Source organism: Sceloporus undulatus, chromosome 9 (genome assembly GCF_019175285.1).
Source record: "Sceloporus undulatus isolate JIND9_A2432 ecotype Alabama chromosome 9, SceUnd_v1.1, whole genome shotgun sequence".
NCBI classification, from domain to species: Eukaryota; Metazoa; Chordata; class Lepidosauria; order Squamata; family Phrynosomatidae; genus Sceloporus; species Sceloporus undulatus.
The window spans coordinates 32,446,736-32,510,638 of NC_056530.1; the positions used below are offsets into that span (position 1 = coordinate 32,446,736).

General features: G+C 44.8%; 5 protein-coding genes across 5 annotated transcripts in view; 3 read left to right on the top strand and 2 right to left on the bottom strand.

Moving 5' to 3' along the window:
• Nucleotides 1-3,018, top strand: part of LOC121916177 (CTP synthase 1-like) — a 13,281-nt gene extending 10,263 nt beyond the window's left edge. The window contains exons 7-8 of the mRNA XM_042440997.1: nucleotides 1,371-1,538; nucleotides 2,830-3,018. Of these exons, the coding sequence (XP_042296931.1) occupies nucleotides 1,371-1,538; nucleotides 2,830-3,018 (357 nt within the window). The remainder of the gene's footprint in view (nucleotides 1-1,370; nucleotides 1,539-2,829) is intronic.
• A 5,865-nt stretch (nucleotides 3,019-8,883) lies between these two features.
• LOC121915414 (transforming growth factor beta-2 proprotein-like) lies at nucleotides 8,884-24,946 on the bottom strand. The gene is given in 9 exon segments (XM_042439667.1): nucleotides 8,884-9,607; nucleotides 9,610-9,682; nucleotides 13,064-13,217; nucleotides 17,887-18,052; nucleotides 18,157-18,267; nucleotides 19,854-19,986; nucleotides 22,691-22,854; nucleotides 24,245-24,720; nucleotides 24,849-24,946. Coding segments are annotated over 9 exon segments (1,437 nt in total). The 5' UTR covers nucleotides 24,926-24,946; the 3' UTR covers nucleotides 8,884-9,524.
• A 5,207-nt stretch (nucleotides 24,947-30,153) lies between these two features.
• Nucleotides 30,154-55,181, top strand: ESRRA (estrogen related receptor alpha). Its single transcript, XM_042439669.1, has 7 exons — nucleotides 30,154-30,390; nucleotides 36,448-36,793; nucleotides 40,191-40,307; nucleotides 43,433-43,558; nucleotides 49,077-49,244; nucleotides 51,481-51,750; nucleotides 52,853-55,181. Exons 2-7 carry the CDS (start codon nucleotides 36,460-36,462, stop codon nucleotides 53,098-53,100), a joined length of 1,263 nt encoding a protein of 420 aa, XP_042295603.1. The 5' UTR covers nucleotides 30,154-30,390; nucleotides 36,448-36,459; the 3' UTR covers nucleotides 53,101-55,181.
• Nucleotides 55,182-55,987: 806 nt separating this feature from the next.
• On the bottom strand, nucleotides 55,988-59,837 carry TRMT112 (tRNA methyltransferase activator subunit 11-2). The gene is made up of 4 exons (XM_042440131.1): nucleotides 59,680-59,837; nucleotides 57,929-58,030; nucleotides 56,573-56,665; nucleotides 55,988-56,254 (listed from the first exon to the last, which is right to left on the bottom strand). The coding sequence occupies exons 1-4, from the start codon at nucleotides 59,758-59,760 to the stop codon at nucleotides 56,153-56,155; spliced, it is 378 nt and encodes a 125-aa protein (XP_042296065.1). The 5' UTR covers nucleotides 59,761-59,837; the 3' UTR covers nucleotides 55,988-56,152.
• Nucleotides 59,838-61,410: 1,573 nt separating this feature from the next.
• PRDX5 (peroxiredoxin 5) overlaps nucleotides 61,411-63,903 on the top strand; it is a 12,287-nt gene continuing 9,794 nt past the window's right edge. The window contains exon 1 of the mRNA XM_042441046.1: nucleotides 61,411-61,652. Within this exon, the coding sequence (XP_042296980.1) occupies nucleotides 61,464-61,652 (189 nt within the window). The 5' untranslated portion in view covers nucleotides 61,411-61,463. The remainder of the gene's footprint in view (nucleotides 61,653-63,903) is intronic.

A 63,903-nucleotide genomic window follows, 5' to 3' on the forward strand; every position in this document is an offset into this window, starting at 1 on the left:
TAGTATTCCTAGAGAGAACATTCAATCAAATCCGGAATAATACAAAGCTGCAAAAGTAAAAGCTGCAAATGTGGAGGGATGATGGTATATACAGAAGTATATATATATACACATTATACATTGCTGTCTCTCTCTCTCTCTCTCTCTCTTATATATATTATATATATATATATCTCCACATTCACTGTTTCTCTCCAAACCTTCTTTCAGGATCCGGATGTCCACCTATCCAAAGCCCTCTTATGCCCTGGTCACGGTGCAGAACAAGTTGGGATTAGGCATGGGACTCGGTGAGTGCTTCTGCCTAGCTTTTTTATTATCGCTCCCCCAACTCTGCTTGGAAAAATGTTTCCCTTACTGTTACTGCCTGCCATGGGATGCTTAATGGCACAGAGCCCTAATAATAATAATAATAATAGATTTACTTGAGGAGAGGAAAAGAGAATAAAATTCTTTTAAGTGTGTCAAGGAAATACCGTGGGCCCTTTGTATCCATTGGAGTTTGGGTCCAGGGCCCTCATGGATATCAAACTCTGTGGTGCTCAAGTCCCATTAAATACAGCGGCGTAACAATGGTTTCCCTGATATAAATGGCAAAATCAAGGCATGCTTTTTGGATTTATATACTTTGATATAATTTGTATATATTTCCAAGCCATGGGTGGTGACTCCGTAGATAAAAAAATCCGTTGATATGAGGAGTGACTGTACTTACTCTGTACATACATTTATGAGTGCAGTCAGGATCTACAGAAAGCAAGAGGTTTTTGTGTTTCTTTGTTAGACGTTTTTGCACAGCAAATCTTTGTAGGTAACTCAAGCATAGACCCAATGAGTAAGAAAAGGTCTTTTATACAATTACATTTATTTCTTACTCCACTATCCAGCCTTTCCCTGCATCACAGTCGGACAGGATCCACTCGGATGTGTTCTCACCATTGCCGCATGTGTCTTTCTAAGCTACAAAGAGTTTAAATCCCCTAAGGCCACATCCGCACTGTAGAAATAATCCAGTTTGACACCACTTTAACTACAGTACCATCAATCTGCTGAGCGGCGGGAAATATTGAAAAACACTTTATTCTTATTTATTACCATGGTTCAATGCTATGGAAGTCTGGGAATTGCCGTTTTGTGAAACATTTACCTTCTCTGGCAGGGAGCTCTGTGTGCTGCAATAAACTACAAATCCTAGAATTCTTAGCATTGAGCCATGGCAGTTAAAGAGGTGCCAAACTGGATTATTTCTGCAGTGCAGATGCAGCCAATGTAAATAAATTTAACCACCCTTCTGCTCTCACGAATGAAACGACTTACTTAATGGGCTGTTGAAGGGGGAATTCCTGATCATCTTGTTCCTCCGATGGCAGATGGCTTTGTGGATGTGGCTGAGATCCTTCGCTTGCCCCGTTCAAGGCTGGTCCTTGGAAGACATCCAGCGGGTTGTGGAGCAAACGAAAAGCAGCGCTTTGCACTGCGCCCACATCCTTCTGGGGGGCACCTCCAGATCCGCCGCCAACCAAGGGCACTCCTTGCAGGTGAGAAAGGGCAAGCCACATTTGAGAACATTGAATTGGACCAGGGGTAGCAACCTGCGGCCCGCGGGCCGGATGCGGCCGGCGAGGCCTTGGGACCAGCCCCAGACTGGTCCTGCCGCCGATTGCCGCCAGGGCCTTTGGCGTCTTGCGCGAGGGAGTGTGTGGGCAATTGTCTAAAGAAGCCTCAGAAACATGCATTTATCTTAACATTTTTTAAAAAATCAGCAAATTTTTTCGCGTGTCCTCCATTTTTTATTCAAAAGTGCCCTCCATTTGAAATGTTGTCCTACATTTGTCCAGTTATTTATTTATTTAATTTTTTAAAAATTATTTAATTATTTATTTTTTTGGCTTCGGCCCCCCAGTTGTCTGAGGGACAGCAACCCGGCCCCTGGCTCAAAAGGGTTGCCTACCCCTGAATTGGACCATAAAAACCAACCGCTGACACAGGGACTTGCATGCTCTAGTTACATATGACAGGACTACCCAGGAGATACACCATACGTGGGCCCTTGGTATCCATTGGGTTTGGTTCGGGATCCCTTGTGAATACCAAATCTGTGGATGCTCAAGACCCATTAAATACAGTCATGGAGGAAAAGGAGGTTCCATATATCAAAATGGCAAAATCAAGGTTTGCTTCTTGGAATTTAGATCTTTTTGGAATTTTCAAGCTGTAGATGGTTGAATCCGTGGGATTAAAATCTGTGGACATGAATTTCCAACTCTCTTCCTAATTTTAAAAAAACCATGTGTAATTCCAGCCATCACTCATTGTCATCTGTTTATGTTATATCTTACCCTTTCAATATTTTTGAGCCTGTAGATTAAAAAATCAATGGATATGGATAATGGTAAAAATCCATGGATAATGTATGCTGAGTGTACATTATCAGTCAAAACCTAGAGGTCCGAACACCTCAGCTTTCCAAAGATGGGGAGCATAGAACAAAAAGCATGTTCCAGATTGTAGGCATGGTTGCCCTCTATTGTAAATCTGGGCAGAATTGCAGTTGTCTTTCCACCTGGGATGTTGCATTTTTTCCACTGTATTTCATCCACACATGTATCATGGCCAGATGTGGTGGACTTAGGAAGAAGGAAAGCTCAGTTTGCTCTGCCATTTGGAAGAAATGGTGCCGCCAGTGCTTTGGGGCAAAGAAAAGTTGGAGGGATTCTTTTTTATAGAAGGGAGGGAGAAATGAAATTGGAGGAAAAATTAAGGTGTTCCAGCTATTTCCATCTGCGCCAGTGTCTGAACTGGAACTCAAGCCACTGCTGAACCCGTCAGATTTTCCAGAGGTTGTGGCCCATGGACATACCTGCGCCACTGCCTGCAATTCGCCGCGAGGGCTTGTCCGGATGGGACGATCACACATCCATTAGCACCAGGATTGCCGGGGAAGCAAGTGTCCTGAGCGGTGGTATGCCACTCTCCAACCTGAAGGAGGAACTGGGTCTTATAGTCAAAGACATCTAATCGGGTCCATGGCAGACAGAAAAAACACATGTTTACAGGAACGTTGTGGCTTGGCTGGTAGAATTCCTTCCCAGAGAATACAATCACATCCAATATCCCAAAATAGTGTTACCTTTAGTCAGTCACCCAGATGCACAGAATTAAATGCACAATCACATAAAAAATTAGAATACACAATTAAGGCTGCTTAATGTTTTGGGGATTTTGGATGTCATTGGACTTTGCTGTATGGCCCTGAATTGTTCTCCAGAGAGGTTTGCCTAGAATTGTCCATGCTGTCTGTCTATCTCTTTCTTTCTTTTAGAATTGATGGGATTACACAAGTTTTAAATACATAAAAGTCCCAGCTATGAGTCTCATCATGCTCCACCGCGTCATGGTCATGTTCTCCAGCAGCACAACTTGAATTTGTCTGAGGTAGCAGACTGTGGCTGGGACTTTGTCTCGCAGCAACACAACACCAACCAAATGGGAATTGTTCCTTTTGTTCTAGATAGATTTGAAATAACTATTGTCCTGACAAAATGTCGTCCGAGATTCAGAAGAGATCTTGCCAGCTTTGAGATGTGTAAAATGGCAGAAATGCGTGTATCTTGGTGTTCATGTGCATGAATGTATAGACATACCAGTGGGACCTGGAACAACGTGGAAAAACGTTGTGGCTGGGAATCTCCTATTCCTAGTTCGGGCTGCATCCACATTGCAGAAATATATCCAGAAAATGAGGAGACCTTTTGATAGAGAGAAGTTGGGGATGTGTGACAGAAATGTGGCATTTGTTTGCAGGAATGAGGAACAACTGTGAGGTGGCCATTGTCATTGATGTTGCCAGAGCTCTGGCAGGTGAGTTGAATCTTTTTTAACATGGGTGATAACACCATGTTCTTTCCATACTGAAGATAGTAAGTGAGTTTAGGGTGGCCAAAGGAGAGGTGGCACAGGGGACTCAGTTTTCTCCTCCATCACCTTGCTGTTGCTCATCTAGCACCCGCTGTGGCTGTGCTCCATGAAACAAATGTCCTTTCTGAATATGGTCAGAGAAATCACACAAGTTGATCTGGAAAGTTCAGAGGAATGGAAAAATAAAAGTTGGCGTGGTGTTGCATTGAATCTTATGTCCAAAGCCTCATGGAAACCGTGCCCTATGAGGACTTAGGAAGCTGGGTCTATTCAGCCTGGAGAAGAGATGGTTAAGAGGCGATATGATAGCCATGGTTAAATATGAAGGGTGTCCTATTGAGAATGGAGCAAGATTGTTTTCTGCTGTCCAGAGAATAGGATTCAGAGCAATGGATGCACTCACAGGAAAAAGAGATTCCACCTGAACATTAGGAGGAACTTCCTGACAGTAAGATCTGGTCAACAGTGGAAGATGCTCCCTTGGAGTGTAGTAATTCTCTTTCTTTGGAGGTTTTTAAACAGGCTGGATGGCCATCCATTGGGAGTACTTTGATGGTGAGTTCCTGCATGGCAGAATAGGGTTGGACCGGGTGGCCCTTGGGTCTCTTCCAGCTCTATGATTCTACGTTGGTGAGAACCTTTGGATCTCAGATAGTTTGGTCCTCAACTCCAAAATTCATCGCCAGCATGGCCGTGGTAAAGTATGATGGAAGTTGTAGTCCAAAATATCTGAAGAATTCAAGGTCCTTTAATGTTTAATGTCTGAAGAAGTGAAGGTCCTTATATCTCTGCTGCTTAGTGTTACGGATAGAAATGGGTCCAGGACCCTTGACTTTTAGGGGGTTTTCAGAGCCGTCCCTTCATCCAATGGAGAATAAAGGGGGGGGGCTCAAGTTTGTTGAAGTCTTTCCAGGCACCCACGTTCCTGGCCAGGATTCAGGCTGTGGTTTTTGTACTTTACGGCATGTCTTTTCCTGACCCGGATATTTTTTTGAGATGGGATCTCCTTTTCCGCTCAGCGAATGGAGTCCTCCTCACTCTGGTGATGCCAATGGACTGCTGCTCCCCTGCTACTTCCGGGAAATCCTGCAACTTCAACCTCAGCGTAATGTCTTGCCAACAGAGTAATAAAGAGATATTATAAAAGTTTTATTTATACCCCACTTCTCTGTCAAGGACAATGGAAGCGGTCTAACAGTTAAAAATCCATATAATACATATAGTAACCCAATTATTTCCTCCCCTCTCCCTTTAAACATCAATTCAATGCAATAGCACATTAAAACTATACGTTAAAATAATCAGAAGAGGTTGAATGGGGTTTCAGAATCAGAACATAGAGTTGAAAGAGACCGCAAGGGCCATCCATAGTCTTCCCAGGCCACCCCATATTCCCCAATGTCTCCCTATGGGCAAATATCTATAAACGCCTTACTGGGTTTTGGGGAGCCTTCCTCTTTCTGTCCTTTCCCTGGTGTCCTGGGGCCCAGCTTCTCCTGCGAAGGAAGGCAGGGATGCAGTCTGGGCCTGGGTTCCGCCATTTTCCTCCGGGTCTAATATCCCTCGGCCGCAAGGTGTTCCTTTCTGATCAATTGCCTTCCAGAATCCTCTGCAGCCAGGTATGTGGAAAGGGCTGCACTGCGCATGTGCGCCAAAGCCGTCCCCCTATTTGTGCCTGTGGGCTTGTGTGCATGCACCCTAGCGTTTGGGCAGGTTGATGGGGCGCCTCTACTGTGCCCTTTAAGGGGTTTCTTGGACTTCAGCTCCCTGAAACCAGGCGATTGGCCACATGGCAGAGGCTTCTGGGAGCTGGGGTCCAAAATAAATGAAAGGGCGCAGTTGGGGGGCCTTAAACACACCAGTAAAAAATGATAAAATAAAAATGTCCCACCCACAAGGCAAAAGACTACATCCCCCAGCATGCACTCCTCTCTCTTGGTTGCGCCACGCGCGCCTTCACCCGCCTCTTTTTCCTTTTTTCCCGTGAACTCCATTTCTCGTGTGCATTGGGCCGAAGTGCCTTCTCTCTCTCTCTCTCAAACTCTTCTATGATTTTAAGTCAAGGGTAAACCTAGGGGTATGTGGCAAGGATGTAAAGGACAAAGGAAAGAAAATGATGCCAAATCGCACCACTGTTGCCCACCCAGCCATTCAAAAAGGCCAGAGGCAGTGCCACCACGGAGATAGTAGCGCTTCTTTTAGGTTATCTCAGAATGGACTAAGGTTTCGCCCTTCACCACTCAACTCAAGAAGGGATGGTTCCTATTTTGATAAGAGTTAAGGTACAGTATTTACATTGACCCATAGATAAGTCGACCCAGATTTTTGGGGTTGATTTTTTGACTAAAGTTTCTAGACTTATACATGAGTGTATACGCATCTCCTTTGGACCTGCTCCAGCTTGTCCACATCCTTCTTGAACTGTAGTGCCCAGAACTAGACACAGTATTCCAGGTGGGGCTTGACCAAAGCATGCCACAGAGTGGCACATTGACATCAAAGACAAAAGGCTATGAAACACTGGCTCTCTCCTATGGAGGTAGGGTTGGGCAGGAAAGACAAGGCCATGGTGTTGCAAAAGTGATTTTATTCACAGCCCAACAAAGTAATAAATTGTTTTCCTCAGTCAAATTACTTTTGTCATTTGTTTTCTTAATTTTTATTAATAAAACCCCTGGAAATTGTAGGGCAAGGGAAATCCCTTCTCCAAACCCAGTTGTCCTTGCCATCACGTCTTCTTAGGTTGGGGATGTACAAAAGGAATGGAGGGGGACACTGTGACCTTGCCATCTCCTCCAAAAGATAGGCCTCCCCATCCATCTGTGTTCTTGTTTGTGCCCATTCAGCTCCAAGGCCAAAACTCTAAAGCAGTTCCCTCTCAATATTTACCTGTAGTCAAGCTAAGGCCCCCTCACTCCCTTCTGTCTGCCTCTTTCCTATCCTCCCCCCCCCCAAATCCTCCTCCTTATGACATTAAAACACAAAGTCTTGCTTCTCTCGGTGCTCCATATTCCTTTTTCCCCATGAAGGATCCTTTGTGTTGGCAACCTGCTGCTCCACATGCCACTCTGCCCTCTGTTTGCACTTGTTGCCTCTGTGCCAAGCCTTCAACAGGCACTCCGTTTTGAGAGCCCCTATGTGCATGTGTGTGCATGCATGCGCATCATGAACTGCTGCAGGATTTCCCCCAAAATAATGGAAGAGGGCTTGACAGATTTCAGGCTGCACAGACAGACTGCTGCTGCTCAACCTGAGAAAAGGAGATCTCATCAAACCCACGTCTCGGACCTCACACTCGAAAAACACGATGAAACAGGGGAATGCCACTGAAAATGTGCCATCTTAAAGCTGACTAAACTAAACTTGGGAAGTATTCCACAGAATGGACAGAAACAAGACCTTCTGGGTGCTATTCTGAGGCAGGGTGACCAGATGTCCTAACTGCAAAGGAGGACAAGGCACCGTAAAAAATGGAGAACATTCCCAAATAAAAGCTAAAAATGCTCTAGAAATATAAATGCATGCTTCTTAGGGTGCTCAGAAGGAGGACATTTGGAATTCCCAAAAAGCTTCAAACAGAGTTTGCAAGAGCTTGGGCCGGTAAAGGAAAGAGCGAGGAGAGAGGTCACACATTCCCTCTGGAGAAAGAGCACATAATGCTCATATAATGGACTGACCGATCCGGTTAAAGAGGGAAAAATAAAATGAGAGCTTGTAACCTGAGACAGGGAAATGCAAAAGTGAACCAGTTACTTATGATTGAAAGGAAATGGGAAGAAAGGAAGAGACAGGGACAGAAAAGGGGACTTCTTCACATTGATTTTGCATGGCTGCACATGACCCTTTATGGGGAGAGTATTGGTGGAATGGTGGAAATGGAGGAGATGTCCTGGAAAAGGAGGACATCTGGTCCCTCTGTCTTGAGGATCAGCAGTAGATGGGAAACCATTTCCAACTCATGTCTTATCAACAGCAACAACAAGAAGCCAAAACCCCCAGGCTACTGAACAAGGAAGCTTGGAGTAAAACAGGGCTAGATTTGTTCATAAAGATCTTTGGTGGTCTGGTACTGAAAACAATTCCTGAGCTGAGCACATCTTTAAAAGCAATGGCTAATCTGACTTCTTAAGTCACTTTGTTTTGCACTTGGCTTTGGTGAGGGGACCTTGGGTGTTGTAGCAGAAAGACAAACAGCTCTTGTAAGCCTAAAATCTGCTCACACCTGGCCTACACTGGAAGCATAGGAACCTTCCAAGCAGATTTCCAGCCCCAGTGTATCTGATCTGTTTAGAAAGGGCCAGCATCACATATTTTAGGGATAGGGAACCAATTACTTGGGACACTGCCATGCTAGTTACTCTCTTTCATACTACACACTTGTAGCACTTAGAAACCATTTTAACTCACTGTGCTCCCGGGATGTTAATTTAGCAAGGAATTGAGAAATCTCAGTCCAAGAGCTCTAGCACCTCATACAGCTATGATCCTAGGTTCTTTATGATGCAGCCACAGCAGTTGAAGCCATGTTGAAGTGCTATAATTTGGACACAGAAGGAGAAAGGAGGGTGAAAATAGGGAAGGCTACACAACAATCTAAGCTTGGCAGACAACACCATACTGCTAGCAGAAAACATCACAGAACTGGAATGGTACTAGGAAGATCAAGGAGAAAGTGCAAGGGAGGCTCACTGCTCAACCAAAGACAACAAAAATAATGACCACAGAAGATACACAAATGCAACCTAGAACACGAGGAAATCGAAATAGTAACAAGTTCCCATATCTTGGTAAAGATGATCAGAATAGGGACTTCCAGGGCAGCTATGAAAGAACCAGAAGAGTTCCCAAAGAGTAAAGATATACAACTGAGCACAAAAGTTGATCACACAAGCCATTGTATTTCCTCTTGCCATGTACGGATGGCGAGCTGGACAGTGAAGAAAGCGGATGGGAAGAGATCAGTTCATTGGAGGCGTGATGCTGGAGAAGAGTGCTGAGGATCCCATAGACAGCCAAAAAGACACACAATGGTCCTAGTACAGTCGGCCAGAAAGCCAGGATGATAAAGCAAGGCTATCGTACTTTGCCACATCATGAGAAGAATGCCTCATTGTAAAAGACAATATTGCTAGGAAAGGGTGGAGGGAAGGAGAAAGAGGAAGACTACTGCGAGATGGATGGACTCTATTAAGGAGGTCATAGGTATAAATATAGTATCTAAGTAGTAGGGGAGGATAGAGAGTCTGGGATGTCTCATCCACAGGGTGCACCATGAGCTGAGAGTGATTCAAGGTGGTTAACATAACACAAATAACTGTGTAGTACAAGAGAGACCAAAGACCAAAGCCTCACCGGTTGCTTTCATCTTATCTGGGCAAATGTAAGGTGAGGACATTCATTTGTGACCTGAGCCAGAGCATGAGGAGTGGTCTTTCACTGGTTGGTAGAAGCACAAAGGAAGAAGAGGAGTTCTTCCTGGAAGGCGGGTCAGAATAAATATGGTGGAACTGGGTTGGGGGAGATATTAGGTCAAGGTAGAATCCTTGGTGGCCCCGGGAAAATGTTGGGGAAGGTGTCTCAGGATCCATGGTAACATACACTCATTCTTAACGGCACCGACAAGACTTGACAACCATATTGCTGAGTTGTTGCACTTTGGGCAAGCGACCGACATAGTAGAGGATGGTCCGGGCTCCAACTCATGAGGGACGCAGCAAGGAGCAGCCGAGGAGTTCTGGATTCGCTTGTTGTACAAAGGAAGCACCTGGGAGAAAAGGTTGAAGAAAGAAACAGTGGAGAACATCAATTGACCCGCTCTCTACTTGTTGAAAACACTTGATCTCTGCTGGGTTCCCTGTGTCTGGCTCTTATGCCTTAAGCACTTATGGGACCCCCTTAAAACATTTATGGGATCCACCTCTCAGGGCCAAGCCTACCATTAGGTTAGGGCTGGGCATAATTTTAATTTTGCTAGTTGTTTATGTCACAACTATTAAAATGTCATTCAGTGATATAGTCAGTGAATTATGATTTATGGGTAACATTTGTAATGCATCTGAGGAAGCAGACTGAAACCTACGGAAGCTTATGCTGCCAATTTCTTTCTTTCAGTTAGTCCACAAGGTACTACAAGGTCTCTCCACATACTGATTCTACAGATTAACACAGCTATAGCTTTGCAGTAGTACAAAAAAGATTACAGTGGACCCTTGTTATACACTGGGATTTGGTTCCAAGATCCCCCATGTATAACAAAATCCGTGTATGCTCAAATCCCATTAAATATAATGACATAGCAAAATGGTGTCCCTAATAAAAATGGAAAATCAAGGTAAATTTATACTTTTTTGGAATATTTTCAAACCGTGTATGCTTGAATCCGTGTATAAAAAATCCGTGTATAAGAAGGGCCGACTGTACTAAGGATTCTGTATGGTATGGTATAAGAGAAGGTCAATGCAGGGGTGACACCATGCTGCAGCGTGTGACGCTAATCCTAGCGACACTACGAAGGGGAGAAACCATCTAAGGTGTCTCCTTGGGACATTCCTCCCTCCTTAGAAAAAGATGAAGCATCTGAAGCATGATGCATTTCTTGGCCACTGGAGGGCATGTGAGGATCGCAGAGCTCTTCTTTACTGAGCTTGCATTCCCCCCCCCCCCCATACCTTTCCGAATGGGCACAACACGTCTACCACCTTGGCCAGCTAACAGACTTGCTGCCATTTCATCCACTCCAACACCCCGAGTTCACAGTCTTCCTGGCTATGAGGGAAAGCCAGTTACATAACTGACAAGGGAACTCTTAACCACTGATAACCATTGTGACTTTAAAGGCTTTCATGGTCAGCATCCATAGTTTTTTTGTGGGTTTTTCAGGCTATGTGGCCATGTTTGTTCCTGATGTTTCGCCAGCATCTGTGACTGCCATCTTCTCTGAAGATGCTAGCCACAAATGCTGGTGAAATGTCAGGAGTAAACTCTTCTAGAACATGGCCACATAGCCCGAAAACCCACAAAAAGCTATTGATAACCATTGATACCTAGGGATGAGAGCAGAGTAGGAGTGGGAATGTCCAATGGACTTATCCACGCAGACGAAACCATGCCTGACAACTCTCTAGTATGATAAAATCCAGTGGCATCCTCACCCCTGGTGTCATCCGGTGTGTGTACTGGGGCTGCTGGGGGCATGCTGGGCCCTTTGCTTTACTGCAGCAGTGGATATCTCCTCATGAGGAGGCCTTTATCACTGCCACAACCTCAGAGGAGCACAACAAGAGGAGGCCCAATCAGGTGTCAGCCCTCTTCTGGGGTGTCTCCCAGTGTGGACTGCACCTCCTGCACCTTCAGTGATGCCACTGGTCAGATGCACCAACGTCACACTCTCAAGCCACCTCTGCAGCACAAAAGGGAACCATATCCCAGTAGGGGTGGATCAATTCATTCTTTCTGATCGACTCAAAGGTGCTTGTGCAATCTGCCAACTCCTCATCACAGGAGAACTTGGCAATGTAATCCATATCTATTAAGCTGAGGCTGACCATACCACCGACTGAGTGTACCACATTAGGATGGTACCAGCAATACAAATCAAGGCCTCTTGACCCACAAACCAGGGATATTTTTTTCAGAAACCAATCCCTCAGGCTGAAGGCGCTGGAACACAAAAGCCCTCTCCTGATTCAACCTGAGGCAGGATGGAAGGTGAGACTGGCTCTCCTTCTTAGGTAGGTAAGGATAACTTAGGGCCCAAACAGACAGGCCAGAATAAAGCTGCTTCGGGTCACTTTGGAGGTATGCTGTTTAAATGTCACACGCATCTTAAGAGGCCAGAAGCTGCACTTTAGTCCTTAGGACTGGAGCATGACTTTGGCGTGGCTTCCAGCCTCCTAGGATGCCTGCAGCGTTTAAACAGCATACTTCCAAAGTGACCCGAACCAGCTTTATTTTGGCCTGTCTGTGCGGGCCCTTATAGATCAGAAACCCAATGGGTGAAGCATGAGGGAGAAGCTAGACTCAGCATTAAGGTTTACCTCCCCACACTGCAGGACAATGTGCAAATCCCACGACACTTTTTAAAAAGTCAAACAAACATAAGCAGCACTTCCCTCCATTTACTCGAGGCTCACTGATACAACATGGACCTTTTGGGGTACACAAATATTGAAACCCGCTGGTCTAAAGACTTTAAACTTCACAAAGTGAAGGATTTTCCTTCTTTCTTTCTCTTATGCTTATGTTATATCATAAAGCACCATACACGTTGTTAATATTAATTTTTTATCTACTTTGTCACTACTATAGATGGGGAATGGGAGCAGCAGCGACTCCAAATTAAAAGAAACAAGAGAAAGTAGGAACATACTGGAGGGAAAACATACTACTCTGAAACCATCCAAGAATTGTTATCTTGCAGAACTTGGAAAAGTTAGGTTTTTCAGATGACAAGTTCCAGAATGCCAGCTGAGAGATTTTGGTATTATCCAAAAAAGGTAATTTTCCAAGCTCTCTGTCTGTGTTGCATTTTTGCAGTCACCCTGTCCAAGGCCCTTATCACACGAGCAAAATTTGAAGTTATCCCAGGGTCAAGGTGAAGGCAATGCAGGGACAATCATGGGGTTTCAATCAGGAGCCATCTTAAACACAATTGGGGGTCATTTCAGGGTCATCCCGGGGTTAGGTAAATCCTCTTTCCCCCCGAATTTACCTAACCCTGGAATGGCCCTAGAATGACTCCCAATTGTGTTTAGGATGGCTCCTGATTGTGTTTGGCATCATGTGATAAACAAACTTGAAACTTTACCTAACCCTGGAATGATCCTGGAATGACCCCCGATTGTGTTTAAGATGGCTCCTGATTGCGTTTGGCATCGTGTGATAAACAAACTCAAAACCCAGTGATTGCCCCTGCATTGCCTTCACATTGCCTTCACACTGATCCTGGGATAACTTCAAATTTTGTTCGTGTGATAAGGGCCCTAGTAATGTATTGCTAGGAGTCCCGGCGGTCCCACAGTTCTCCATGTTGATACAGAGCACTGTGATACCATCAGGACCCATAGCAATACATTACTAGAACAGTCTGACTGCAAGTTGGGACAGAGAGATACAGTCCCCTGGGATGGCATGGGCCCATTCTCACCATGTTGTACTGTGTGTCAGTGCTCCATACATAACGGCAGCTTCCAGCACAGAAATTGGCCTTATAACCTTTGGGCTGGTGGATCCACTTCCATTTTAGATCTTTGCGGAAATCAATGTAGAGGGTGCGGAGGCAGCAGCCCTGATCTGTACTCCTGGAAGAAGGTGGAGTTGTGGGCAGGGAGTAAGGAGAAAAAACCATAAGTATAAAAGCAGCAAATTCACACCATATTAACCAATGGGACTAACAGCTACAGGAGGCGGCACCGGCTGAACAAAAATAGCTGAGATATATAAATGAGGCTGGTGTCTTGTACTTAGAATAATAGAAACATAGCGTTGGAAGGAAGCAATGACTTGGAAAAAGGCCAAAGGCTTGGAACAGTTGTTGAAGAAAGCCAAAGCAGAAAGTGCAAAGGCAGGCTTACAACTGAACATTAAATAATAAAACAAAAATAAATACCTCTGTTGATTTACAGAACTTTAAAGTAGATGGTGAAGACACTGAAATAGTGAAAGAGTTTCCATAGCTCACTTCAGTAAATCAGAATGGAGACTACACTCAAGAAATCAAAAGAAGAGTAAGTCTAGGAACGGCAGCTATGAAGGAACTAGACAAGATCCTGAAGTTTAAAGATGTATCATTGAATACTAAAGTCAGGATTGTCCATGTCATCGTATTTCCAATTTCTTCGTATGGTTGTGAAAGCTGGACGGTAAAAAAAATATCTAATAAACTCATTTGAAATGTGGTGCTGGAGAACTACAGGGAACTGCTAAAAAGACAAATAAATGGGCCCGAGAGCAAATTAGGACGGATCTCTCTATAGACAAGATGACTAAATTGATGAGTAAATTTGGCCAAGATGACTAAAGTGACCATATTATGAGAAGACATGACTCACTAGAAAAGACAATAATGCTTGGTAAGATTGAGGGTAGTAGGAAAAGAGAAAACCTGAATACCAGATGGAGATAATCATGAAGTAAGCTCGTTTTCTGCTGCTCCAGAGAGCAGGACCTAGAACAATGAATGCAAGCTACAGGAAAAGAGATTCCAGCTCAACATTAGGAGGAACGTCCTGACAGTAAGGGCTGTTTGACAGTGGAACAAACTCCCTGGGAGTGTAGTGGAATCTCCTTTCTTGGAGGTCTTTAAACAGAGGCTGGATGGCCATCTGTCTGGTATGCTTTGTTTGAGAGTTCCTGCATGGCAGAATGGGGTTGGACTGGATGGCCCTTGTGGTTTCTTCTAACTCTATAATTCTATAATTCTATGGAAGCCACAGTGGCCCTGAGTCTGCAAGACCTGGGCAGGGCTGTTGAGGATAAAGTGACTTATAGAATCATAGAATTGTAAAGTTGGAAGAGACTGCAAGGGCCATCCAGTCCAACCCCATTCTGCCATGCAGGAACTTTCAATCAAAGCATCCCTGACAGATGGACATCCAGCCTCTGTTTAAATACCTCCAAGGAAGGAGACTCCCACTCTATTTGGAGGGTCATTCATAGGGTCGCCATAAGTCAAAGTTGACTTGAAGGCAGCTAACAACAACAATTATTCCAGCATGTAAAGGATTCATAAATATGTATGAAAAACACCATGCCCAAGGCAGAATCCAGAAGCACTCTGCTAATTGTGTCTCTCCAAGACAAAGAGCAACCACTGGACAGCAGAAAGGATGGCCATCCTGGTCTCAACCCCTGGCCAGAGCAGAGCTTTAAAAGTTGCTACCTTTGTACTACAATGACCACTGGGTACAGGCTTTTGGTTCATTGATCAAGGACAATAACGTTTCCAACCTATGGTCTAGAAAAGGAGCTGTTGTGGGGAGCTTGCTTTCCTCTAGCGTACCTCTCTGCTGCAGAGAAATTGCCCTAGGCTGGTGTTACTTAAGGGAAGCACACTCTGCTGGTGTGTATCCATAATTTTTTATTGTGTTTTAATCATTGCAATCTGGTGGAAGCTTCCCTGGAGAATCATTCAATCAAAATCTAGTGTAAGCGCCTTATTGCATTATTAAACAAACTTGGGAAGCAAACGAAAAGGTAGGTCTTTTCTTTTCTCTCTCTTCACAATGTTGTTCACTTTTGTAAAACCATGGGACAGGGTCGTAAAAGTGTCCCATTTGCCAAATTGAAATAATCCATTTGGCAAAAATGAGGCTTTTACAATGCTCTCTCATGCTTTAACAACCTGAAGAGAACGATAATCATGTAGAGGGAGGGGGGAAAAGTGACGTCTTTTCTTTGCCTCCCAAGTTTGTTTAATACACTTCTCCCTCCACATTCGCTGGGGTTAGGGGCACAGGAACCCCATGAATGTGGAAAACCCACAAATAACAAAAACACTATGTTTTTTACCTAAGAGAACCCCTCTCTAGGAATTTCTAGGTCCTCCAGTGCAACTCTGTGGTCAACATCTGCCAGACATTGACCATAAAATTGCGCTGGAGGAGCTACGAAGGCCCAGTGGAGTGTTCTCTCTAGGAATCTCTAGTTCCTTCAGTGTGACTTTTGGTTAAAGTTGACCACAGAGTTGTGCTGGAGGACCTAAATATTCTTAGAGAGAACATGCAGTGGGTCCTTGTTATTCGCTGGGGCTTGGTTCCAGGATCCCCCATAGATAACAAAATCTGTGGATGTTCAAATCCCATTAAATATAATATCATAACAAAGTGGTGTCCCCTGTAAAATGCAAAATCAGGGCTTGCTATTTGGAATTTATACTTTTTAAAATATATTCAAGCCATGGTTGCTCGAACCCATGGATAATAAATCCATGGATAAGAAGGGCTAACTGTAGTCATAAAATCCGTGAATAATCAAATCCGCAAAAGCCAAAACTGCAAATGTGGAGGGATGAGTGTAATACGATAAGGCTCTACATCTCAGGGATGATGATGATGATATCAAAGCAGTGGCAGGGATGAGAATGAAACAAATGGGTGTGATAATGAGGTTTAACAGAGATGCAGAAGCACTCGGCAGCAGAATGGGAGTGTTCATGAAGGGTCAGCAGTCACAACCAAAAGTTCTCAGGTAGCAGTGATGTGAGAGTGCTCATAAAATTTAGCAGAAATATAGGGTACTTGTAAGGTTTAGCAGCAGCATAGGATTACTCTTCAGGGCTAGCAGTGGCATGGGAGAGGTTTTAAGATTTATTAAGTGCTGGCAGAGAAGTGCTCAAAGAAGTTTGCAGTGGCACAGGACTACCCAAAAGCATTAGAAGTAACACAGGCGCGCTTGTGAGGTTTGTTTAGCAATGAGATGGAAGGAAGTGACTTTCTCTTAGCGCAACATGCAATTACTGGCTTTTTCTTTTTGCAAGGAGTTAGGCATGATCACAGATGGGATGAAGAGGTGTTGCTAAATTTTGTATAAATTTACATGCATTTGGGCTATTGTGCTATTAGGAAAAAGCCGGCGTGGCGTAGTGGTTTGAGTGTTGGACTACAACTCTGGAGTCCAGGGTTCGATTCCCCGCTTGGCCATGAAACCCATTGAGTGACCGTGGGTGGGTCACACACTCTCAGCCTCAGGGGAAGGCAATGGCAAACCTCCCCGGAATAAATCCTGCCAAGAAATCAATGTGATATGTTTGCCTTAGGGTCGACATAAATCAGAAACGACTTGAAGGCACACAACACACAGACACATAAAACAAAATGATATTCCTAATGGAGAAGACAGCTGCAAGAAGCAGACCAAAAGTACCCAAGAGGGTCTCCTAACACACAACAGGTCCAAACACAATCTCTGCATTCAGAGTTGGTACAATCTTGCCAATAAAAGTAGACATATTATCATTGTACCCAGTTTGCTAAGTCTTGATAGTCTTCAAAGATTGTTCAATTGACAATATGTTATACTGACTATTGTACCAGCAGAAATACCAGTTTATAGTTCCTGTGATTAAAGGTAGGAATTGCTGCACTTTCTAGCAGCCAATGCAGGTTGCTCAGTCAGTGCCTGCATTCCCTCCTTACAGTCTGTGCAACTTCCTGAAATAAGGTGTTAGGATGACATCCCAGGATGAATTGGGGAAATGAGACACAGCTAGGGGAGAGGACTTGTAGGAGCTATGTTGACCCTCTCTTCATATTGGGCCATTCTAGATACCCAGATCAATGAACATTTTGAAGTATCTTTCAGAAGCATGCATAAGCATGCATAGACACCTGTACGATATTTTAGAATGTAAGGTGAGAAGAACCATGATGAAAGGCCTATCTAGTTCCTTTGTTTCCATGATCTTACAATAACCAACCTGAGGACCGAGAAAGAAGCCTACAAGAGGGAGGTGAGAACTATCTCAACCTCTTACTCATGTTCCCCAGATATACTCAGGCACACTGCCTCTGGTCCTGGAAGTGATCTATAGTCATTGTGACCAGTAGCTATGGACAGTCTTATCCTCTCTGGATTTATCTAATGCGCTTTCAAGTATGTCCAGTGTGGCAACCGTATATTTTGTAGCAGCACATTCCAAAGTTTAACATGAAACATACTCCCTTGGAGAGTGATGGAGTCTCCATCTTTGGAAGTTTTTAAACAGAGGCTGGATGGCCATCTGTCGGAGATGCTTTGACTGTGTCTTCCTGCATGGCAGAATGGGGTTGAACTGGATGGCCCTTAGGGTCTCTTCCAACTCTATGATATCCTCTGTATTAAGACACCCTTCCTTTTGTCTGCCCCACAGTTCCCCAGTATTTATCTTCATCCATGGGTGGTCCTGAATGACCACCCTCTTCCTCCATACCATACCTATATTATACACATATACATCAGACAAATTTCTTTGTACAGGCTATGCTTCCTTACCTGGAGCATCTGGGGGTGTTGGCTGCCCTGCGACGTCGGCCCTTTGGGGAAGGCTCCAGCCGATGTGGGGGCAGTAGGGTGAGAATAAGGTGGGGGTCCTTGCCACTGAGGTCTGGGGGCCGTGCACGTCCTTTCCATGCCTCTTTGATGAGTTCATCATCCAGACCTGTGAGGAGAGAAGGCAGCTTTGAGAGATCCTTATGGGGAAAGGGAGGACAGGAGGGTTGAAATCTCCTCCCCATCTCCACTCATGCACACCTGCCTTCATACCTGCAAAGCGCGCTTCCATTTCCTCACTGTGGTTGGGGTTAATGGTGTTTCCGGTAGCCACGAAAGTGCAGCAGGGACAGTGCACCCCCAGTTTAAGGCCCAGGTTTCTCTCTGGCGAAGAGGACAAAATGTGGAGAATGATTACAATGGAGAATTCTGATTTCTCAGTCATGAAGGCAAGAATGCAAAGAGCACCCTGCACCTTCCAGAGGTGTTGGACTACAGCTCCTATAGCTAAAATATTCATCAGGGTAAGTGCAGAGTATGAAATATCAGAGTAGGCTGCAAAAGTTGGTCCAGATTGTGCAAGCATTTATGTGTTTAGTTTTTTGTGGGTTTTTCAGGCTATGTGGCCATGTTCCAGAAGAGTTTATTCCTGACGTTTCACCAGCATTTCTCTGAAGATACCAGCCACAGATGCTGGCAAAAGGTCAGGAATAAACTTTTCTAGAACATTGCCACAGAGCCCTAAAAATCCCCCCAAAAAACCTATGGATGTAAGCCATGAAAGATCTCGACTACACATTTACGTGTGTGCCAGCATGGCGTAGTGGTCTGAGTGTTGGACTGTGACTCTGGAGACCAGGGTTCAATTCCCTACTCTGCCATGAAACCCACTGGGTGACTTTGGGCAAGTCACACTCTCTAACGCTCAGGGGAAAGCAATGGCAAACCTGCACTGAACAAATCCTGCCAAGAAAACCTCACGATAGGGTAGCCATAAGTCAGAAATGACTTGAAGGCACACAACAATGAACAACAAATGGGTGTTAGAGGCAAGAGGTACTGTAGAGAATTGAAAATTTGATTTGTTTATATGCATCCCTTCCTTTAAAGAACTCAGGTATTCCATGGTTCAGGCATATCCCCTATAATAGGCAGCACCAGGACCCTATTCAGACATTGTCTTTTTTAAGAATAACTATCCAAATAATCTCACTAACATATTTTGTTGTTCAAGCTTTTTCTTTTATCGTAACCACATCTCTGCGTGTTCTGTTGCTCACACATGTCAGCACCATGAATAAAGATGGAGTTGATGGCGCAAATGTATTTGAAGCATGTTCAAGGCATGCAGAGGTTTATCCCGGGTCTATTCATATTGGTTATTCCCACAGCTGAGAATGCAAATCTTTTAGGAAAACCAGGGAACACTTGATATCAATTATCCCGGGTTGAGTGGGGGTTTTGGCCAACTTATCAAGTGCATTCAAAATGCATGCAAATGACAAAGAGTCAACCCATATGCTACTGAGATTATTTTCTCAGTCTAAGGGCCCGTACAGACAGGCCAAAATAAAGCTGCTTCAGGTCACTTTGGAGGTATGCTGTTTAAATGATGCATGTGTCTTAAGAGGCCAGAAGCTGTGCCAAAGCTGTGGTCCAGTCCTTAGGACTGGAGCGTGGCTTTGGTGTGGCTTCTGGCCTCTTAGGACGCATGCAACATCTAAACAGCAAAAACTCCAAAGTGACCCAAAGCAGCTTTATTTTGGCATGTCTGTATGAGCCCAAAATAACCCCCAGGATGCCTAAGGCAGGAGGAGAAGGCAGCAAATATGCCTAAAATTTACCATCAGCTTACCCAAATGTCAGAAAAATCAGGTCAAATATGGTAACCCATGAAGCCCGTGAACATAAAACGTGCCTGTTGAAGAACCACCACTTGCTACAACTGCTTGGTAGAGAAGGACCCTCACCTCTCTTGTCCAGCCACTGGCTGACGGTCTCTGTAACGTCAAAGGAGACCCATTCGGCCCGGTCAGTTGGGCGTAATGTCCGGCTCTCCACGTAGCGCTGGGTTGGTGCCGAGGGCTCCCTTGCCTGGACCACCTGGGGAGAGTTTGGTTGTTGTTATAGCAGGGGTGTTTATACAGTCAGCTCTCCATACCCACAAATTCAACCATCCATGGACTGAAAGTTTTTTTTAAAAAAATGTATAAATTCCAAAGAGCAAACTTTGAATTTGGCATTTTATATAAGGTACACCATTTTACTCTCCACTGTATTTAATGGGACTTGAACATCCATGGATTTTGGCATCCACCGGGGATCCTGGAACCAAATCCCAGTGGATACCAAGGGCCCACTCTACTGTGCCTTTGCTCTTACACTACCCAAAGTTGTTTCCAAAATCAAGACAAGACAAAATAAATATGACAAACCTGTTTTTTGAAAAACAATGGCTTAATTCATTAGTATAGACTGCATAGGTTGAAACCAGCTGGGACTAGGTTTATACAGCCAAACAGAAGAGCTCAGCTACTACTAACTGCAGCCTTCCAGAAAGTAAGAATACCACCCTTTATTTATTTTAAGCAGAAGCTCTTGTGCTGACAACAAATTAAGGAAACTCTGGAACCCAAAAGGTGGAGTGGCTGAATCTCCAGTTATAGTGAGCCTGAGGAAGAGAAGGATTCAGAAAAAAGCCAGATTGAAATGACAAGACAGGACTTTCTGTCTAAATGCTAGGAAGAAGTAGGGATGTCATTCTTTACTAAATGTCTTCCCAACGAGAGCAACAAGTAATTTCAGCAATTTTCTCTCCACCTCAAGAAAGCCTTAAAAAAACCACACCGTTTTCAAAGGCTGTCTGCAATTCAGGACTTGTTCGGTGCCAAATTTGCACGTGGCTGTTTTACACAAAAAACAGAAAATAACATTCCAATGCGGAAATATTAAATCCCAAGGAGAAAATCCAGTTGACTATGCAAAACAACCATCTGCCAATTTCATGCAGAAGAAATCTCCAATTACACCATTTTCTGAATTGCTATGTCTTCATTGAAATATCATTTTCCATGCTGAAAATGCTGATTCCTGCACAGAAAAGGCTATTCTCTGCGCGCGCCAAACCACCATGTGCAAAGTTTGTGCAGAATAAGTCCCCCAAGATTCTCCAGACTTTCATCACAAACATTTTTTCCTGTATTTTCCCAATGTTTTTAAATATTCTTTCCATTCCTAGGAAGAACTTCCTGGTGACGATTGCTGTTTGATAATGGCAGTGGCAGCTTTTGAAAGTGGTAGCCTCACCTTCACTGGGGATTTTTAGCCAAAGGTTGGTTGGCCATTTATCTAGCATTAATTTACTGTGGATTTTCTGCACTACCAGTGAGTTGGACTAAATAACTCTTGGGAATCTCTTCCAATTTTACCTGTCTTTAATTCTTTGTTGAGGAAAGCCATGCCTGAAGAATTTCTGTTTCATATGCAGCCTGCTTTAAAAGCACTAGACATTTCCTAAAGGATAGAGGATGACCTTTCTCTAAGAGACATTTTGGACCCAAAGAAACACAGCGATGGCAGGGAGCTGATCTGATGGTCTTTGGGTTCCCTCCAGTTCTACTATTCTATGATTATATACAAGTACAGTTGGCCCTCCTTATCCACGGATGTTTTATACATGGATTCAAGCATATTTTTAAAAAAAGGATAAATTTCAAGTATCAAACCTTGATTTTCCCATTTTATATAAGGGACACCATTTTGCTATACCATTGCATTTAATGGGACTTGAGCATACACGGATTTTGTTATTCACAGGGGATCTTGGAACTAAACTCCAGCATAACTACTTGTACTTGATTATATGCAAGTATTATTATATACAAAGGTTATATAAAAGTTATTATATAAGGATTATATACAAGTAACTACTTTCACTATGGAAGACTATTGCCAAGGAAAAAGAAGAGGAGCGGTACTCCAGTACTGTCTAGTCAGAGTAGTTACAGTTTCCTAACATATCCAGGCAGAGGATCTAGCCCATCCCTAGACAATAGTGCAGTTAGAACATTTTAGACTAGATTTAACCATCGTATGGGATGCTAGTAATGTGTAGACCTTTACTTTAAGGTAAGCCAGCCTGATGGTAGTGGCACAGGTCTCCTATTTCCCCTGCTGAATAGTATCCTGGACTCCTTCTCCAAAAATCCTGCCCTGTTGGCATATCCCCACCTACCTGATCCTTTTACGGCTCATTCCCACTACCTTTTAAACCGGATCGTGATTTGGTTCGAAACGGTTTAAACGACCCTGATTCCCACTTCATCCGAATCACTGAAGCGATTCCAAAAGGGGGGCCATGCTCCAGACCCATTTAAACCATGTCTTTTTGACGCTGATTTTTTTCCCCACTTCTTTTTCTATAAATCAATTCCACGCAAGTGTGAACCACAAGCGGATCGGAATCGATTCCAATTTCCCCTTCAGTCGGCTGGAACCGAATCATGTTGTATCGATTCATTTGTGAATGGGAACTATAAGTGGGTTATGTTGATTCGATTCCATGCCAGAAAATGCGATTGGGGCAAATGTAGTGGGAACCACGACTCAATGTCAAATCGATCCGTCAGTTTGGATAGGGGACCAATTTATCTGTAAGTGGGAATGTGGCCTTAATGGGCAAATCCAGGGTTAGAACCTGAGCTGGGTCCTCCACCAAAAGGCTGCAACTCCTTGCTAAAGTGAGCCAAGGAGAAGATGGGCAGCAAATGGTAGCTGGGAATCCGAAAATGGAAGAAGTGATTCTAACCTGATAGAGCTCCACGCGTTGCTCTGTGGCTCTTGCCCGGGGATTGGGGACTCTGTAGACACGAAGTTCAGCTTGAATGAGGCTACTGAGGTTGGGTTCAGCCCCAGAGACATCAAATCGCAGGAGGCGGAAGAAGGGACTGGTTTGGGTGCTGGTGATGGAGTCTGCAAAGCAGAAGAGAAGAGTATAAGGCATTAGAGGAGGCTGGGACGAAAACAACATGATGTCTTGGAAAGGAGGACTATAGCTCCCATTCACTATAATAAGTTCTGGAAGTTGCAGTCCAATAAAGTAATTTTTTAAAACTCCGCTGTTGATTTATTGTCATGTGGGCTGTCCACTAATAACAAATATGCAGCGGTTGCACATGCCTCCAGTTTTCTGATATGCTCACATGCAGTTTTTAGATCATTTCAGTTTTGAGGAATATAACCCACTGCATCACACAAAGCCCTTCCCCGTTTGATAAAGTCTCTGCAGCCAAACATGTGAAGTCTCCATAGGAAAACAGGCAGGCCCTTCACACCTGTAGCTTACTATTTTTATTTATTTACTTATTTATTTCATTTTTATGCTGCTTTTCTCCCAAAAATGACCCCAAGGCAGCTCACTGCTTGGTGTGATAATGGAGAGCTTCTTAGAGGTCAATAGGCACCTGTGAATCCCACTCCACTTCTATTTATGTTTTGTATACTAAGAACTGAAGAAGAGTCCAGTTGGGTAAGACGGCTGTTTACAGTGATGGCCTGCTAAATGTTTCCTGAAACTTAGCAAGGAGATTGTGGCAATGAAACTTGTATGGCATATTGCCTCTGACTATGGAAGTCCCACTTACCTCTTATGTAGCTAACAATTCCTGATTATATCAGAGTTTGGAAAGTGACTATATGAAAAAAGAATAGATATGGTTGTTGCTCTGTATCCACGGATTCAAGCATCCATAGCATGAAAAATATTCAATAAATAAATAAATTCTTTAAAAGCCAACCTTGATTTTGCCATTTTATATACGGGCACCATTTTACTACACCATCATATCTAATGGGACTTGAGCATCCACGGATTTTGGTAACCATAGAGGGTTCTGGACCCAAACTCCAGCAGATAGTAAGGGCCTAATGTATATATTTCCACCCTCTGAATTCCATGCCCAGTCCTGGTTGCTTCTCTTTATATACTTTCTAGGACTTTCCTTTCGTTTAACAATATGCACCCAATCCTTCAAGACACTCCTAGGCTGCATCTGCACCACAGAAACAATCCCCTTTGACACCACTTGAACTGCCACGGCTCAGTGCTATGGAAATGTGAGAATTCTATGATTCTGTGACTCTAAATCTGAGAATTATAGTTTGACCTCTGGTGCCTCTACATACTCCAGTCCCCAGAAATGCCATAGCCTTGAGCTGTGGAAGTTAAAAGTGATGTCAACCCAGATTATTTCTGGAGTCCGGATGCAGCCTAACTGGGGTTGTTGTTCTTTGATTCTGACCCTTTGGCCATTCTGGCACCCCAGTGTCCAGCTACCTCATTGCCCTTTTAAATGCCCCTTACTGTCAGCATGCCCAGGGGGCAACATGTCCACACGCCGCACTTCCTTGGCGTAGTACTCCTCTTCCTCGCTGCTGCTGGAGCTGCGGCCACCACAGACCACCCGCTCTCGCGAAAGCTCCTTTGTGCTGTTGTATAGTAACATCACCTCAGGCGGTGGCTGGTCAGGAACTCCTTCTTCTTCCTCTGGAGGTGCCACCAGTTGCAGCTTGCTAAGGATTTGCCCTCGTACGGCCTGTACCCGCCGTGCCCGGGCCACCTCCAGGTCCAGGGTTTGGCAAGTGGAGAGTGCCACAGCCATGCCACCAAGGCCTAGAATCAGTTGAACCACCAGAAGCACAAAGAAGAGCATGTTTGGGGGTACTGGGTTCTTCCAGAAAGCCATACTAGAAAAGGACGCTCCTCTGATACCTTGCTTTGAGGCTGGCAGAAAGTTGCACCTCTTTTCTATCCGTTCTTTGGCAGGCGCAGGAATCCAGCTGTTAGGGATAAGCAAATGTCCAGAGTCTCTATCCCCCGGGATATGTTTAAAAGAGTCTGGTGTTATTCTGATTTATCCATAAATAAGTCCATAAATCTGATGCACTGCAGCAGTTGCAAGACTCACTTGCTGGGACTTTTCCTGCCATGCTCCATCATGCAACCAGAGCAAGCAAAGCGTAGTCTGGTGTTTTCTCCCTCCATCCTCTCAGGAAACTGGGACTGGGATCTTCTGAAAGAGAAAGAGGCTCTCCTTCCCCCACATTCACCCCTCCCCAGCCTTCCCACACATCCTCCACCCCTTTCCTGCCACAAGCTTTGGTTCCACAGAGCGAGCATTGATCCGCACTCTCGCCACACAGGAGCATTGCAAAGAGGCTGGACCAAGGCGCACTGGCATCTCCAGAGTATGGCTTGCTCTGCCTCAAGCCACCTCTCCTTCTTCTACCTCCCTCTCACTTTCACACGGTTCCTCTCTGGCTTTGGCATCATGTGCCTGCCTTGTTATGTACGGATTCACAGAAATGGGAGCGAACATTGAACATCTGATTTTGCCAAGCTAATTCTTGTTGTCCTTGTGTGCCTTTGAGTCCTTTCCGATTTACGGCAACCCTAAGGGAGAACCTATCCTGGGGTTTTTCTTGGCAAGTTTCTTCAGAGGGTGTCGAAGGCTTTCACGGCTGGCATTCATAGTTTTTTGTGCTTTTTTGGACTATGAGACCATGTTCTAGAAGAGTTTATTCCTGACATTTCGCCAGCATCTGTTTCGATGCATCTTCTCTGAAGGGCCAGCCACAGATGCTGGTGATACGTCAGGAAGAAACTCTTCCAAAACATGGCCACATATCCCGAAAAACCCACAAAAAATGTTTCTTCAGAGAGGTTTGCCATTGCCATCCTCTGGGGCTGAGAGAGTGTGACTTGCCCAAGGTCACTCAATGGGTCTACATTGCCAAGCCAGAACTTGAACCCTAGTCTCCAAAGTCATAGACCAATGCTCAAACCACTACATCACGCTGCCTCTCCTATGCCATGCTGGCTCTCTATAGATAGATAGATAGATAGATAGATAGTAAATATAGGCTCCATACAGACAGGCCAAACTAAAACTGCTTCAGGTCTTTTTGAAAGTATAAATTTGCAAAGAAAAAAAAGGATACCTCTGGATAGCCAGTCAACCCAGGATTTTCCCCCCACTTTCAGAACTTACATCCTCCTTTCACACCCAAATCTCATCATCATCATCATCATCATCATCATCCAAAAATTAAACCTTGATTTTACCATTTTATATAAGGCCGGGGCACCATTTTACTATGCCATTGTATGTAATGAGACTTGAGCATCCATGGATTTTGGTATCCACAGGCGGACATGCAACCAAACCCCAGCCCACTGTATTTTGTAACGTTGTCTATTTTTCTTGAACATCCTGCGTTTTATCGTGCCTTGTCCTCCTTTGTGGTTAGGACATCTGGTCACTCTGCTTTTGAGAATGTGCAGAGTGCAATCTCCATTGCTATAAAAGCAATCTCACAGCATGGCTTCTGATTTCAAGTTTTGGAAACATTTTTCTCTGTCTCTCAGTTAATTCAAACAAATAAGCTGGACTGCAATTTCCAGAACAGTGACCATAATGGCTAAGGATTCTAGGAGTTGTAATCCAGAAAGTAACTTTTCTAAGCTCACAATTACTTTCATTCTCACTATCAGGGCAGACAGTTGGGTAATAGCACTGCTAAGACGCCAATTCTGAAATAGCCTGCATAAATTGTAAGCTGCTTTGAGGTTTGGGGAAAAGCTAAGGTGGGTGCAAATAATGTCATCATCATCATCAATTGCATCTGAAGAAGTAGACCAAGGCTGCATCTGCACTGCAGAAATAATTCAGTTTGATACCACTTGAACTGCCATTTCTCAATACTATGGAATTCTTGGAACTGTGGTTTGTTGTGGCACCAGAACTCCCTGATAGATAAGGCTAAATATCGCACAAAGTTACAGTTCCCAGAACACTATATTGTTGTGCCATGGCAGTTAAAATGGGGTATCTACAAATGCTTACGCTACAACTTCTTTCACTCAAAGATGCTACCTTTGCATCGTCATCTCAGATCCCTATAGTAGACCCACTATTTAAGACATATACAGTATGTCCATTGGTTCAATGGGCTTATTTTACTTGGGAATAACAACTGAATATTGCTAATATTCAATTTGCACATTGCATAGATTAGCCCCATATTAAGAGATATAGTGCTATCTAGTGGTGAAGGCTGGGGCTGTATATTTCTGGCACCAAATTTTGGAGACTACTAGTTCAGATCAGTGCGACAAGTATTTATGTATATATACCTGGTGTGGTATCTCATGGTGTCACACAGACAACCATTGATTTCTGTCTCCTCCCATCCCACACCATACAGAATCCTAAGTCATTCATATATATATATACTGTGTGTGTGTGTGTGTGTGTGTGTGTGTGTGTATTGTACTACCGTTACTCATAAATCGTGATTCCCATATATCACTGAATGTCGTGGTAGTAGCTGGGACATAAACATAAACAACTAGCAAAACTAAAATGATACATTGAAATCGCAGTGTCATATGCCCAGCATAAATGTATTTACAGGTACATAGTTTCAGGTATATATAAAATTAAATTTTATTTTGTAAACTCCACATTTAAATCTGTTACCAGGAAACCATGTGCATCTATGTAGGGATGCGTGACAGGAAAGATACATTTGTTTGAACCTTGAAATCTGTTTTAATCTCTTTATGTATATTTTCTAAATAAAAGATAATAGTAATAATAATTAAATTTTGAAATTTGAAAAATTATAGCTAGATAGATAGAGAGAGAGAGAGAGAGAGAGATGGGGGTCTCTCCTTTCTCCTCCCAATGACCTCATTGGTTCTAGGACCCTCCGTGGAAAGCAAAATCCATGGATGCTCAAGTCCCATTAAAGACAATAGCGTAGCAAAACGGTGCCCCTTATATAAAATGGAAAATCAAGGTTTGTTATTTGGAATTTAAAGTTTTTTGGGAATAATATCAAACCATGTATATTTGAATCCACGGATAAAAAAATCCATGGATAAAGAGGGCTGATTGTACAGTCATCCCTCCATATTCACTGATTTTTTTATCAACAGATTCAAACGGTTTGTAAAAATATTAAAAAAATACATACATTTCAAAGAGGAAACCTTGGATGCTATCAGACAAGGGAAATTGGAAATATAATCCAATGGCAATCCGAACGCAATCATGGGGTTTCACGTTATTGTGTGATAGACTACCACACGCAAATTCAGGCAATGGCATGCTATTTTCGAGCAATGGGGAGTCAGTTCGAATGCAATTCGCATTCACGTAAATTCGCTGAACTAGTGAATTCACGTAAATGCATTCCGGCCCCACTTTCTTTTCATTCGAAATTAAGAGAAATTCCTCATGTGTGATAAAGTCCCTTGACTTTGCCATCTTAAATACGGGAAGCCATTTTGCTCTCCATGGTATTTAATGGGACCTGAGCGTCCATGGATTTTGGTATCCACGGGGGTCCTGGAGCCAAACCCAGTGGATATGAAGGGCCCGCTTTATATCCAGGGGAAGCAGTGTTGGCCATGTAGCAAAGTACAGCTGGTTTTCTCTGAAGATGCCAGCCACAGATGCTGGCGAAACAGCAGGAAATAACTCTTCCAGAACATGGCCACATAGCCTGAAAAACCCACAAAAAACTACGGATGCCGGCCATGAAAGCCTTCAACTTCACAAAGGGATCCCTGTTTGGTGGATTTTGGATGTTATTGGGTATGAAATGCATGAAGTAGTCAGGGCTGTTTCTTTTGCCCAAGGTACGGGGGACTAGTCCCTTTAGCCCTTGGTTGACCCTTGGAACCAAGGGTGTGCCAGGACAGGAAGGTCAAAGCAGTGTTAGAAGGCGGCACTATGGGTAAGGAATGGGAGGGAATGCTAAAGCGAAGGAGGAGCACAAGAGCCCTGGGGCTTGTCAGTTTCTTGCACGGCAGGTTTTGCACATGGGTCCCATCCTTCACGATGGCAGAACCAGCGTCAACTGGCACTAACTTGCCCCATGCAGCAAGGACCCCCCCCCTTGGCTATGTCCCTGACTCTATGGTCGACTTTAACCAAAGTCTCACTGGAGGACCTAGAGATTCCTAGAGAGAACACTCCAATGGGCATCTGTAGCTCCTCCTCCAGAGTAACTCTATGGTCAACTTTAACCAAAGGTCACACTGGAAGACCTAAAGATTCCTAGAGAGGACACTCTACTTAGCATTTGTAGCTCCTCCAGCGCAACTCTATGGTCAATGTCTGGCAGGTGTTGACCACAGAGTTGCCCCGGAGGACCGAGAAATTCCTAGAGAGGTGTTCTCTTAGGTAAAAACATGATGATTTTGTTATTTGCAGTTTTTCCACATTCACGGTGGCCTTGTGCCCCTAACCCTAGTGAATGTGGAGCAACAAGTGTACTATTTTATGCAGGTTATACAATTATATAGTATAATAATAATAATAATAATATTTAAGATGTAGGGTGGTGGGGGGGGGGGGGATGTAGGACCAAAGCAAATTAAAAGCTCAAAGCACTTCTAGAAATCTCAATGCATAATGTTCAGTCATGAATGATCCAAATGGAGGACATTTGGGGATTTTTCCCTCCTAGAGGGAATGCTAGAAAATGGAGGGCAGGTCCTGGGAATGGAGGACGTGCCTGGTCATCCTTCCTAGCCTCAGAGGAGGACAACAAAGGCACCACAAAAATGTAGGACAGTCAGGGGGGAAATGTAGGGCATGACCCAATTAAAAACTGAAACCACTCATAGAAATATCAATGCAAATGGAGGACATTGGGGGATTTCCCTCTTGGAGAGGAGGCTGGGAATGGAGGACATATCTTGGTCACCTTGCTTCACCAAAGGAGGACAAGGCACCACAAAATGTAGGACAGTCAAGCCAAAAAAAAAAGTATGACATGGCCAAATTAAAAACTCAAGAAATATCAGTGCCTGCTTCTGAGCCCTGCTCCGAATGGAGGACATTGAAGGGAGAATCTCCCTCCTGGAGGAGAGAGAAGGCTGGGAATGGAGGACATACCTTGGTCACCGTGCTTCACCCAAGATGTAGGACAGTGGGGGGAATGTAGGACAGGAGTCAAGCCAAAGCTTGAAACACTCCTAGGAAAGATCAGAATGGAGGGCATTTAGGGGAAGGTTGGGGATAGATGGGTGGCTGGCTGGAGGACGCGTCCGGGGAAAGGAGGACGGTCTTGGGCCAGGATGACCTTGAGAAGGAGGGAGGCGGGGTTTGCGCAGCAGCAGCAGCCGCCAAGAGGATGGGCGTGTCCCTCTCGCCCCCCCCCCCCCCCCCCCCCTGCATATCCCCGCCCCCCGCCAGCTGGAGGAAGCCGAGTAGGAAGTGGGTTGCGATGTCCTTTTGTGTCCTACAGCCTTCGCCGCCAGAGGAGCCCCGAGGAAGGAGGAGCAGCGCCCGGCCCATGGCCCTCCTGGCCCTCCGTGGACCCCGCCGGGAGCCCTGCTGACGGAGCCCCAGGCTGGCAGACGGACAGGCGGCCTCTAGGAGAGAGGGAGAGGGCCCCGCAGCCCAGCCCTCCCAGCCCTTGCCAGCCCCCAAGGTCAGTGCCACCCCCTGCCCTGCCATGGCCCCCGTTAAAGGCCCCTCTCTGCCCCTCTCAGACCCCCCTGCTATGGCCCCCCTTCCATGCCCCTCTCAGACCCCCCCAGTCCCGGATGCCCCTTCCATGCCCTTTCCCTCACTGCCCACTTCAGTACCCCTGCTATGCCCTTCAATACCCGCTGCTATACCCCTGCCATGCTCTTTTCAGTACCCACTATTATGCCCCTCTGCTATACCTCCAGTCAATGCCCCCTGGACAGACACAGAGCCACCCTCAAGTGAACTGGAGCTTAGAGGGAGATAATGCAGCCAGAACCAGGCTCCTCTGTCATGCCAGACCTGTGGGTGCCACCTTTGGCGGTCACTGTGGGTCCACCGCTGGGTTCACCCATGGTGGACGGTCCCCTTCATGCCACAGAGCTGGCTTGAGCTCCTCTCAGGGTGCGCCGAGGTCCCTAGGCGTCACAGGGCCCGCTACTGGCATTTGGCGCACAATCGGGGCACCATAGATGGTGCCATCGGAGGGTCCAGTGCCCAACTTCATGGGTTGACATGTCTGGGGGCAAGAGCATGGATGTGTGCTCATATATGTCCAAAAACATAGATGTTAGTGTCAAGGGGACACCTTTACCGTTTATGCGCAAAAATGAGCACGCCAGTGTTGATTTTGCAGTGGCACATGGGCACACCAACATAGTTTGCAATGCGTTCTGGGCCGTCATACAGTCACGGGGGTATCTACTGGTACCAGTAAGGATAGGGAAACCTTTTCCCAGTGACAAGGCAGTAGGCCATACTTGCAAACCCCCTCCTCATGTGTGAATAGAGGCTCAGGTAGGAGTAGATACCCTTTTTACCCTATCTGCCCCCTGCCGGGACACCGTGGGATGCCACACTGGACATTGAGGAGGGAATTGTCCAGAATGTGGTAGGAGAGAGGTCAAAGGTCTCATACCTGAGCCTTGCCTACCAGATCACCTCTGGAGGAATCACCTGAGCATGCACCACAGGCATGGGCACCATGGATGGCGCACAGACCTGGGGTACTGCGTACGGTCCGGATGGCTACTCTCAATCCAATGTCGAAAGTGGTACAACTGGTATCAGCTGGGGTTTGGTTCCAAGAACCCCGCAGGTACCAAAATCCGAGGATGCCCAACTCCTGTTAAATACAGTGGCATAGCAAAATGGTGCCTTTTGTATAAAATGGCAAAATCAAGGCTTGCTGTTTGGAATGTCTGTTAATGTTTTCAAGCCGTGGCTGGTTGGATCCATGGATGAAGAATCTGTGGATATAGAGGGCCGACGGTATTTGGGATCTCTACCTGGGAGAAGTGGAAAGTTTGCCCAAAAGGCACCTGTACTTTTTCTGCGGAGCTGCGCTTGCTGGAGATACTTGGGAGGGTGCAATGGGGGAGGAAAGTTGGGTAGTATAGCCCAGCCCTATTTTGTACTATGTCTCCCCCGCTTGCCTTGAGTAAACTACTCAGAGCCTCTGTTGGGTAAGGGACCGGCGCCAATGCAAAGGGGACAAAGGTCTTTCGACTGGCTAAGCTGGAAAGAAAGGCCCATGGGTCCCGATTCAGAGTGTGATTTAATCCTCCTCTTGCAAATGTGCCAGGAGTTTTTCTTTTCTGTTTGGGACATGGGACAAGACTTGCTAATATTGCAACAAATATCCCGCTCCACTTGACCGAATGTGTGGCCGGTCCTCCCCTTGGTGCACGGTTCTTTCTTTCTTTGCTTGCGTCTGTACTGCAGAAATAATCCAGTTTGATACCGCTTTAATTGCCATGCAGTGGAATCCTGCGTCATTTTAATTGCTACTTTTGTAGGTTTTTAACTGCACTGTATCTTTAGACTGTAAGCTACCTCAAATCCGATTTTGGGGGGGGAGCAGGGTACAAATAAATATAATGATGATCATTGAAGATGTATCATCACCACCACCACCACCATCATTTTAATGATGTATTGTAATATATATATATATATATATATATATATATATATTCATTCATATTGTAACATTACCGGCAATGAGGAACCTAGTCATTCCAATAAGGTATTTTGATATTATTCCGATGTCGGTCCAAAACACACTGCAGAAATAATCCAGTTTGAGACTGCTTTAACTGCCCTGGCTCAGTGCTAGGGAATCCTGAGAATTGTAGTTTATTGTGGCACCAGAGCTCTGTGACAGAGAAGGCTCGATGTCTCAACAAACTACAGTTCCCAGGATTCCCTAGCATTGAGCCAGGGCAATTAACATGGTCTCAAACTGGATTATTTCTGCAGTGTGTTTTGGACTATTGTTTCAAATTCCATATTTAAAATTATTCCTAGCAGTAGCCTTTCTTTATGTGGAACTGCAAGGGAATCAGGGCCCACACTCAGTGCTCCCAGGGTCTGCATCTGCACTGTAGAAATAATCCACTTTGACGCCACTTTAACTTTTCTGGCTCAATATTATGGAATATCTGGGAGTTGTAGTTTTGTAAGATATAGCCTTCTCTGCCAGAGAGCTCTGGTGCCCCAACAAAGTACAAACCCCAAGATTTCATAGTATGGAGCCGTGACAATTAAAGCAGTGTCAAACTAGATTATTTCGGCAGTGCGGATGCAGCCAGGGTCCCGCTATGTGGGAGAAGACTTCCAGCATGGTTGTCCCGGAAAGGGGGGGGGGAGTAGGGAAACTACAGAGGAGGGGAGAGTCACAGTGAAAAGTGTGAGAGTCTGGTCCAAAACCCACTGCAGAAATAATCCAGTTTTAGATTGCTTTAAGTGCTTTAAAGTGCTAGGGAATCCTGGGAATTGTAGCTTATTGTGGCACATGGGCTCTCTGACAATGTCTCACAAAACTGCAGTTCCCTAGCATTGAGCCAGGGTAGTCAAAGTGTTCTGAAACTGGATTATTTCTGCAGTGCGTTTTGCACCGAAGACGGGTTGAGCCGGGATGGCAGATGGCCCAGCCAAGAGGTCATTCCTTTCCTTTGCGTTTTTTACACTTAACTCATGAAATCCAAGCATGTCTCTGCCCCCAAAGGGTTGGTGAGGAAGAGGACAGGATGGGCTGGATTGCACTGAAGGGTCACTGCTGCTTTTGGTGCCACCTCCGCGGTGCCAGGGTGCCCGCTTGTGTCTCCCTGGAGTGACCTTGAGGCTGTTCCAATCTCATGGCTGGATGCCGAGAGTGAGAAAGTGCCAGTGGTTGGGCATCGGGGAGACGGGGGTCAACAGGACCGGGGAGGAAGGGTCTCTCTGGTCAATGTAATGAGACACCCCCAAGTCAGGGTGACCAGGCGTCCTCCTTTTCCAGGACACGACCTACCTTTCAGCCTAGGAGAAATTGCAAAATGTCGTCTATGTAGAGCATGACTAAAAGCACCAATATATAAATCTAAATACCTGCTTCTTAGTCATGCTGTACATCTCCTTGCATGTCCTACATTGTGCGGTGCCTTGAGGATATTGGGGCACCTTGCCCTGCACAACAGGAAGCCCAGAAGCCATACGTTGTGGAGGCAGTTTTTGACAAATGCTTGTTTTTCAGCCTTTTTGCATCAGGCTTTTGTTGGCTGCCCCAAAGTGGTGCATTGCTCTGCCCTACTCGATGGTGTACAAGAGAAGAGGCGAATACTCTCATTTGCAGTGATGGAGGTATCTTTGGGGTGCAGCCTTCCCCCAAACTACAATTCCTCCAAACTTCAATTCCCAGCCTTCCCCCAAACTGTTCAATTAGGATTTAGTCCTTAGTAAACGTAAAGGTTTTCCCTTGACATGAATGTCTAGTCGTGCCCAACTGTAGGGGTTTAGGTATCTTTGGGGTGCAGCCTTCCCTTAACAACAATTCCTCCAAATTACAATTCCCAACCTTCCCCCAAACTGATCAATGATGCATAGTCTTTAAAAACATTCCCTTACTGCTTCCTTCCCCCCCCCCTTTTTTTTTTTTTTTGTATTTATGTCTTGCTGTTGTTTTTATATTCAATAATAGCTCATGGTGTGATTTTAAAAAAACCCAGCTACTAATAAAAACACAGTAAGTTATAATGTTAGGAATAAATTGGCAGCCGGCGTTGTTTGAGCATTGAACTACGATTCTGGAGACCAGAGTTCGAGTCCCTGTTCCACCATGGAAACCCACTGGGTGATCTTGGCCAAGTCACACTCTCTCAGCCTCAGAGGATAGCCATGGCAAACCCCTTCTGAAGAAACCTGCCAAGAAAAAACCATGATAGGGCCGCCATAGGTTCAGAAAGGGCTTGAGGGTACACAGCTTGAGCAAGTCACACTCTCTCGGCCTCAGAGGATGGCCAGGGCAAACCCCTTCTGAAAAAACTTGCCAGGAAAACCCTGTGATGGGTTTGCTTTTGGTTTGTCATAAGTCAGAACTGACTTGAAGGCACACAACCCGCACAAAGATATAATGTTAATCCGTAATTAAATGCGTTGCCATGTTGAAACGACAGCTGAATTAAAAATCATTGAAAAAGCACAAGAGGGAGTAAATAATATCGAGATCGCCCTCTAAATGTGGGCAGGCAAGCTAAGAGAGGGAGCCTCTGATCCATAGAGACAAATATAGTTGAGCTTGTTGTCACCCTATGACATACCCCAGTTCCACCAGTGGATTACTGGTACGATTATCTTCCTTAATCGGTTAAGTTGGTCTGGTCCAGCGTTCCACGCTGATCTCTGCCTGACTGTGACACACGCACCTATCTGTTGGGATGAACCGGCTTTCGAGTTGTGTAGCATTACTCTCGGCTTTTGCAGATTCCACATTGCGTTTGTTTCTGGGCACAAAAGGGATCGTTGTGGCTATTTGTAAAATATGCCTGTAGCTTCCACCTGTACATTTTGCAGACGGATGGGCCTATTGCAGTGGTCCCCAAATTGCTAACCTATAACTGTATTGGATTACAACTCCCAAGTATATGGAAAGAAGTAGTTCAGGACATTTTGAGAGCACAAGGAAGCTGAATTATAGACTTGTTTTCCTTTTAAAAATCACTGATAGATAGATATAGATCTATCTATCTATCTATCTATCTATCTATCTATCTATCTATCTATCTATCTATCTAATATACTGTATATGTGTGTGTGCGCGCGTGCACACACACATACAACAAAATGAGAGGTAAGACAGGGAAGGCGACCATATGGCCCTTCCAGATGATACTGTATTTCAGTTCGCATCAGCTTCAGCCAACCTAGACAAAGTAAGAGATTATAGGAGCTGTACTTGAGGTCTACACAATCTTCAACCATGTTTTAAAATGTGGGAAGAGGAAAAATGATCTTCCATTCAACATGAGTCAGTTACTTTGTTTAGTGTGAGCCAAGTATTCCTTCTTCATCAATACATGATCTACTACTAAGGGGGGGTTCATACTATGGTTCATACAACCATAGAATCACGGAGTTGGAAGAGACCCCAAGGGCCATCCAGACCAACCACCTGCCATGCAGGAACCTCCAGTCAAAGCATCCCCGACAGATGGCCCTCCAGCCTCTGTTTAGAGACCTCCAAAGAAGGAGACTCCACCACACTCCGAGGAAGGAGTGTGTTCCACTGTCAAACAGCTCTTACCCTCAGGAAGTTCCTTCTAAACTTAGGTGGAATCTCTTTTCCTGTAGCTTGGATCCATTGCTCTGTGTCCTGTTCTCAGGAGCAACAGAAAACAAGCTTGCTCCATCCTCAGTGTGACATCCCTTCACATATTTGAATATGGCGATCATGTCACCTCTTAACCTTCTCTTCTTCATGTTAAACATACCCAGCTCCTTAAGTCTCTCTCCTCATAAGGCATGGTTTCCAGACCTTTCACCATTTTGGTGGCCCTCTGGACATGCTCCAGTTTCTCAACATCCTTTTTGAATTGAACTGGACTCAGTATTATTCCAGGTGAGGCCTGACCAAAGCAGAACAGAGTGGCACTATGACTTCCCTTGATCTAGACACTATACTTCTATTGATGCAGCCTAGAAGTTCTAGCAGTTCTAACACAGATCTGGGACTTGTTTTGTTTCCATCCGTTTCTTGCAGCCCCTTCCAGCCATGTCCTCCCGAGACCGCCGGGCAGAATTTTTCATCAAGACGGAGCCGGCCTCCCCAGACAGCCTGGTCCAGCATAGCCCCAGCGGTTCTTCTGACACCAGCGCCAGCGGAGCCCCTCAGGAACTTGAGACCGCAGGGGCATTACCTACTGGAACGGGGGCATCCCGCCGCCGCCATGAAGATGACCCAGATGAGCCCCCAGGTCGGGGGAAATACATGCTAAGCTCTATGCCGAAGCGGCTCTGCTTGGTGTGTGGTGACGTCGCCTCGGGGTATCACTATGGCGTGGCGTCTTGTGAAGCCTGCAAAGCATTCTTCAAGCGTACCATCCAAGGTGAGTCCCCTCCCCTGTGGACACTCTGGTCGTGACTCGTTCCTCCAGCCCCCCAAAAAAAGAATACCGTTGGCCCTCCACATTTGCGGCTTGGACTTTTGCGGATTTGATTATTTGCAGTTTCCATTAATACATTCTCTCTAGAAATCTCTAGGTCCTCCAGCGCAACTCTGCCAGAAGCTGCCCATAGAGTTGTGCTGGAGAACCTAGAAGTTCCTAAAGAAAATACTTCTCTAGGCATTTCTAGGTCCTCCAACATGATTCTGTGGTCAGTTTCTGGCAATCTTGATGACACGTTGTATTGGAGGACTTGGACATTCCTAGACAGGTTTCTCTTAGGTAAAAATAATAGTGATTTTTTTTTACTTGCAGTTTTTCACATTCACAGGTCCTTCACCCCTAACCCCAGTGAATATGGAGGGATCACAGTAATTTGATGGTTCCTTGAAAGGAACAGGCTCTCTCAGACCTCCTCCATGCCTGCATTGGACCAGTCCTGTTGACATCTTTGCATTGCAAAAACTAGATGGAGCCTACATATTCAGTGACAGGATACCGCCAAGGCGGGGTGACCAGATGTCCTCCTTTTCCAAGACGTGTTTTACATTTCAACTTTTTGTCCAGGAGGGATTGCATAATCCCTTCCATTTTGAGCATGACTAAGAAGCGTGCATTTATATTTCTATGAGTGTTTTTCACTTTTATTATGTAATGCCCTATGTTTTTATTATATGTTCTACATTTTGCAGTGCTTTGTCCTCCTTTGTGGTGAGGACATCTGGACACCCTGCCACCAAGACTAAAAAAACAACAATCCCAAAACCGAGAAATTTCAGAGGTAGGCCACTGGCCACTTTTGGTGGAACAGAAACGAACTTTGAAAAATGGTCACCTTTGGGACTTAGCAACTTCCAGATGCTTCCAGCTAGCCTGGCTGCAAAATGCTGGGTGCTGTTGTCTAAAATAATAACATTTCCAGTATTTGATCCTGTTGTTCCAGTAATGGCTAGGAGCCTCACTTCCTCTGTCGTTTTATTTTTTAGCCCTAGTGGTATACTACCCCTGAATACAGAGTTTCCATTTCGTTATTAATAGGGCAAGAGCCATGGAGGGGGTATACTTCTGAGAGGGTCTGTGCTCTTTAGGAACGTCTATAAATTTTATGTTACATTAATATATATACATATAATATACACACACGCGCACACACATACACACATATATATATGATTCCAAAGAGGCAGGTGTATCTCTGTGCTGCAGTAGAAACAAAGCATCTTGCAGCATTTTAAAAGTCTACACAGCATGTGCTTTTGTGCACTATAATGTAATTTTACAAATGCAATGTCTTAAAAGTTTGCACATTAATTACAGCATTTTCTGGGCGGTAATGTAATTTTTTAAAGGTATTCTTCAAATAGTCCCTAGTCTCTTAGTTGTTGCATTATAAGAAAAGTCTGCAGGCAGTTATGTTGCCCTTATTGTCACCGAGAAACAAGGCAATGGAATAGTTTAAAACATGGTACAGAGTTTGGCTCTTCTGAAATGATTCTTGAGGCCCTCACTACAGATGTTTGGCTTTGAGACAGACCTCTTTTCCTCTATGAGTTAATCTTTTTTTCTTTAAAAATAAGGAAAAGGGGACCATCTCACTGTTGTCGAATCTCATGGTAGGAGAATTTCACAAGTTACTTCTATGATAGGTGAAGAAGCAGTTCCTTAAATCATGACAGTCCTGAGCCTTCTTGCCTATCTGTGTCATCAGGCTGTAATTTATGTATTTATTTACAATTAATCAGATAAAATTAATATCAAATTGTAAAAAGTGGATGTTATGGTTTAAAAATCAAGTTTCCCCATCAAAAAAATTAAAATGAATCATTATAAATTATACATTATAATTAGGCTGGTGCAGGATGTAATGCGTGGCATAGTGGCTTGAGCACTGGATTATGACTCTGGAGACCAGGGATCGAATCTGGGCTTGCCTAAGATGAACCCCATTGGGTGAGCCTGGGCAAGTCGCACTCTCTCAGCCTCAGAGGATGGAAATGGCAACCCCCCTCTGAACAAACCATGCCAAGAAAACCTTGTGATAGGTTTGCCTTAGGCTCACCATAAGTCAGAAATGACTTGAAGGCACACAACAACTACATTGAGGACAGAAGGGTTGTCCTGTTGGAGTGAACAAGGGGTCCATTTTGCCTTGTTATTGATGATGCTCAGATGGTAGCCCTTCTTGCTATTGTCTTCCTCCCAAAGATCACCAGTAGATTGCCACTTCAATTTGGGAACTCAGCAATAATCAAGGTGGGAATGCTACTTTTGGACTACAGCTCCCAGCATTCCCCAACCACTGTGGCCACACATTCTGCGAGTTGGAATCCATGGGCTAAGTACACCAATTAAACCAATTGCTGATGTAAAGTGATCGTTTTTGTAAATCCCATTGATTCTGTGGGTCTATTTGACTTCAGACTAATAGCTGGATTTGGTGCCCTACCCAGAAACTTTTCTTCTGCTTTCTGGCTATTATGATAAATAGTATTAAAACCAACGTGGACTTTTTCCCCGCATATTCAGTGATTTAGTAGGACATTTTGAGGTACTGGAACTCAGTCATGGCTGCTAATTTATACCACACACCCATTTGTTGTCGTTGGGTGCTTTCAAGTCATTTCCGACTTATGGCAACCCTAAGATGGAGTTTTCTTGGCCAGATTTGTTCAGAGGAGGTTTGCCATTGCCTTCCCCTGCAGCTGACAGCGTGTGACTTGCCTTGGGTACCCAGTGGGTTTACATGGCTAAGCTGGGATTTGAATCCTGACCTCCAGAGTCACAAAACAAAATGGTGAACATCCTTCTCCTCCTTCATATTATTTTGGGCAGTGCCTAACTTGTTGTGTGCCTTCAGGTCCTTTCTTACTTATGGTGACCCTATGGCAAACCTGTCATGGGGTTTTCTTAGCAAGTTTCTTCAGAAGGGGTTTGCCATGCCCATCCTCTGAGACTGAGTGAGTGTGACTTGCCCAAGGTGGGTTTTTGTACTCGAGTTTTTGTACAGTTTTTGTACAGTGGGTTTTTAAACTCGAGCGAGAAATTGAACCCTGGTCTCCAAAGTCATAATCCAACACTCAAACCACTGCGTCTCATTGGCACTCCCTACCCTGATCTATTTTGCCAGTATTTCCCTTTTATCATTTGATATATATTATATATTTTATATTTCCTTTTTATAATTGCCCTGCCTGGCACATTTTTAAAATGTTCGTCTTGAAGGTGCTACAGGGCTCCTGGCTGCTTTTGCTGCTGCAGCAGCAGACTTCCAGAGCAATACCTCTCCTTAGACTTTGTCTCCTCTTATCTCTTTCATTCTCTTGGTGTCTTTCTCTCTTAGGCAGCATTGAATACAGCTGTCCAGCTACCAACGAGTGCGAGATAACTAAGCGGCGCCGGAAGGCCTGCCAGGCATGCCGTTTCACCAAGTGCCTGCGCGTGGGCATGCTCAAGGAAGGTACAGTTTTGGGGACCAAGTCCTAAGCATCTAGAGGAGGTCACAAGGGGTGCCATATTGGAAATGGAGACTGGCTGCAAAAGAAAGGATGTGAACAAACTTTCCTAGATTAAATATATATTTTTAATAGCTTGACATATGTAGGATACTACCTTATACCAGTTCAGACTACCTGGTTCCATTACTGTCTGCTGCAACTGGAAACAACTTTGCAGGGTCTCAGTCATACAGTCGTTGCTCCACATTGGCAGTTTTGACTTTAGCGGATTTGATGATGCACGGATTTTATTAATATGCTTTCTCTATAGCAAGTACATTTCTATACTGCTTGCCAGTGAACTCTGCACTCTCAAAGTGGTTTACAACGTGTAAGCCAATTGCCTCCAACATACTCATTCAACCAACCTATGAAAGGATGGAAGGCTGAGTCGATCTTGGAGCCCTTCTGGGATCGAACTTACAGTGTTGTGGCTGCAGGACTGGCGTTTAACCACCGCGCCACCAGGGCTCTCTAGGAATATCTAGATCCTCCAGCGCCACTCTTTGGTGAACTTAACCAAAAGTTGTACTGAAGGACCTAGAGATTCCTAGAGAGTACACTCCACTAGGCATTTGTAGCTCCTCCAGTGCACCTCTATGGTCAAAAAGTCGCACTGAAGGACTTAGAGATTCCTAGAGAGAACCCTCCATTAGGCATTTATAGCTCCTTCAGCACAACTCTGTGGTCAATGTCTGGCAGATGACCACACAGTTGCACTGGAGAACCTAGAGATTCCTATTTGCAGTTATTCCACTTTCACGGGGGTCCTGTGCCTCTAACCCCAGAAAATGTGGAGGACCCACTGTAGAAGGTTCTTTCGCAACTTTGAACGTTTTTAAACAGAGACTGGACAGCCATCTGTTGAAGATGCTTTGATTGTCCTGGCAAAATGGGGTTGGACTGGATGGCCCTTTTGGGTCTCTTCTAACTCTATGATTCTATGAATTCTTACTCTCTGAAAAAATCTCAGGCATTTTTAACTGGACTGAACCTGAGACCTTCTGCATGCAAGGCAGATCTTCTGTCACTGAGCTTGCGTCTTCGTTGTATTTGGCACTATGTGTTTTGACTTGCAGAGTGTCTTGAAAGCCCCAGGCAGGGGAGTTTTCTACTGTTCGGTTACCTGGAGTTCTTTTAAATTGGAGATGTCAAGGAACAAATTTGGAACAAAGTTGAAAAAGTTAATTGTAGCTGCCTAGGCTACAAGTTGATCTTGTTTAACTGCTGGCAGAGCAGAAATATGCACCAGCGTATACCTCCTCTGGATTCAAACTACAAGGAAAGAGATTCCACCTAAATATTAGGAAGAACTTCCTTGACAGTAAGAGATGATTTATAGTGGAAGGCACTCCCTCGGAACATGGTGGAGTCTCCTCCTTTGGAGGTTTTTAAACAGAGGCTGAATGCAGGGTTACCAGATGTCCTCCTTTTCCAGGATATGCCTCCATTTCACAATTCAAAAAGGATGTTGAGGAGCTGGAGCATGTCTAGAGGGGGGCAACCAAAATGGTGAAGGGTCTGGAACTCATTAGACTTAGGGAGCTGGGTATGTTTAGCCTGGAGAAGAGGTGGTTAAGAGGTGATACAATAGCCCTGTTTAATTATTTGAAGGGGTGTGATATTGACGATGGAGGAAGCTTGTTTTCTGCTGCTCCAGGGAATAGGACACAGAACAATGGATGCAAGCTACAGGAAGAGAGATTCGCCTAAATATTAGGAAGAACTTTCTGACAGTAAATGCTGTTGGACAGTGGAACACAATCCCTCAGAGAGTGGTGGAGTCTACTTCTTTGGAGGTTTTTAAACAGAGGCTGAATGGCCATCTTTTTTGGGTGCTTTGATTGTGAGCTCCTGCATGGCAGAATGGGGTTGGACTGGATGGCCCTTGGGATCTCTTCCAACTCTATGGTTCTATGATTTTATGGTGCCTTGCCCTCCTTTGCAGTTATGGCATCTGGTCAATCTAGCTGGATGGCCATCTGTTAGGAGTACTTTGATTGTGGATTCCTGCATGGCAGGGTCTTGAACTATATGGCTCTCGGAGGTCTCTTCCAGCTCTATGATTCTCTTATTTCTTTGGGCATCTGATGTTCCTGGTATCTGCACAACCCCATCTTGAAGCCACCAAGGTGCATCTTCTCAGCACAAAGGTGTGTAGGATAACAGGGAGCTCCCAAGTGCCACATGGCCTCAGTTGTGTGATCCAGAAAAGGGGGAGACTCTCACCTTCCAAGACATTCAGCAAGTATTCTGGAGGGCAGGGGCTGTTTTAGTGGTCTACATAACTTCGGATGGATGGTGCCTGGGAGTGTCTGGCTACTGATGCTCTCGGCACCCTCAAGATGCCCGTCGCACATTGGGAACTGACCTAGATATTCCTAGAGAAAACAGTTGTCTAGGCATTCATAGGTCCTGCAGCGCAATTCTGGACAACCTAGAGATTCCCAGAGTGTTTTCTCAGGTTAAAAGAAATAGTGTTTTTTTTAATTTGTGTTTTTTTCCACATTCTATTAGGTCCAGTGCCCCTAACCCAAGCAAATGTGGAAGGCCCATTGTATAGCCATTTTAACTTAAGTGGTAGTCCGTGGTAGTCTTATTCTCCATGAATTTGTCCATTCTCCTTTTAAAAGCCATCCAAATTAATGGCCAGCCCTACACCTTGAGATTGTGGAATTACACAGTTTATCTTTATGCTATCTGAAGAATTCCTTTGTTCTGGCTCTCTTTAATATCTCCTCCAGAATGGATAACACGAGACTATCTGGACAAATAGTTGTGCTGCTCTGTGACCGTAATAAAGATGAGTGTTTGCAAGGACTGTGGAAGCACTGCAATTCTGCTCTGATATGTGCAGTGGATCTATCTATGACAGTCAGAAAGGGGTTCCCTCCAAAAAAAGAGTTTGAAAGTATAGTGGGTCCTTGGTATTGAATATATATACAGTATTCAAGCTGTGGATGCTTGAACCTGTGGCTGCAAAATCCGTGGATACAGAGGGACAACTGTAATGCAATAATTAGTAGTAACTATTAAGTTATTTTTCTCCACTCATCACATCTCTCTGTTTCTCCCCTCTGTTCTTCAGGGGTACGTCTAGATCGGGTACGAGGTGGGCGTCAGAAGTACAAGCGTCGACCTGAGGTGGAGGGTGCCACCTACCCCAACGCCTTTGTCACCCCACAGATTGCCACAGTGACTCCCAAGAAGCCAGGTGAGTGGCATCTTTTGACCCAAACTTCTATTCAGAATTTGTGGAGAAGGCACTTGGAGCACAACCCCAAACAGAGTGTCTTATTTGAGTTGTGCTCCGTCGATTGAAGAGCTACATACGCTGCGTCTCCTTCAGGTCCTGGAGCCATGAAGATCGGGGCTGTCTACACGACAGAAATAATCCAGTTTGACAGCACTTTAATTGTCATGGTTGAACGTCATAGAATTCTGGGAACTGTAGTTTTGTGAGTTTAGCCTTCTCTACCAGAGAGCTCTGGTGCCACAACAAACTGCTGCTCCCAGAATTCCATAGCATTGAGCCTTTGCAATTAAAGTAGCGTCAAACTGGATTATTTCTGCAGTGCGGATGTACCCATTGAAAGGAAGGAAACTTGGCTTCTGTTTTGTGCCACTTCTAACCATAAAGAGCTGCCGCTAGAATCACTTCTTGAAGTGTGTGGACTCAGCGGGCCACTTTTGAGGCAATGTTTTCTTGCTACAAGAAATCAGAAAGGAGCCAAATAACAAGGCGGAGAGAGATGATGGTGGTGGGGCAATTGCGTGGGATTATCCCCAAGAAACGGTTCCTGAAGTGAGTTATTCCCATTGCCATGGAAACCAGATGGCACAACCCCAGGAAGAAGAAAAGAGTGCAGGCCAGGATGGAAAGGTTTTTACGTCTCTATATTGAAGAAAAAAGAAATGTGTTGCAGCCGTCCTGGGGCTGCAACGTTCAGAGTAAAGGGTGTTGCATGATTGAATACTCAGTATGTACCCAATATGCTCATAAATTAAAAAAACCACACTTGTTACAGATCCTACAGAGGTGCCCAGTGTACCAGCTGTTCAGTTTGCATGGCATTAGTTTCATTTATTGGGCACTTGGAGAAGATTGGCTCACTACATTTAAGCTCAACTCTTGCCCATCTTGGATGCTAAAATCTAGCAGAGGTGGCTTGACCAGGTGGGGCCAGGGGGTACTAAATGCTTTACTGTGCCAATTGAAGATGCCTTCTGACTTGAAGAAAGCTGTGGTGGGACCTCTCCTAAAGAGGATCTCCTTGGACCAAAAGGTATATGAGAACTGCATCCCGATTGCAAATAGTACCTTTTTGGACATGGGGCTTGAACATGTAGTGGTTGGGCAACTTCAGACATTCATGAAGGAAACGGATTGTTCTCATGGTTAGCTACCCTCGACTCGATCCCGACTCATGGCAAACAGATTATCTGGATCCATTTCAATCTGGTTTCATGCCAGGGTATGGGACTGAAGCAGCCATAATTACTCTGATTGACTACTACTCCTTGGGAAAGGCTACCCTCTTGATCTTCCTGGATCTCTCAGCAACTGATTATTATGATAATGATAATAATTATTTTATTTTATTTCTTATCCGCCACTCCCATGGATCATGGTGGGGAACAACAACAATTAACAGACACGCCACATCAGTTAAAACTCATCTGTTAAAATATACAGTCAGCCCTCGGTTTTCTCAAGGGATCTGTTCCAGACTCCTCTACAAAAATGGAAACTTGCACATATTCAAGTCCCATAGGCCCCATTTTACCCCCTCCATTTGCTCCTCGAGAGTAAGCAAGGATGTGAAGTCCGCGCAAATGGGGAACAACAGTATATCAATTTAAGATGACAAATAAGATAGACACGTATTAAGACAACCAACATTTATAATTCATCATTTAAAATTCACAAAAGTCCTCTGGCTGACTGGAGTAAATGTCCACTACAGGACCTGAGTATATGGGGAAGACTATATGGGAGGAAGTGATTCTGAAGGTAAACTGCACCCAAACCATGGAGGGCTTTAAAGGTAATAACCAAGACTTTGTACCTTGCCCAGAAACGAATTGGCAGCCAGTGGAGTGAATTTAATACTGGTGTAATGTTATCACTCCTGGATTTCACTGGTCTGGCTGCCATGTTTTGAACTAGCTGAAGTTTCCAAACTTGATACAGAGGTAGTCCAGCCTTGAAGTTACTAGCATGGGCACTACCATCTTTAGGTAGTTGTCAAATAGCATTAATACCATTGATTATAGCAGTAGAATTCAAAGATCTAGCCATGTTAGTCTGTAGAATCAGTATATAGCGAGTTTTTGTAGCACCTTTGAGACTAACTGAAATAATGAAGTTGGCAACGTGAGCTTTTGTAGACTTCAGTCTACTTCCTCCGATGCATTTAGATGCATTTGATTATAGCAGTGATTCCCAAACTCGGGTTCTCCAGGTCTTTGGACTGCAGCACCTAGAAGCCTCAGTCACCAGTGACTGAGATTCTGGGAGCTGAAGTCCAAAACATCTGGAAGGCCAGAGTTTGGGAATCCTCGGATTATACTATCTTATTGGACCAAATAGGAGGCACTGTTTAATAATGGTTCCATTCCTATCTAGCAGGCTGCTTACAGAAAGTAGCATAGGAGGATTCCTGATCAGCACCTTTGCTATTAAGCTATGGGTTGGCACATGGTTTCATCGTATCCCCCATGCTGTTCAATATCTACATGAAGCCACTGGGTGAGGGCACAAGGGGATTTGGAGTAGGGTGCCATCAGTATGTCGATGACACTCAGCTCTATTTCTCCTTGTCATTGGAGTTGGCTGGAGTTGTGCAGGTACTGGACCGGTGCCTCGATGCTGTAATGGCTTGGAAGAGGGCCAGTAAAGCTGAAGCTAAATCCCGATAAGACAGAGGCTCTGTGGATTGGTGGTTCTCAGATCTGAGTAAACAGCCTATTACCCAAATGACTTGAAGACACACAACAACAACAATAGCAATGTAAAAATAGGTTGTACATGCACATTGAAAGCAAGCATATCAGAGTAAAAGTTAAAAATGTCTTGATGTATGTGCTGATGTTGCACATGTACATATGCTGATGCTGCATTTCTGCTTGATACATGTGCTGATGTTGCACAGGTAGGGAGGTGGCTGCTGCTTTTGTTTATTCTGGGAGAATATCTAGTTGTTGTAGGATTTCCCCATCTGTGTTCTTAAGTGGTACTATCCTTGGAAGGTACTATCCCTGCTTGCCCAGTGTTGATGGATACTTTTCCACTTAGTGCAGCCTGAGGATGTGAACAGGAGAGCCACCATATGTGTACTAGATCCTTCCTGGCCAGTTAAACAGCCAAAGCATCTGGATCCCACTATACTAGATAACTAGTATGGATAACTGCTTGACTCCTATTGGCCTGTGGGATCCCTCAGGGTTCAGTCTTGTCCCTTATGCTTTATAGCAGCACATGAAACCTCTGGAAGAGGTTGTCCAGAGTTTTGGAGTAAGGTGTCACAATTGCACCAATGATACCCAGCTCTATCACTTCTTTTCATCTAATCCCAAGGAAGTTGTTCCTGTCCTAAACTGGTGCGTGGTGGCAATGATAGACTGGATGAGGATAGAATTTTAATCCAGACAAGACGGAGGTGCTCCTGGTCGGTTGAAAGACAGATCCAGGAATAGGGATTTGACCTGTGTTAGATGGGGTTACACTCTGCCTGATAATGGAAGTTTGTATTTTGGGGTTACTCCTGGATTTAGCTCTGAGCGTGGAGGCCCAGGTTTTGACGGTGACCAGGTGTGCTTTTGCATAGTTAAAGCTAGTGCATCAACTGTGCCTTGTTCCTGGAGAAGTCGGATCTGGCCATGGTGATACATGCCTGGGTTACATCCCATTTACTTTACTGTAATGCACTCTATGTGGGGCTGCATTCGAAAGTGCTTTGAAATTTCAGTTCAGCCAAAGAGCTGCAGCCAGGTTGTTAACTGGAGCAGACTACAGGGAGCATACAACTGCTTTATTGCAACAGCTCCATTAGCTGTCCATTGTCTGGTCACAATTCAAAGTGCTGGTTTTGACCCATAAGGCCCTATATAGCTTGGGTCCATGTTATTTGAAGGACCATCCCGCCCTTTATGAGCCCACTAGAATATTAAGATTATCCAGAGAAGCCCTTATCTTTATCCCACCACCTTCTCAGGCTTGCTTAGTGGAAACGGCCTTCTTGGTGGCTGCTCCCAGGCTCTGGAACTCCTTCCCCAGAAAAGCCAGGAGGGTCCTGTCCCTGGTCTTCTTTTGGCAGCAGGTAAAAACATTTTTGTGCCATCAAGTTTTTTCCAACTGACTAGGGTTGGGCTTATATAAAAACTGCACAATTCAGATATCAAGGGTTGTATATAGGTTTAAATACATTTTAATATTTTAATGCATAATTGTTTTGACTTCTTAAATTTTGCAATTGTTTTGAAATTATTTAATTGTTTTTTTAAAAACTTTATCCTTTTTAATGCTTTGTATTGTTTTTAAATTGTACGGTTTCACATTTGTTTTAGCCCCCTTGAGTCCCTACGTTGGGAGAAAGCAGGATATAAGTCAACAACAACAACAACAACAATGTTGTACCAAGTGGTTCTACTTGCTTTGCAAAGTGGCTCTTAGTCAGCTTGCTCACAACTATGATTACTGGCAAAGAAACAAAGGCAGAAGAAACTTGGCCTCTGGTTTGCTCTCATCCACTTATCAATCCTTTCTGGTTCCGAGCCATCATCACACTAATTCCAATAACTTTGGTCTATGAAAACTCATGCTGCCAACGTCTTTTATTAGTTTGTCTCAAAGGTGCTACAAGATTTCTCTACATATTCTACAGACTAACACAGCTGTTCTCCCTCCACCATTCTTATGGTTATCCACTCACTTTGACTTCAAGCAACATCTTTCTGCCTGCCTTTTCCCCCAATTGTCATCTCATCACCATACCCCAAAGTGTTACATTTCTATTGCTATTCACACATACAACCAGCTTATTCATAGCTATAAAGGTCTGTTCCTAAACACTTTGCTCCATGCATCTGATGAAATAGACTTAAAGCTCCAAAAGCTTGGGTTACAAACTTCTTTCTCTCAGTTAGTCTCAAATGTGCCACAAGATCCCTTTGCATGTTAGTTGAAACTAATACAGCTAATGTCCTTGAATCATACTTCTCAGTCTAGGATTCAAGATATAGCCATGTTAGCCTGTAGTATCAGTAAGTAGAAAGATTGGTATGTAGAGAGATCTTGTAGCATCTTGGAAACTAACTAAAGAAGTTGGCAGCATGACTTAAGTCTATGAAAGCTCATGCTGCCAACTTCTTGAGACTATCTAAAGTCATAGACTTAATTCATGCTGCCAACTTTTTTAGTTTCAGAGATGCTACAAGATCTCTCTACATACCTATCAATCTAGTTTAAGAGATACAAAAGCTTTGACTTTCCAGATGTTTGGCGTTGAGTTTGCCTTATTCAGTGTGACCAACAGTAAAGAGTTATATGTTCTATAGACCAAAATTACTGGAGGCCAGAGGTTCCCTATCCATGGTATAGTTGCTAGCTGTGTCTAAAGAGAATCTATAAGTATCACAATGTGGGGAGATGTGGAGAAGGGATTCTGCTGTATATAGCCCCTTCCTAACAGCTTACGTTTGTCTTTGAATCCCACCCTCTTCCCCCACAGCTCCAATGAACACGATGGTGTCACATTTACTGGTGGCAGAGCCTGAGAAATTGTATGCCATGCCTGATCCCGCACTCCCTGATGGCCCTGCTAAAGCAGCAAGCACTCTGTGTGATCTGGCGGACCGGGAAATTGTGGTCATAATTGGCTGGGCCAAGAACATACCAGGTGAGAGAGATCCGAAATGTATTTTCTGACTGCTCAAAATCAACAATCCATTTCCATCTGCACCTCAAGATGCTGATGCTTATGCTATAAATGCCTGTACAGTTAAGGCTCCAGGCATGAGAATCGTAGAATCATAGAATCCCTAAGGGCCATCCAGTCCAACCCCATTCTGCCAAAATGGAAGAGGCAGGATATAAATAAATATTTATTATTATTATTATTATTATTATTATGCAGGAACTCTCAATCAAAGCATCCCCAACAGATGGCCATCCAGCCTCTGTTTAAAGACCTCCAAAGAAGGAGACTCCATCACTCTCCCAAGGAGTGTGTTCCACTGTCGAACAGCCCTTACTGTTAGGAAGTACAGTACTTCCTAATGTTGAGGTGGAATCTCTTTTCCTGGAGCTTGCATCCATGGTTCTGTGTCCTATTCTCTGGAGCGGCAGAAAACAAGGTTGCTCCATCCTCAATATAACATCCCTTCAAATATTTAAACAGGGCTATCATATCACCCCTTAATCTTCTCTGCTTCAGGCTAAACAGCCCCAGCTCCCTGAGTCTTTCCTCATAGAACATGGCTTCCAGACCCTTCACCGTTTTAGTCATCCTCCTTTGGACACGCTCCAGTTTTTCAATGTCCTTTTTTGAATTGTGGTGCCCAGAACTGGACACAGTATTCCAGGTGGAGCCTGACCAAAGCAGAATATAGTGGCACTATTACTTCCCTTGATTTAGACACTATACTTCTATTGATGCAGCCTAACATAGCATTGGCCTTTTTAGCTGGCGCATCACACTGTTGACTCATATTCAACTTGTGGTCTACTTGGACTCCTAGATCCCTTTCACATGTACAGTAGTCTCATGCAGCCAGGGGTTCCCCATCCAATATCTGTGCATTGGAGACACTTGGTCTTGCAAGGCACACTTGCAAGGGAGACACTTGGTCCTCTGTGCCCATGCGCTGGTGTCATTTGCTCCTGCCAGGCTATGTGGAACTTTATTGAACTTGGTCCTCCCATCACATTGAACTACTCTTATTTTATTGTTTTATATTGAATGATTCTGACCGCATTTGATGTTCGGTTTAGGAAACCAGCCTAGAAGAATAGTATATAAATCCACAAATGGCTTTATAGACTGGGACATGAACTTTATAGTCCACACAGCCTCCTAATGCAGTAATGATCTCTTTCAGCCATGGACCCATTGCTATATGACTCACAGCACTAGGCTAATTTTTTCTCTGCTCTTCTTTAGTATTGCCAGTGTTCAAAGCATACCATTTTTACCTCTGTGCTGCAGTTTTAACTGTTGAATCTGGTGCTGATTTTTGCTTTGCTTTTTTTTTAAAAAAAAATGGGACTTTTTAATATGTATTATTTTAATTTATTGTATAATAAATTTAATTGTTGTATAAAATAATCTATTGCATTAGGAATTTAGTACATTTAAATGAGTAAAATATATAGTGGGCCTCAATATCCACTGAGGTTTGGTTCCAGGACACCCTGTGGATACCAAAATCCATGGATGCTCAAGTCCTGGTAAATACATAGATTGTTAAATGGTGCCCCTTATACAAAATGGCAAAATCATGGCTAGATTTTCAGAATTTATATACAGTCACCCCTCCACGGACTTGAAAATACATAGAGGGGTGACCACCATTAACCCCAATGGGGCGTACAACCGTGCTGCATTCACCCCATTCAAGTCTATGGGGCTTGAATATCCATGTTTCGGAACTCGCGGGGAAGTCCGGAACGGATCTCCCACGAGTTCCAAGGGTCAACTATATTTTTAAAAATATTTTCAAGCCATGGATGCTTGAAACTGTGGATAAGGAATTCATGGATATGGATGGCCAACTCTACTTAAACCAGTGTGTCGAAAAAGAACAAATATAATCTTACAGTACCTTCCTGACAATAAGAGCTGTTGGATAGTGGAAGACATTCTGTCAGTAAGTGGTGGAATCTTGGAGGTCTTTAAACAGAGGCTGGATGGCCATCTGTCAGGGATGCTTTGCTTGAGAGTTCCTGCATGGCAGAATGGGGTTGGACTGGGTGGCACTTCTTGGGGTCTATTCCAACTCTATGATTCTATGATTCTACTTATGTTTGGTTTCCTGGAGGTAACGTGCTCTCACCGTAGGTGATCAGGCAAATAGCTGTCTGAATTAATCTCCTTTTTGTCCTTTTATTTCCGCTGCTGTGCTTTCATGATGCAGGATTTCCGGCACTGTCCTTGGCAGACCAGATGTCTGTGTTGCAGAGCGTGTGGTTGGAGGTCTTGCTGCTCGGCGTCGCCTGGCGCTCCTTGCCCTGTGAGGATGAGATTGTTTTTGCTGAAGATTTTGCGCTTGATGAGGAAGCAGCCCGGATGGCGGGACTTTTGGAGCTCAGCGGTGTGGTCCTACAGTTGGTGCGCAAGTATCGGGCCCTGCGCCTGGAGCGTGAAGAGTACGTGCTTCTCAAGGCCTTGGCACTTGCCAACTCAGGTGAGTAGGATTATGGGGAGGTGAGTGCCAGGGATGGGGAGCGGGATCCCCAGTCCACATCGTGGAACGCAAAAGAACACTTTGGAGGTATGCTGTTAAATGACACACGCATCTTAAGAGTCCAGAAGTTGCACCAAAGCCACGCTGCAGTCCTAAGGACTGGAGCATGGCTTTGGCACTGCTTCCGGCCTCTTAGGACGCATGCATCATTTAAACAGCATGCCTCCAAAGTGACCAGAAGCAGCTTTATTTTGGCCTGTCTGTTCAGGCCCATAGTAAAATGGTCTCCTAAATATAAAATGGCAAAATCAAGGTTGCTTTTTGGAATTAAAAAAAAATTTCCCCAAGCAATGGATGCTTGAATCCGTTAATAAAGAATCCGTGGATACCGGGAGCCAACTGTACAAAGTGAAGCCTGACATCTGCCCACCTTGCTCTGATTTAAGCATCTAAGTCAGTGATTCCCAAACTCTGGTACTCCAGATGTTTTGGACTTCTTGATCAATGGTCTGGAATTCCAGGAATCATAGAATCATAGAGCTGGAAGAGACTCCCCCAAGGGCCATCCAGTCCAACCCCATTCTGCCATGCAGGAACTCTCAATCAAAGTACACCTGACAGATGGCCATCCAGCCTCTGTTTAAAGACTTCCAAGGAGCGAGACTCCATAACACTCTGAAGCAGCATATTCCACTATGAAACAACCTTTACTGTCAGGACGTTCCTTCTAATGTTGAGGTGGAATCTCTTCTCCTGCAGCTTGCATCCATTGCTCTGGGTCCTGTTCTCTGGAGCAGCAGAAAACAAGCTTGCTCCCTCCTCAGTATGACATCAAATACTTAAAACAAGGCTATCGTATCACCTCTCAACCTTCTCTTCTCCAGGTTAAAAATCCCCAGCTCCCTAAGTCGTTCCTCATAAGGCATGGTTTCCAGGCCCTTCACTATTTTAGTCTCCCTCCTTTGGACATGCTCCAATTTCTCAATGTCCTTTTTGAGTTGTGGTGCCAAAGTCCAAAACACTTGGAAGGCCCAAGTTTGGAAATCATTGATTGAAGCGCTCCTTTGTGTGTGTGTTCCTCCCCCACCCCAATTTTCTCCAGACTCTGTGCATATTGAGGACATGGCGGCTGTACAGCGGCTCCGGGACGTGCTGCATGAGGCACTGTTGGAATACGAAGCATCGCGGCGTCCCGAGGAGCCACGCCGGGCAGGACGTCTCCTTCTCACGCTCCCCTTGCTGCGCCAGACGGCCACGCGGGTCCTCCATCATTTCTACAGCCTCAAGCTGGAGGGCAAAGTTCCCATGCATAAGCTTTTCCTGGAGATGCTGGAGGCCATGATGGACTGAACGTTTGGACTGAAAGAGGCCAGGATTCAGGGAGGGGGAAACCAAGACATGGCCGAGCGCATGGCCGAGTGTGGCAGATTATCAGGGGCGGAGGATGTGGGGAGAAAGACTGAGGCCTGGAGCGGGTTTTCCTGTGTGTGTCCCCCTACTCCCCAAATCCCCGCCAGCTGCTGATCTGCATAATATTGAATGCATTTCAGTGTATGCAAATGTACTAATTGTCCATTGCTTCACTCAAGAGGATGGCATCGAGGAAATGGATGTATCAGAGAGACAAAGATGAAGTGGTAAGGACACGAGGATGGGGCATGCACATGAGAGGTCGGGGGTGGGGGGGAATAGAGAAAGTTTTTGACATTCACACTGGAAGCCATATTTTAATTTTAATTTATTAACTGTGGGGAGGGAAGGGTATAGCTACTGTAGCCCTAGCCTGGAAGCCATATCAGATAAGCATCATGTAAAGGAGGAGAAAGGGAGGAACAGGTATTGGTGTTGGGGGTGATGTGGGCCTGAATTATTTTATTTTGCCCCAGCGCACACCTACCAAGGGACTCGTGGAGCATAGAAATGCTGCACTTTTTTTGCATTGTCCTGTTCCTGTCTTTGAACAGCCTCCTCCCATCCTGCATCTTCCACTCTCTGCCTCTGGGCTGGGCCCAGCCAAATGCACCTTAAAATTACGGTGGGTGTGTCGAATGAGGGTAGGCAGCCTGGTGCCCTCAAGAGCGTTTTGGACCACAATTCTCATCATTCCCTGCCATGCCGGCTTGAGCGCATGGGAGTTACAGTCCAAACCTCTGGAGGGCATGCAACTCTTGGCCTTTGGTGTAGAAAATAGCTTCGCGGCTCCAGGAATACTGCGGGAGATCAGATTTGGCGTGTTTGGGGGTGGGATGAGGGATGATAACACAACACATTTTGCCTTCTTTCTGTCTCTTTAGTGCTGAGTCTTCTTTGGATATCACTCAGGGGAGGGAAGTTCCCCTACCTCTTCTCCTTCCCAACCAAGAACACCTCCCTCCTGGGAATGTTTCATTCAGAACTTGGAAAAATGACCCCATATGATGGCTGGGTATTCTAGGACATGTAGTAACATAAAAAGGTAACTTTTCCAGTCGACCCTAGCCAGCATATAGCCAAGGGTGACTTTCCCAAGCTCTGGATGCATTATCACTTTTAAGCAATAAAAATGTTGGGAGAGGGGAAAATCTTTACGATGTCAGGAAAGGGAGGAGTGTCTTATGTTGTGCTTTGCATGGAAACTGTCTGAACATTTGGGAGGTAGCATGGCTGAGATGAGGACTCAGCCTCTCCACGCTCCCATCAAAGGAAAGGCAGGGGCTTCAGTAGTCCTTCCAGCAAAGTTCTCTCACTTAATACCCTTGTAGCAATAGTTAAAAAGGCAATTATGCTTTTTTTTTTCAGGTGTACCTTCATATTTCCTCCTCCCTTCTGCCATAAGAGGATAAGCAGCTGATCCTCCCCCCTCCAAAAAGTAACCTCCTATCCCAAAACCAATCAAGCCAACCCCATCTTCTGCCCAAAGCAATAATAATAAAAACCCTCTCACCTCCCTTCAGTTCTCTTCCTACCCAGGGCTGGAGAATATGTCACCCTCCCCATGCTACTGAACTCCAGCTCCCATCATCCCTCTCCATTAGTTATGCTGTTGAGGGCTGGTGGGAACTGCAGTCCCACAACAGGGGAAGAGGGAGGGCCATATGCTCTCCAAGCCCATGCTCAACCAAGGAGGAGAGAGGGAGGCAGCATGGCCTAAGCTGAGAGCTATGTACATAGCAATATATTTTACTGTATATTCGTTGCAGGAAAAAGATCTACCCCATTTCTGTCTTTCTTTTCCGCAAGCGTCAGGCAGCCTTCCTTGGCCTGGTGGGGAGAAGGAGAGGAAGACGGGGGAGTAAATGCTGGCAATTTTTTTGTTTTTGTATTAAATTATGTGTGTGTACATATTATAAATACCTCTGATTTGTGTATAGGCGGCTACATATACACATTCATAGAGAGCTCTATTACTGAACAAATTAAAAAAGGCCTCTGCAGCCAAAGGAAAATGTGAACTGTTAGCTTTTGTCTTCTTGTGTGTACATACAAATCAAAGTGGAAGGTGGTGCCCTTTCCTTTCCTTTATTTTCTTGTTCTTCTAGGTTTAGGCTAGAACAAAGGTGAGGAATGTGTGGCCCTCCAGCTGATTTGCAATTCCCATAAGCCCTAAACAATAGGGGAACATGGGAGTTTCTGTCTTAACAGCTAGAGGGCAACATGTCCCCCACCCCTGGCCTAGAGGTTTTGGTCTAATGCAGGAAGAGGAAATGGGGAAATATTCTACCTATTTCACAAAGCAAGCTGAAAACAGGAGACATGAGTCAGTCTCATAGTGACTAGAAGGCTGGACAAACCAGGTTAAAATCCCCAGCAAGCAAGTAGGCTCATTGGGTAGCATTGGGTCAATACTTATCTCACAACTTGCCCCCCCCCCCCACCTTACAAAATTGTTCTAAAATCAGGAATGGAAGGGTTATGTATGCTGCTTTGAGCACCCTGAAGAAAAGATGGAGTATAATACAATGCAATACACCTTCTTCTTAGCTTCCCAAATGGACTGAAATAACCCTTTCTGGAGTATATGTCCTTGGCTAATAAAACTGGAGTTTCGGCCATATATATTTCAAAGCATCCCAAATTGCTTCTAGTAGTAAAAAAAGCAGATGTCTGCAGTTCAGGCCACAGCCCAAAGCTCTTAGTTTCCCACTCATGCTGTTTCTCCACATGTCCTCCTGTCTTTGGGAGCAAGGAGCAACAGCTGACTTTGACAACAAGGTGAAAGACAAATGCAGTACCATAGAGTTAAAGTGAACACTCCAGATACCCTAAGAACTTAACATTTATTTACACACATACAAAGAAACAAAACACTACCTGCGGTTTGTTTAAAACATCTCTCCCTTAAAGAAAAATGAAGGGGTTTACCCTTCCCAACAAACAGGTCCCCAAAGACTTCCTTCTCCCGGCTTCTTGAACACAAAATTGTTCATGTCTCCTCTTCACTCAGCAACATGTTAGGGATTCCCTTTGTGATGGGAAACTCACGCCCAGTGTCTGGACATTTCAGTACACCTTCCATCACCTCCACCTACAAAAGAAGAAAGCCAAAATAAAGATTTGATGAAGGGGACTCAGGTCTGTGAAAGTGTTTGCCATCATAAATTGGTTAAAGTGCTACAAGACTTAGCTGTTCTTGCTGCAACAACCATGGCTACCAAAAACAGCCTAAAATTATATCCAGGGGAAGTAGAAGACATTTCCACATATTTGGAGACCCCTTGACCCCTCAGGGATCAAAATGAAATTTTGCAATTTAAATCTTTTTGCCTCAATATATCCCCAAATATGTGCTAGTGGCCCAGAAAGGCCCACAAACATGAACTGAAGCATCAAAGGGACTGCTTACCTCCATCAACACATGATGTACTTTCCGAAGAAAATCTTCATTGCTCTCATAGTCAGGGATGGGCTCCGCAGGCAGGTCTGACCGATGACCCAACTGCAAAAGAAGTGCAGATCACATGGTTTGTATGTCTCAAAACACAGATGCTGGAAATGTTAGCCCGGGGCAGCTTCACAATGGCATTTGGTTGATGAAAAAACTGGCTACAGAGCATGGCCACACAGCATGCAATCCCTGATTAAGTCAATCTTTCTACAACTCAGCCTCTGTCTTGCATTTCCCAGCTCTTCAATCATGATTTTTTCACTCTCAGTGGAGAGTAATGTCATCTCCATCAGTCACTTTATGGGCACTCCAGACTTTGACTTATTTCCCCATGCTGAACCAGAGCAAACAATCTAACACTAGGGACACCTTAATTTCAAAGTCTCTGCAAGTAATCTGTTCAGACTGCTGGCAAGAGTGATGTTTTTTTCTTTTTCCCCAATATCCTGCTGGCAGGAAGAAAGCAAGAGAGAGAAAGAGGTAGGAGAAAGAGAAAGAAAGCTCTACCCACTGCTGCAATGTACACCTCTCCCAAAAGAGATGTTACCTTCAGCAGACACACAAGAAAAAATCCTCTGCTTTACATGTTAGATGGAGGTGTCATGGGAACGAGGGCCCTTTCACCAGAAAGGCTGAAAGACTACTTGCTACTCCACTTCTTTCCATCCCTTTTCCCTCTTTTGACCATCTTTTTTCAATTGCAAGCCTACAAGCAGAGACTGTCTTGTTCAAGTCACTGTATCACAGAATTGGAAGAAACCACAAAGGCCATCCAGTCCACCCCCCCTGACATTCTGGAACTCACAGTCAAAACACCCCTAATAGATGGCCACCCAGCCTCTGTTTAAAGACCTCCAAAGAAGGAGACTCCACCACACCCTGAGGCAAAATAGTCCTCTGTCGAACAGCTCTGACTATCAGGACGCTCCTCCTAATGTTTAGGTGGAATCTTTTCCTGTAGCTTGCATCCATTGTTCCATGTCTGATTCTCTGGGATAGCAGAAAACAAACTTGTTCCATCTTCAGTATGAAGCCCCTTCAGATACTTAAACAAGGCTATCATATCACCTCTTAACCATCTCTTCCCCAAGCTAAATATACCCAGCTTCCTAAGTCTCTCCTCATAGGGCACGATTTGCAGACCCTTCACCATTCTGCTTTTCCTCCTCTGGACACGCTCCAGCTTCTCAACATCCTTTTTGAACTGTGATGCCCAGAACTGGACACAGGATTCCAGGTGAGGCCTGACCAAAGTAGAATACAATGGCACTATTCTTCATTTCCCTTCTTCTCCATCCCACTGTGATTACTCACACTCTCTGCTGCTTCCACCAGGGCTCCCCATTCCACTTTGGGCACCATCCGCGCAGTGAACTCTGGATTGAAATCTACATTGCTCACTTTCACTTCTGTGGCCTGTTTGAATAAAACAGAGGGGGAAAAACGTGAATTTGCGGGAAGGACCAAATACTTCCTTCTCAAGGAGCTGCAAAAAAGAAGAGAAGAGCAGTGGAAGTATCTGCTGTTGTTGTGTGCCTCTAAATCATTTTCAACTTATGGCAACCTCATCATTGGGTTTTCTTGGCAAGATTTTTCTTTGCCTTCCTCTGAGACTGAGAGAGTGCTACTTGTCCAAGGTAACAGCAAACCATCTCTGAAGAAACTTGCCAAGAAAACCCCATGGCAAGCTCCCTTTAGGGTCGCCATAAGTCGGAAATGACTTGAGAGCATACAACAATAATAGGAAGTCTCACTTTCTCAGGCTCAGAGGAAGGCAAGGGCAAACCTTTTGGCCTAGATAGCTCCATGATAGGGTTGCCTTAGAGTCACCATAAACAGGAAATTACTTGAAGGCACATAACACACATGGGAACTTGGGCAAGTCACACTCTCTCAGCCTCAGAGGATGGCGACAGCAAACCCCTTCTGAAGAAACTTGCAAAAGACAATGAGAATTGTCTAATGAAATATTCTCTGCTATTATTCTAATGAGCCAGCCAAGATGGAAGGTGCTGCAGAAAAGGTCCTTCTCACTAAGATGTACTAAAACAAATGATAGTACTTGCCTATAGGAAACCCACACTTGCCCATAGAGAATCTTTGGAGAATACTTGCCCATAGGGAAACAATGGAGAATGCCTGTCCATAAGGAAACATTGGGAATTATTTGCCCATAGGGAAATATTGGGAATTACTTGCCCATAAGGAAACACTGGAGAACACTTGCCCATAGGGAGACATTGGGGGATATTTGCCCATAGGGAAACACTGGGGAATACTTGCTCATAGAAAATCATTGCAGAATACTTGCTCATAGGGAAACATTGGAGAATACTTGCCCATGGGGAAATATTGGCAATTACTTGCCCATAAGGAAACACTGGAGAACACTTACCCAGAGGGACATATTGGGAATTATATGCCCATAGGAAAAGAATGGCCACTACTTGCCCATAGGGAAATACTGGGACTTATTTGCCCATAGGGAAACATATCCCAATATTTCCCCATAGGCAAGTATTCTGCAATGAGTCTCTGTGGGCAATCCAAACCTATAGCCATGTTAGTCTGTAGTAGAGTCAGTAGGTAGAGAGATCTCGGAGCCCCTTTTGAGACAGACTGAAAGAAACAAATTGGGAGCATGAGCTTTCCCAGACTTCAGCCTACTTCCTCAGGTGCTTTTATCTCTGTGGGCAAGTATGGTTCCAGCAGGTGCTGTCCCTTTGAACTGTGGTTCCCAAACTGTGCCCTTTAAGGAGCTTTTGGACTTCAGCTCCCAGAATCCCAAGCTATTGGCCAACATGGCTGAGGCTTCTGGGAGATGTAGTCCAAAATCTCTTACTTTGGAGACTATTAAATTAGATTAGTGGGCCCCAAACTATGCCCTTTAAGTGAATGTTGAACTACGTCTCCCAGGACCCCAGGCTGTTGGCCAACATGGCTGAGGCTTCGGGGCGATGTAGTCCAAAATACTCTTAAAGGGCACAGTTTGGGGGCCCACTGTTTTAGTAGTGTGCCTGGAGCCCCTGCTCCCTTCCTTCCCTCCTTCAGGCGGTTCTTGCTACCTGGATGCGGAGGGGGAACCCTCCGCCGGGCGGGACCCCTTTTACGTGGGAAGAGAGCATGTTGTGGGTCAAGAGCTTCATCTTCTCGGCTGCCGCAAGTCGGAGTCAGGCAGGGACGGACCACTTCCGCCACGCGGATTTCATACGCCCCCTTTAGCCTCACTTCCGGCGGCCTTTTCTACACACTTCCGGTCTCTGTGTCCGGTGTTGTTTTTGGTCCCCCCGGAAACTAGACCCCAGCGCAACACAGTTCCGCTTTCAAAACAAACCTCCCTCAATGACCCCCGACCTCTTTTTGGAGTTTGAATGGAGGAAGAACGGGAAAGGTTTGTTTTATTTCTCCAAGAAGCCACCTGAAAAAACCGATGCAGAGGTTATTATGGCTCAGGGCAGTCAGCTTGGGCAAGTCACACTCTCTCAGCCAAGATAATATGTCCTCCATTTCAGCTTTCTGCCCAGGAAGAGATCCCCAGTGTCCTCCATTTTGAGCATGGCTAAGTATGAATATACATTTATATGAGTGTTTTTTAAACTTTCATTGTGTCATGTCCTCCCTGTTTTCCTCTAATGTCCTCCATTTTGTAGTTAGGACCTGCGGGTGACCAGTCGTCCTCCTTTTCTAGGACCTGTCCTCCATTTTAGCTTTCTATCCAGGAAGAGATCCCCAATGTCCTCCATTTTGAGCAAGCATAGCTAAGTATGAATTTACATTTATATGAGTGTTTTTTAAAACTTTTATTGTGTCATGTCCTCCCTTCCCCCCTCGTTGTCCTCCATTTTGTGGTGCCTTGTCCTCCTTTGTGATCAGGACCCTGTGGGTGACCAGGCATCCAGAATTGGTTTTATATGTATTATGTATTTTATTGTTACTGTTGTGCTATTGTATTTATCATTATTATTATTATTTCCTCTATGTCGAGCAAGACTAAGAAGTGTCTATTGGTATTTATGTGAGTGTAACGTCCTCCCTTTTTCTTGAATGCCTTCCATTTTATGGTATCAAGTCTTCCTTAGCTGTTAGGACACCTGGGCGTCCTCCTTTTCCAGGACATGTCCTCCATTTCCCCCTTTGCTCCAATTCCAAAATGTCCTCCATTTTGAACCTGACCAAGAAGCATAAATGTCTATTTATAGGAGTGTTTGCAGTAGCTTCTGTTTTTCTGGAATGGCCTCCATTTAGTGGTCCCTTGTCCTCTCTTGCAGTTAGGACACCTGGTCACCCTGGACCTTGGGCAAGTCACACTCTCTCAGCTTCAGAGAAGGAACTTGCCAAGAAAACCCCAGGAAACATATGAGTAATTTGAGGGGATGTACTAAAACAGATGACAGTACTTGCCCATAGGGAGGAAACCATACTTGCCCATAGGGAAACATTGCAGTACTCCCCCATAAAATAACATTGGAAAATAGTTGACTCTAGGGAAAGATAGGGGAATACTTGCCCATAGGGAGACATTGGGGGATATTTGCCCATAGGGAATGATTGGGGAAACTTGCCCATTGTGAATATAGAGGCTGGGTTTCTAGAACATTCAACACCAAAAAAGGAATCCATAAATGGTTCTCTATGGCCAAGTATCCTCCAATGCATCTCTATGGGCAAGCCAGGTCCTCCATTTTGTGGTGCAGAGTGAGTGAGTGGGAGGGTCTCTGGGCGGTATGCAAATGAGATGCAGATTAGCCGGGGAGGGGCGGGGCTGAGGAGCCCTAGGGCGGCGTGCCTCCTCCTCCTGCTCCTCTTGTCCCCACAAGGGCTTGGGGAACTTCAAAGGCCCGGGGTTGCCATGGCAGCCGTCGCTCAGGCAATTTCCGTGGCAACGGGGTGGCGAGGGGCGGGGGCTGCGTGGTGGAGGCGCTGTGGGGCAGGTAATAGGGCCAGAGTGGGCTGGGCAGCAGCAGCAGCAGCACAAGCAGCAGGAGCAGCCAGGCCCAGGTCCTTTGCCTCTGGAGCAGCAGCCATGGCCGCCCTCAAGGTGAGTCAGGCCAGCCCTGCCTTCTTCCCTTCCAGGCCCTACAGAGGCCCAGGAAAACCTGGCCATGGCAGCAGCACCCCACCGCAGGAATAATGCGCCCTGACACCGCTTTAAGTGCCATAAGCCCTTTGTCACCGCTTTTAAGTGCTGGAGCATTCTGGGAGCTGTAGTTTAATGGGGCTCCTCTGGCAGAGAAGGCTCCCTGCCTCACACAACTGCTCTTTTACATTTTATAGAGATTATATGATCTAACATATATGTTGTATATGTGTATACTGTATATATATATATATATATATATATATATATATATATTATCTGATATTTTATATTATCTAATATATATCATATATATATATATATATAAGACCACTTTTCATTCTCTTCTTGAGGCAAACTGTACTTACTCAAAAGTCTGAGGTTTATAAGTTAGCAAGGTTTAACTATCTATGTTATAACTATGTATAACTATTTATATGTAATATTATATATTATTCTAACCACTTTTCTATGTATCAGTTATAACTATGTATAACTAGATATATGTTTAACTATGTATATCCTAAGTAATATGTATTAACTATATGTATTTTTCTTTTTTATCATATATTATTATTATTATTATTATTATTATTATTTGAAATGGTCTGGAGACTTATTCAATAAAGAGGTATTCTGTATTCTAACTACCCTTCCCGGGACTCCATAGCATTGAGCTCTGGCAGTTAAAGTGGTTTCAAACGGGGTTATTTTCACAGTGCGCATGCAGCCCTTTATAGCCCTGGCTCGCTGCTGGGGCATTCTGGGAATTGTAGGTCCAAAAGCACACTGCAGAAATAACCCAGTTTGAGACCACTTGAACTGCCCTGGCTCTATGCTGGGGGATCCTGGGAAGTGTGGTTTTGTGAGACATTTGAGCCTTCTCTGTCAGAGAGAGCTCTGCTGCCGCAACGAACTACAGTTCCCATGATTCCCTAGCACTGAGCCAGGGCAGGTAAAGCAGTTTCAAACTGGATTATTTCTGCAGTGTGTGTTGGACCCTGGTTTAATGTGGCGCTAGAGCTGCCTTTGACAAGAGAGGGCTCAATGTCTCACAGAAGTACAGCTTGCAGAATTCCCTAGCCTTGAGCCAGGGCAGTTAAAGTGGTCTCAAACTGGATTATTTCTGCAGTGTGTTTTGGGCCTTAGTCTCAGGGGTGCTGCAAGATCTCTCTACCTAGGTCTTAGTTCAACATGGGAGAAGCATTAGAGCCTCCCACCCATCTGCTTAGGGAAAGAAACCATCCTGTTCTGCCCTTGGCAGCATTCCTGGGCCCCTATCAGTTCTCTTGAGTCCCATCAAAAAGCCCTTTAGCATGGCCTGTGGATGGTCATTGTACATAGCTATGCAGGCCCCCAAGGGCAGCTTAGATGTGACATTTGTCATGATGCTTGTCCTTATGCAGCTGGCTTAAAAAACCAGAAAAACAAACCTGAGCAGCAATATTCCTTTTCTTTTGCTGGGATCCAGTTGGACTCGCCCTTCTGCCCCGGGTGTGCTATTTGGAACAAAGTCCTCCATTGGGGACGGAGCAAGCATGTTTTCTGCTGCTCCAGAGAATAGGACCCAGAGCAATGGATGCAAGCTACAGGAAAAGAAATTCCACTTAAAAAGTAGGAAGAACTTCCTGATAGTAAGAGCTGTTTGACAGTGACTCCCTCAGAGAGTGATGGAGTCTCCTTATTTGGGGGGTCTTTAAACAGAGGCTGGATGGCCATCTGTCAGGGGTGCTTTGATTGTGAATCCTGCATGGCAGAATGGAGTTGGCCTGGCTGACCCTTGAGGTCTCTTCCAATTCTGTGATTCTAAGGACAAAAAAATGAAATGCACAGACATAGGATGGGGGACCGCTGGCTGAAGAAGACTACATGTGAAAAGGATCTAGGAGTCCAAGTACACCACCACAAGTTGAACATGAGTCAACAGTGCGATGCGGCAGCTAACAAGGCCAATGGGATTTTAGGCTGCATCAATAAAAGTATAGTGTCTAGATCAAGGGAAGTCATAGTGCCACGCTATTCTGCTTTGGTCAGGCCCCACCTTGGAGTGTGTCCAAAGGAGGGTGACTAAAATGGTGAAGGGTCTGGAAACCATGTCCTATGAGGAACAACTCAGGGAGCTGGGGATGTTTAGCCTGGAGAAGAGAAGGTTAAGAGGTAATATGACATCCCTTCAAATATTTAAACAGGGCTATCATATCACCTCTTAACC

Bases quoted from the DNA above. Each gene is read 5' to 3' on its own strand.
- TRMT112 (XM_042440131.1), bottom strand. From the start codon at position 59,760: ATGAAGCTCTTGACCCACAACATGCTCTCTTCCCACGTAAAAGGGGTC. The intron at 58,031-59,679 runs GTAGCAAGAACC...TTATTCAAACAG, and splicing joins GGTTCCCCCTCCGCATCCAG to GCCACAGAAGTGAAAGTGAG. The intron at 56,666-57,928 runs GTGAGTAATCAC...CTTCTTTTGCAG, and splicing joins TGGTGGAAGCAGCAGAGAGT to TTGGGTCATCGGTCAGACCT.
- ESRRA (XM_042439669.1), top strand. From the start codon at position 36,460: ATGTCCTCCCGAGACCGCCGGGCAGAATTTTTCATCAAGACGGAGCCG. The intron at 36,794-40,190 runs GTGAGTCCCCTC...TTTCTCTCTTAG, and splicing joins CTTCAAGCGTACCATCCAAG to GCAGCATTGAATACAGCTGT. The intron at 49,245-51,480 runs GTGAGAGAGATC...TTCATGATGCAG, and splicing joins CTGGGCCAAGAACATACCAG to GATTTCCGGCACTGTCCTTG.